Source organism: Crotalus tigris, unplaced genomic scaffold (assembly GCF_016545835.1).
Source record: "Crotalus tigris isolate CLP2741 ecotype Arizona unplaced genomic scaffold, ASM1654583v1 scf7180000024131.857555, whole genome shotgun sequence".
Taxonomy (NCBI): Eukaryota; Metazoa; Chordata; class Lepidosauria; order Squamata; family Viperidae; genus Crotalus; species Crotalus tigris.
The window spans coordinates 153,875-225,000 of NW_024100405.1; the positions used below are offsets into that span (position 1 = coordinate 153,875).

The 71,126-nt window shown below is 36.4% G+C and overlaps 1 protein-coding gene across 1 annotated transcript; it reads right to left on the reverse strand.

Moving 5' to 3' along the window:
- Positions 1-12,650: 12,650 nt before the first annotated feature.
- On the reverse strand, positions 12,651-53,800 carry ZBBX (zinc finger B-box domain containing). The gene is made up of 20 exons (XM_039322820.1): positions 53,573-53,800; positions 52,022-52,143; positions 51,457-51,570; positions 46,594-46,681; positions 44,779-44,827; positions 42,655-42,770; positions 40,834-40,929; positions 35,538-35,717; positions 34,588-34,768; positions 33,084-33,204; positions 31,152-31,330; positions 29,609-29,712; positions 27,808-27,884; positions 26,466-26,602; positions 25,086-25,357; positions 21,245-21,404; positions 18,967-19,119; positions 17,680-17,928; positions 14,985-15,105; positions 12,651-14,286 (listed from the first exon to the last, which is right to left on the reverse strand). Exons 1-20 carry the CDS (start codon positions 53,783-53,785, stop codon positions 14,214-14,216), a joined length of 2,805 nt encoding a protein of 934 aa, XP_039178754.1. The 5' UTR covers positions 53,786-53,800; the 3' UTR covers positions 12,651-14,213.
- Between the last annotated feature and the right edge of the window lie 17,326 nt (positions 53,801-71,126).

The following is a 71,126-nucleotide window of genomic DNA, read 5'->3' on the forward strand; positions in this document are numbered from 1 at the left end:
TTTTCACTATGTAATCCATACATGCTTTTTTGGCAGCCTTCTAGTCTTTTCTTTTGAAATGAGCAAAATCCCAGTGGAACCACCAGCGTGAGATTATACATTTTTTACTTGTAAAGCTTGCTCTGAAAACCCTATGCCTAGCTAGGACAGCATGCTTTCAGTTTTCCATTAATAATAAAGTATTAATCAAACAAATGACTAGCAGAGTGAATTAAAAGAAATCCCATGAAACTACTACTTACAGATCTACTTGTGAGCCAAAATACTATACAAATACTGTTTGTCTATGTGAGTTTATGATTGCGTTTATGTATGTATGTATGTATGTATGTATGTATGTATGTATACACACACACACATATAAATACATATGTATGTATGCATTTACTCCTTGACTACAACCATTTGTTTAGCAACCATTCAAAGTTAGAACTGCATTGCAAAAAGTGACTTATGACTGGATATCACACAACTGTTACAGAATCTCCATGTTCACGTATTTATGATAGTCAGAGAATCCTGAATTTATGTGATCACCATTTGTAACCTTCCCAGGCTGTTTCCAATAAGCAAAATCAAGGGAGGGGAGTCTACTTCACTTAATGACTATGTGATTCATTTAATAACTGCAGTGATTTGCTTAACAACTGTAGCAAAAAGGTCATTAAAATCAGGCAAGATTCACTTAATACCCATCTTACTTAGTGACAGAAATTCTGATCCTTATTGTGGTTGTTACTCTAGGACTACCTTTATCCATGTATATACTGTATGTGTGTGGATGTATATACAGTATGTCTATGTGTATGGGAATGTTCTGTTGCATTGCATTGTGCTGTGTTGTGTTGTATTGTTATATTATGTTACATTTCATACCAAGTCCTGTCACTGAAATCTGTTTCATTACCACCTACATTAAGACATAACAATTTTTCCCTCTGAGTTTCTTAAAATATGTTGGAAATTTGCTTAGCTATTTTCATATTTGAGAGGATGGTGTTTGTTGTTCGTCCATCGATTTCGATGAGGACCTTGACATCTTGTGGATTATGGGCTATCAACGATGTGTCCGTAGGTGGCTAATAAAACCAATGTTAGCACGGAACATTCTGCCACATACTGAACAAAGAAATGTAGACAGTTACTTCAGCATGTACAGCTCTGGCTTTGCGGAGTGCTCGCTTCTCTTGTGCCAAGATTGTCCTTCTGTGTTCATATGTCTGGCAACCCTGGTACACCAAGGTGCTCCATGTCGGTCGATCACGCGCCAGAAATTCCCAAGAGATGGTGTTAATATCCAGAGACTTGAGAGAGGCTTTCAGCATGTCTTTGTATCGCTTCTTTTTTTCCCCGTGCGATCGTTTTCCTTGAGACATCTCACCATAGAAGAGCTGTTTAGGGATGCGATGATCTGGCATCCTTACAACGTGGCCTGCTCAGCGCATCTGGGCTTTCATCAACAGAGTATAAACTGATGATAGGCCTGCTCTGGAGAGGACATCTGTGTCTGGTATCTTATCCTGCCACCGGATCCTCAGAATTCTACGAAGGCAAGTCATGTGGAAGTAGTTCAGTTGCCTAACGTACCTCCTGTACACTGTCCAGGTCTCACTAGCATACATCAGGGTAGTTAGCACTGCAGCCTGGTAAACTATGGTAAGATAGATAAGGTGACCAACAGTCCTCCTTTAGGGAGAACAGTCCTCCTTTTGTGAGTTCTGTCCTCCCTCAAAAAGTGTCCTCCTACATGTCCTCCTTTTCAATATTTGAAGACTAAAGTGCAGGGCTTTTTTTCCCTCATAGAATGCTCAGAATGGCGTTCCAGCACCGTTTTTTTAATGGTTTTTTTCAACTTTTGCATGAGCTGTGCTACTCCCCTATTGGCTTTCGAAAGCCAATAGGAATTGCTGCTGAGCGTGCCAAAACACCCAGTCGGCAAACTTTGCACATGTCTGCAGCAAAGGCGAATTGGCAGGAACTTTGCACCCCTCCCTGCTACCCAACTACACCATCTTCTAGTTAGTCCCGAAGATACCTGGAGGAGACTGGAGCGGCAACACCACGGTAACTTTCTCTTGATCTTCAGCCCTGCTAGGACAATAATGGCTGCGGGTGCAAGAGGCAGAGGTGGCGGGGCTGCTGCGGGCGGGGTGTGAGGGGCAGCGGTGGCTAGCTGCCCCCATGCTATGGGAGCCATGGGGCCCGCTCTACACAGTGGGGGACGGCTGCAGGTGGGGGCATGGCATGTAAGTATAATTACAATATAAAATGTTATTGCTACAAATGTTTTTTTATTATGCATTTATCATATTATAGTGTATTCTGTATTATTGTTGCAATAAATAAAATGTTTCTTTTATTTACGATATTTTTTTCTTCAATTTATTTGTGTCCTCCTTTTCATTGTAAAAAAGTTGGTCACCTTAAGATAGAGATAGATGGTAAGATGGTAAGATAGAAGTGAAGGTTCCATTCTGGAAGCTCCATCCATCCCATCATTTAAGTACAATTATGCTATTTCAGTGAATGATGCCCTATTAGGTGAACCCACATACTAGTTTTCTCATCGCTATTGTATTAAATTGAAGGCCAAAAACCTTCAATTATGGAGAAATTTAAATGGGGATAACTCCAGATGGTTAACATAGATAAGGTAAATATACTAACAGAGTCAATGCTTCCACCAGGAAATCTAAATTTGTTAAAAACATGGAGATGGAGAGGTTGTAGGTAGAAGAAAGTAGTAACGAAGTCATTTTGATATAATGAAACGTGTCTGTTTCAAAGATATGTTATATAGAAGTATTTCTAAACCTTAGCAAGTTTAAGATGCTTTAACTGGCTGGGGAATTCTGAGAGCTAAAGTCCACATATCTTAAAAATGTTGAGAAACATTGGTATATATTGTATTTTCCAGCGTATAAGATGACTTTCTAACCATGCAAATCTTCTCCAAAGTCGGGGGTCGTTTTATACGCCCAGTCGTCTTATATGCCGGAAAATACGGTAGTATAAAATCATCATAAGCTAACCAAAAATAATATTCTGAACATATTCAACAAGAACAAATTTTAGCATGCAAAATATGCTATGGGAAAGTTATTTTGACTTGCAAAGCAGACTCAATCTCTTCCAGTACATGAAATTTAAGTTGGTGATGCTTTATCTTAAGACAGTTAAGGGAATCTTAATTTGCACTGCAGAATGAATTGCATAAAGTGGGCTTTTGAAATCTCTGCACTGCTGAATTGTCAAAGGTATTGCACATCAATGCAAAAATAATATATAATCATGACTTGTATATTTTGCTTTAATGAAGTGAATAATTTTTTTATTATATTTTTTTCTTTTGACAATGACCTTGTATTGTTTTCTTTAAAAATAATGGGAATTGACATAGATGACTCTATCTTAGTATTTGGAGATGGAAGAAGTATTTTTTTTAAAAAAAAAAATGGTGCTAGCCTGAACAAAACCATTTTATCACTTCTGTATTCTAAAAACTTAGGTAAGTTGGACAGCATTAAGCATTCCTATTCTGAGACACTCATTCTGGTATCTGTGTCCAAAAGGGGGAAAAAAAACCTGACTTTCCCATTCTATTCAACTCCTATCTATTGTAACAGATAGAAGTCCCTATTTATCCTATCCATTGGCTTCTAGCATGATCCAAGGGGAAAAAAGATGTACCGTATATGCTGCCGTATTAGGCGACCCGGCGTATAAGACGACCCCCGTCTTTATAGCCGGGCCGCATTCCTAGAACGTCGTCTTATACGCCGGAAACTACCAGTATTTCTGGCGTATAAGATGACTCGGCGTATAAGACGACCCCCGTCTTTGGCGCTGATTTCAGCGCTCACGGAAGTCGTCTTATACACCGGCATTTACGGTATTACTTTACTATGTAAGATACAGTTGTTATAGGATGAATTGGGGCAATTCCCATAGCACTGGGTAGGGTGACCCTAAGCAGAACCTTTAGTTTTTTCTGTTGCTATGACATACCTGATTTATCCCTTCCAGTTAGCTCTTTCATTTGCAAGTGAAAAAGATGAGACAGGGGCCGGTTTAATATTTCTTGAGGAAATAAAACTGTGCAAAGCCAATCAAACCAACCAGCAGTTTACTTTACCAAGGGATGATAGCATTTTTATTTTGAATTTGGATCTCTCTCTTTCTATAAAACTCCTATCTATTGGCTCTAGTCTTATCCTCAGGTAAAATAATTTATTCCATAGCTTCCTTCCTGTGTTGGAAGCCTGCTGTCATGTTTTCCCTTATTCTTCTTTTCTTTAGGCTAAACATTTTGTTTTTGAAACCACTTCTTTGTATTTAGCCTCCAACCATTTGCCATCTTGCTTCTCTTCTCTGCATTCTTTCCAGTCACTCAACATCCTCTTTCTAGTGTAGCAACCAAAACCGGACACAAAATTCCAGGTACGATCTGACCTATGCAGCCTTTAGTGGAATTATCACTTGTTATGGTCTTCAGCACTGTTCCCATGTTGATGCTACCCAAGTTTGCCCTGTTATTTTGGCAGCTGCAGCATGCTGTTGGCTCATATTCAGTCTGTGGGCTACTCAGACGCCCACTTAATCAGCTAATGTAGTCACTGTCAAAAGCAGCAATAAGATTTGTGTGGCATGACCTATTTCAAACAAGCTTGTAGGGCTGATGATAGTACAAGCATGCTTCCATATCAAAATGGCTGGCATAATTTAAGTAATCAAATCCTATCGTTTTAACATGCATGGTACACTTTACAGGATTTCATTGAAACATTTACACCTGCCATTTTTTTGTCTCCTGTAGATGCCCCCGATTATAGGGCTATAGAGATACAGATCAGAGTTAGGGCTATATGCCACACTGTTTCAAGGACTGTTCTGTTGGAGAGTATTTCCCCTGAAATGGCTTTATATTATCCAAGGATATCCAGGGCTGCATTACACAACACCCAGTCGCAGCTGAAAATTGATATCCTTGACTTATGAGGGTCAGACTTGTTGTTATTGTTGTTCTTAATTGCGAAGTTGTGTCTGACCCATCACGAACCCATGGACAATGTTCCTCCAGGTCTTCCTGTCCTCTACCATCTTCTGGAGTCCATTTAAATTCACACCTACTGCTTCAGTGACTCCATCCAGCCATCTCATTCTCTGTCGTCCCCTTCTTCTATTGCCCTCAATCTTTCCCAGCATTAGGCCCTTCTCCAGTGAGTCCTTCCTTCTCATTAGGTGGCCAAAGTATTTGAGTTTCAACTTCAGCATCTGGCCTTCTAAAGAGCAGTCGGGGTTGATCTCTTCTAGGACTGACCGGTTTGAACGCTTTGCAGTCCAAGGGACTTGCAGGAGTCTTCTCCAGCACCATAGTTCAAAGGCCTCAATTCTTTGGCGCTCAGTCTTTCTTATGGTCCAACTTTCACAGCCATACATTGCAACTGGGAAAACCATGGCCTGGACTATACGCACTTTTGTTGGCAGGGTGATGTCTCTGCTTTTTAGAATGCTGTCTAGATTTGCCATGGCTTTCCTCCCCAGGAGCAAGCGTCTTTTAATTTCTTGGTTGCAGTCCCAATCTGAGGTGATCTTTGAGCCAGAAAAATAAAATCTGTCACTACCTCCATTTCTTCCCCATCTATTTGCCAGGATTTGAGAGGGCCGGATGCCATGATTTTGGTTTTCTTAATGTTGAGTTTCAAGCCAACTTTTGCACTCTCCTTCTTCACCCGCATCAAGAGGCTCTTTAGTTCCTCTTCACTTTCTGCCATTAGAGTGGTATCATCTGCATATCTTAGGTTGTTGATATTTCTCCCGGCAATCTTAATTCCAACTTTTGATTCATCTAGCCCTGCCTTTCTCATGATGTGCTCTGCATATAAGTTAAATAGGCAGGACGACAGTATACAGCCTTGCCGGACTCCTTTTCCAATTTTGAACCAATCAGTGGTTCCGTGTTTGGCTCTCACTGTTGCTTCTTGACCCGCATATAGGTTTCTCAAGAGACAAATGAGATGGTCTGGTACTCCCATCACTTTAAGAACTTGCCGCAATTTGTTGTGATCCACACAATCAAAGGCTTTTGCATAGTCAATGAAGCAGAAGTAGATGTTTTTCTGGAACTCCCTAGCTTTCTCCATGATCCAGCGTATGTTGGCAATTTGATCTCTAGTTCCTCTGCCTCTTTGAAATCCTGCCTGTACTTCTGGTAGTTCTCGATCCACATACTGCTGGAGTCTAGCTTGTAGGATTTTAAGCATAACTTTACTAGCATGTGAAATGAGTGCAATGGTGCGATAGTTTGAACGTTCTTTGGCATTGCCTTTCTTTGGAATTGGAATGTAAACTGACCTTTTCCAATCCTGTGGCCACTGTTGAGTTTTCCAAATTTGCTGGCAAATTGAGTGTAGCACTTTTACTGCATCGTCTTTTAAGATTTTGAATAGCTCAGCTGGAATACTGTCACCTCCACTAGCTTTGTTGTTGCTCAGATTTTCTAAGGCCCATTTCACTTCACATTCTAGGATGTCTGGTTCGAGGTCAGTGACCATCTCATTGTGGTTATCTGGGATGTTAAGCTCATTCTTGTATAGTTCTTCTGTGTAGTTTTGCCATCTCTTCTTAATCTCTTCTGCCTCTGTTAGGTCTCTGCCATTTTGGTCCTTTATCATGCCCATCTTTGCATGAAACGTTCCCTTCATATCTCCAATTTTCTTGAAGAGATCTCTGGTCCTCCCTATTCTGTTGTTTTCTTCTATTTCTTTGCACTGTTCATTTAAGAAGGCATTCTTATCTCTTCTAGCTACTCTCTGGAATTCTGCATTCAATTGGGTGTATCTTTCTCTTTCTCCTTTGCCTTTCGCTTCCCTTCTTTCCTCAGCTATTTGCAAAGCTTCCTCAGACAGCCATTTTGCTTTCTTGCATTTCTTTTTCTTTGGGATGGTTTTAGTTGCTACCTCTTGTACAATGTTGCGAACTTCCATCCATAGTTCTTCAGGCACTCTGTCTATCAGATCTAATTCCTTAAATCTATTTGTCACCTCTACTGTATATTCATCAGGAATATGATTTAGTTCATACCTGAGTGGCCTAGTGCTTTTCCCTACTTTTTTCAATTTAAGCCTAAATTTTGCAACGAGAAGCTCATGATCTGAGCCACAGTCAGCTCCTGGTCTTGTTTTTACTGACTGTATAGAGCTTCTCCATCTTTGGCTGCAGAGCACATAGTCAATCTGATTTCTATGTTGACCGTCTGGTGATGTCCATGTGTAGAGCCGTCTCTTGGGTTGTTGGAAAAGAGTGTTTGTTATGACCATCGTATTCTCTTGACAAAATTCTATTAGCCTGTGCCCTGCTTCATTTTGTACTCCAAGGCCAAACTTGCCTGTTATTCCGGTTATCTTTTGGCTTCCTACCTTAGCATTCCAATCCCCCATGATGATAAGGACATCATTTTTTGGTGTTAATTCTATAAGGTGCTGTAGGGCTTCATAGAACTGGTCAATTTCATCCTCTTCAGCACCAGTGGTTGGGGCATAGATTTGGACTATTGTGATATTGAATGGTTTGCCTTGGATTCGAATTGAGATCATTCTGTCATTTTGGGGATTGTATCCCAGTATTGCTTTTCCTATTCTTTTATTGACTATGAAGGCTACTCCATTTCTTCTGAGGGATTCTTGCCCACAGTAGTATACCTGATGGTCATCTGAGTTAAATTCACCCATTCCTGTCCATTTTAGTTCGCTGATTCCTAAGATGTCGATGTTCAGTCTTGTCATCTCTTTTTTGACTACGTCTAGCTTGCCTTGATTCATGGATCTTACATTCCAGGTTCCTATGGAGAAAAAATCTTTACAGCATCGGACTTTCCTTTCACCACCAGATATATCCACAGCTGAGCGTCCTTTCGGCTTTGGCCCAGTCGCTTCATTCTTTCTGGCGCTACTAGTACTAGCCCTCTGCTCTTCCCCAGTAGCATATTGGACACCTTCCGACCTGAGGGGCTCATCTTCCAGCGTCATATCTTTTTGCCTTTTAGTACTGTCCATGGGGTTTTCATGGCAAAGATACTGGAGTGGTTTGCCATTTCCTTCTCCAGTGGATCACATTTTGTCAGAACTCTCTGCTATAACCTGTCCGTCTTGGGTGGCCCTGCACGGCATAGCTTATAGCTTCATTGAGTTACGCAAGCCCCTTCGCCACGACAAGGCAGTAATCCATAAAAGGGGGGTCAGACTTTGCAAACCTTCAATTTTGCCCTACAAGTGATTTTTTTTTTTTTACTTTGTTCGCTTTTAGTTACCCACACTGTCTCGTGGATTCACAATTCTCTACATCAGGACTGGGAATAGTAGGGCTGTTTTTGTATTTTCTTGTGTTCAGACTCACTGCTGTCTATGGAAATTCTCAGGCATCCAGGTCATGATTGTCCCAAAAGTGCTTTTCCAAAAGGCAAGTGGACTTTGTTTTTTCCTTGAAGACATTTTGCTTCTCATTCAAGAAGCTTCTTCAGTTCTGAACTCTGATTTCAGGGAAGATGATGTAACCAACTGGGCTCTGATAGTATAGCCCCTTAACCTCTAGCACTATCTTCATCAGTTAATACAACACACAAACTTCTTCTTTATTACTTTCATTTTTGCAGGGAATGAGGTTAATCAGACTGTGCTCCATTTTCCTAGGAGGGATAGCTCTTTATAGATAACTCATCCAGAGCTGAATCATTCTAATCATTTTTTTAGTATCACCCAGGCAGCACTGTGTTAAATATCACATTGAAATGATTGATTGAAAGAATGAGTGGGCAGAATTCATTCATTTTTATCTTCATCATTTTAATATTTGAAGTTTCCATATTAATTCGTGTTTGTGTATATTACATTGCTATCTATCTTGGGACATGTTATGTAGTTTAATAGAATTAGATTACTTTAACAGTTCTAATGTGATATTTCCTTCTGAAAAATGTTCAAGAATTATAGCTAACATATAACATGATGATCAGATTATTATCTGACATGCATTTTGCACCAATCTTGTCATAGTTGATTTGGTTCTAGTTTGCTTCAAAGCTCAATTCAGAGTACTGCTTATAATTATCAAACACTGGAAGAGCTTGATGATATGTCTCAAGAATTGTTTCTTCCCTTGTGAGAATGTCCAAATTTTGCATTCCTTAGCAAATTCTATGTCTAGTAGTCCATCTATGGGCCAACTTACAGCTCCATTGGGAGTAGAGCCTGATTACAGAGTTTTTTCACTTGTTTTTTTAACACTTGTTAAGGCAATCTTATTTCCTAGAACTTCTGGTACTTAATGCTGTGCCCAGTTTGATGGCAGCACGATCCAATCTGGGTTGATCCAAGGAACCAGAGGTTTAATCTTCCAAGCTTTCAGATTCATGCTGAAGCCCATCCTCAGGGATCTTTTCTCTAGCAGAGTCCTAGAAGATGGGCTCCAGCATTAGTCCAAAAGCTCAGAAGAACCAAACCTCTGGTGCCGGTGACTGACCCAGATAGGATCCTGCAAACATTATCCTGATACATGTATATTGCCTTCATTTGCGAGTTTCATTGTAACTGAAGCTTTAATCTCTGCCTTGTGTTACATTTCCTTTTACTTTTGTTGTATATCCCTGCAAGCATAGAGTGGAATGGCCATTTATAAAATGTCAAATAAACAAATAAAGTACCTTAAATAACAAATGAAAATAAATATGTGATGTGACATAAAACTTTTACTGGATTTTACCCAGTCTTCCATTATCAACGTGATTAGAAACCTTTATGTTATTAAGGAGTTAAGGGCAGGGGGAACATTAATTTAAGGAGGAAACATTCCTGTACACTGCTAGTGTCATTATTAAATTATTTGCATCCATACATTTACATCTCATATTGTTACTTGTGTTTATTTTAACAAATAAATGCCTCATTATATGAAAGCCATCTTTTTTCTATGAGAAGGCTTTTCTCACATGTCTCAGTGAATTCAACTGCATTTTTTTCTGGAAGGCAAGGCAAGAAGCACTTTACTAATTAGCATACTTAATTTTCACACATAGTTAATAGTTTTCTGCCATGTCTAATCAGAACAGAAAGTGAGTTTTATGATTACAAAGGAGTAAATATCATTCTGTGTGTTTTCAAATACTAAACAAAAACAAACTGTAACTATCCAAGCGTTATCTAGAATGGTCTCATTTCTGTTCTTGGCAGTAATAATAATGCATGCTATTTCAAAAAATTGCTGTTTCAGGTAAATTTCAAAATGCTGTAAATCCTCTCCTCTTCTAACTTCAGGAGAAGGGAAGATGGTCAATGATTAACAAGAAAACTTGTAATGTATACAACCACTTCATTCGTTATTATTTCACATTAATATAGCATAGCAAAGAGAATTAAACTGGTATTGGGAGAGGAGAAAAACAGGTGTTAGCAATGCAATGTTTTTCAACCTTAGCACCTTTAAGATTTTTGGACTTCAATCCCCAGAATTCCTCTGCCAACATGCTGGCTGGGGAATTCTGGGAGTTGAAGTCTACACACTTTAAAGTTGTCAAGGTTGAAAAATACTATGCTAATGCCATCTTCAAAGATGTTTGTTCAAATTCCCAGTTTACGGCTTTTGAGCTACCCATTGTTTTCCTACTCGAGTTCTCATTAGATCCAGTCAAGTACTCACTTTTTCAATAATAGCCAAAGTCAACTTGAGGAATAGGATGCCCAATTCAAGTCTCCTATCTCATGCAGTCACCAAGTAGGCTTAAGGGCATCCCTAGAGAGATTCCTCCTGCATTATTGTTTTTTTTTAAATGATTGAACATGTAAGCTTTAACACATCTTTGACTGATACTCTATGCCAGAATTATTATTAAACTCAGTTTCTTATCTAAGAGCTGAGACTCATACAATTGCTACCCTAGTTAATTTTGTTTTATAGCAAAATCCTTTAAATTAGATGTGCCATGGTGGTTCAATGGTTAGAATACTGTATTGCAGGCTGACTCTGCCCACTTCCAGGAGTTCAATCCTGACAAGCTGAAGGTTGAATCAGCCTTCTTTTCTTCCAAGGTCAGTAAAATGAGTCAGACTGTTGGAGGCAATATGCTGACTCTGTAAACTGCTTAGAGAGGGCTGTAAAGTGCTATGAAGTGGTACTGTATATAGATCTATTGCTTTTAAGGTTGCTGCTTCCATTGCCCTCTTTGAATGCAGTATTGAAATCAAGGAAACATTTGGAATTAAACATACAATTTTCACCTTCACACCTTGTGTGATATTATAGTTTTCATCAGGATCTAATAATCTATTAATCCCTGACATAAATATTGTTCAAATGCTAATACTGCAGCTATAATAGTGTGTAGGAAGCTAACAATGTATGCCTGTTTATATAACAGATGATCCGTGCTAAGCAAGAGTAGGAAATATGGTATAAAATAAGGCTGAAGTAACTGGAGAAATACTAGGTAACCTTTCAAAGCAAACAATTTAGTAGGCACAGAGGAACTGATTGTGACAAGCATTAAGAAAAACAATAAAAAGTATATCTTAAATATATTGAAACTGAAGCCAAACAAGGAGGTTAAGAGACATGCTGGATATCTCAATAAAAATAACAACCCAGTGTGTTACAGCTGTAAAAAAAAAAAGAGTGGATTTCATGCAAGGAGGAATAAAAACAAACTACCAATATATTAATGCAGTTATATAAATATGTGGTTTAAAATCAGATGGGGAATTATTTCACAAAAGCTACTGTAAAGCTGAAAAACATGCTGCAAAAGGACTAAACATAATTAGAGGGCTGTAATAATTATCGAAAAAGGATAGTTATTTAGAAAGTTTGGAAGGTTTAATATTTGAAACTTTTTGATTCGGAACAAAACAAAAGGAAGAAAAAACTCTTTATTGTTGTAAAAAAGTGTCATCCTCCCTTCTTATATTAGAATGTGAAGTTATTGAAGTAAAATATGGAAAAATATGAGACCAATATTTTTTTCTCAGTATAACACATAGGTACTTTATTAGATTCGCTGCCATCCTGTATGATGATGATCATGAATTTAAATAGCCATCAAGGGGACTTATTTATGGAATTAGACAAATTTAAGGAAAACATGATTATTAGTGTTTACTAAGTGGATATTTTGATGGCTGCATATAACAATTAGAATCAATGGCAGTATGGCCTAATTGAATTACCTAATTCTTACAGTGTACATAGCTGAAAAGGATTATCTCCCTTACATCCCACTTAAAGCTTCTAGTTTGCATCTGGCTGACTCTATAATACTAAGTACTGCACTACACAGGTCTTTGGCCTGATCCACAAGGAAATTTCTTCTGTCGCTTAAATTTCATTCTCAAAGTGTGCATAGGTCTGAAGGATGTTTGTATAAGGAGCAATAATGAATTTCCAATGAAAGTGGAAAAATACAGTAGAGCCAAGGAAACTAATCTGAGAAAGGTTAATACTATAAAAAAGGAGAAAGCTATTTTCTGCAACCATTTCACAAAGTACTTGAGAGGGTTATTTGTTTTCATTTAAGTTCTGTAAACATTCTAATTGTATAATAAAAGTTGCTTTTTTATTGCAAGAGATAAACATTTGTCAATAGAAACTACATGTCAGACTGTGTGTGACACCAATGATTAATTTGTTTAATGATCCATCTAAATGAAGTCAGGCTCTAATGATAGGAATACAAGAAACCTGACAACAATAAGAGAATTGAAGTTATTAGTGATCTAAACAGTACAGCAAACCACAAAAAGAATTACGTTAGTTAAAAAAAAGCAGTTCCTAATTCTGTAGTAGGTATATAAAACCAGATGAGCAATAATTGTTTTTACTTTTCATTCTAATGGCATTGTCAACAAAAACCAGCATAAACAAAAAAAGTGCAGTTTAAGACACAATGGAGGTCTTATTCAACTTATTGAGTGAGGGTCTTGAGATAATATACATTACAAATTAGAGATGAGACAAAGAACAATCCACTTTAAAAAAAGATTTGGAAGTTAAAATATGAGGGAGACTCTTAGAGTAGATGAAGAAGGCTTCTTGATAGGCCACATTTTTGTAGGGATTTTAATCCATGAATTAGCCATTGTTCCATTAAAAAATTTAAAAATACATATGTACATAGAACTGTGGAGGTTTGTTATTCTCTCATTTCATTAGTGGCAATGCTCAGCAAATTCTAGTTTCAGTAACTATAAAGATGCAGCAACTGAAACTACAATGGTTGACCAATTAGCTGCTTGAATACCAGTAGCCTACACGTAGTGTGTAAAGACTAAACTCATTTGAAAATAAGAATCCACTTGTGTGCAGACTACTGTTTCTTTGTAGTTTATGACTTAAAAAAACCTATTGTATTATTTCCCATATAGTAAAGTGTAGCTGTCACGAATAAATGCTTAATCAGCAATAATAAAAAAGTCAGGCTATGTGAGAAGACATAGAGATATCTTAGATATATAGTTATTATGGGTAGTCCTTGGCTTACAACCACAATAACAGTTCCTTTCTTATGTAATTTTTGAAAGCTCCAGAGACCATGAGAGCACACCCCATTTTTGCATGACCTTTGCATTCTTCAAAAATCATGCGAGAACGGGCTGTGATTTCAAGAATAGCTGTTGAGTGTTGGTGGACACTGGCATGTCACCCAAAATGTCATGATGTGACACCTTTGACACATGTATCATAGGTTCACCATTACTGTCCTAGATTCTGCCAGTGTCTTCAAAATAGGCAGAACTATGGCAAATCCTGAACTTCCCTAAGAGAAGTATTCATAATGTCCTTTCCTTTGAGGATATTCAGGCAAGCTACAATCATTAGTCAAGAGGTGCACTAGTTACCAGTTCTGTTTGAAGCACTTGGTCACTCATCCTTACACTGAGTTTTGAGGAACTAGGAAGTTATATAAACAACATTTCTGGATGAACCTGACTCCTTGCTTCATTGGTACACATACGACAAATATGAATTAAATTCTCTTACAGAAAAAGACAGGAGTTTTGATATAAGAAAAGCCCAGATATATTTTTCTTCATTTATCTTTTAGTATCAATGTGTATTTAATTTATTTATTTACTTCCTCATGAGTTTAGTTGATCCACCATACGTGAGACAAGCATTTTGGATTGGTTAGAAAGCTGAAATAGATGGTCATATGAGGTTGGATTCTTTTTTCATTGCAATTCTATCACCTGTTGTCTGTCCATCTGGTCCTCTTCATTATCTGTATAATGTTCGTCACAGAGACTAAAAAATAAAAAATAAATTATAAATTTCATTTTTCTAAATAGGTGAATATCTTCTGTTGGATAGTTCTGTAGGAACACTTTGGATCTTACCAAGAGAACTTGAAATATTTCATCTTGCCACTGGAAAAACATGTGGTCTACACTATGTATAAAGATCAGTAGACAACAGTTCTAGCAAATGATCTTTGTTTGCTCCCTCTTTTGAATGTAGTTCAAAATTTGTAATTTGGATTTTAAAAAGAGCACCCAAAAATCATTGCAAATAACCAGCTGAAAGGTTCCACAGATATCACAATAGTTGCAGAAGCTGGTGGAAAAGGCTAAGCTGGATAACATAGATAGGGAGTAGGAGAAAAATGAAAACGTATCCTTGCAGACTTCTTACTTGAGGGAAGATCTCATTATTATTAGAAACAGAGAAAGTCTAATGCTTTCAAGCCATGTATAATTGAACATTTTTCAAATGAGCTAATAACTGGGAAATAAATTATATTAGCAAATAATTAGGAAAAATGCATTGATCTACATGAGGGCAGCATGCTTCTAACAATCAGAAAGAACTGCATTGTTTACAGAAAATTATTCAAAGAAATGTAAGGAATATTTTATATAAGAAAATTGCCTTTATTCACAAAGGTTTATTGAGATACCCAGAGAAGTGTTCTCAAAGCTTAATAAAAGTCAAGATTAACTAACCTTACAGCATCACCTTGACTATAGTCTTTTGTTTCATGGTTGTTATGCAAATCCCGATATGTGATTTTGGAATGTCTGTTGAAGTCTCCACAGTTTAAACCATTGAGATTTTCCCACGAATCTAAAAAGTTTAAATTACAGGCAATGGAAATTCTTAGATATCTGAAGTACAAAGCGTAAGGAAGTACAACTAGTCCTGACAATGTGTATCTTACATACAAAGTATCTTACATACTTTTGAAAAAGAAGAAAATACTCTTGTCCAAAATATTGCTGAAAACTTTTCAGTGTAATATAGAGCTCTGCTTATTTAATTGACTCTGCTATAAACTTATGGAACTATCACACAGTGCCAGGTCAGATCTACCATGCTCTACTGGAAGCAATAGCATTAATTAACGAAAAGGAAACATACCACATCACACATGATTTCTACCAAAGGATTCAACACTTCTTACATTCTCCCAACCTGCCATATTAATTAACAGGGAAGTTAATTAAATAGGAAATGTTGCTGGACTATTGGTAAGGATTTCATATTCTGAAGGCTGTTGGAAATACACCCAACTTGATGCAAAGTAGTCTATACTTCTTTTTGATTTAGACATTGATAATGTTGTGGACAAATGAATTGCTCAAAACATCATGTCTTAGGGTTTTCAATTCTACTGAAAATTTAAAATCTAAAATATGTACTTGTAACATTTACTGTTACAGGGCTTAATGGTTATAGCGGTTAAGATGCTGGGCTTGTTGACTGGAAGGTTGTCAATAATAATAATAATAATAATATAAAAATAATATAATAAAGTTGGAAGGGACCTTGGAGGTCATCTAGTCCAAACCACTGCTCAGGCAGGAAACCCTACACCATTTTAGACAAATGGCTGTCCAGTCTCTTCTTAAAAACTTCCAGTGTTGGAGCATTCACCACTTCTGGAGGCAGGTTGTTCCACTGGTTAATTGTTCTAACTGTTAAATAGTTCTGCTTTCTCCTTGTTGCTTGTCACCTTCTTGCCACTTTCCCCCACTAATGGACCAATCATTTCCTTCACTTTTTTCTTGTTTTTTACATGTTGAAAGAAGCTTTTTTGTTATTTTTTACTTTGGTCCCAAGCCTTAGTTCATTTTGAGCCTTAGCTTTCCTCAATTCATCTTTGCAGGCTCGGGCTATTTGTTGATATTCTGACTTAGTTATGTTCCCCTCTTTCCACTTTCTATACTTGTCCTTTTTATCTTTCAATTTATCAGAGATTTCTTTATGTAGCCATGCTGGTTTCTTTTGAGAGCTGTTATTTTTCCTCTTTGTTGGTTTTGGGCTTTTATTATCTCACTTTTCAAAATTTCCCAAGCTTCTTGAGTTGTTTTCCCCTTGAGGATTCTCATCCATGGAACCCTTCCCAAGCCCTCTCTAAGTTTATTGAAACTAGCTCTCTTAAAGTCCAAGACTCTAGTTTGACTGTGTTCTATTGCTTGTGCTTCCATAATGTTGAATTCCAATATTGCATGATCACTTCCTCCCAGGGTTCCTATGGCTTCAACACCTTCTATCATTTAATCTCTGTTAGTGAGAATTAGGTCCAAAATGGCTAATCCCCTAGTTCCCTTCTCTACTTTTGGGGAGACAAAATTGTCTGCTAGGTTTGTAAGGAATTGCAGTTCAAGATCCATGTACCATGGGATGGGGTGAGCTCACATTCTTGCCCTAGTTCCTGCCAACCTAGCAGTTCAAAAGCATGCCAGTGCAAGTACATAAAAGGTACCAATTTGGTGGGAAGGTAACAGCATTCCATGAGCCTCAATTTATAGTCATGCCAGCAACATGACCACAGAAGTCTCTTTAGACAACACTGGCTTCCTCAGCTAGTAAACAGAGATGAGCACCACCCTCTAGGGTCTGATGGGGGAAGCATTTCCATTTTACTTTTTTAACATCTACTGCAGTTTGACTTCCTAATAAATAAATACAATTTCTCTTTGTTGAAAGTAATTCATACAGGAGACAGGAACTGAAAGCTAGGATTCCGAACAATGAATACATATTATATAGATTTATTTCTTTGCTTGCTAATCCATGCTTCCTCACTTCTTTCCACTCCAACCCATTTCATTAATCACAAACTTTTCTTTCTGCTACATGCTCCTCTAAACCTTTGACAAGTAGCCTTCCCATAGATGACTTCTTCTGCTCTTCAATATCTTTATACTAGTTAGGTGACTTTGATTCTCTATTCCCAGTCCTCCTGCATCAGGGAAAGGAAATGGGGCTCACCATATGACCTAATCCATTAAAAAAATCTACTATAATAGCCAATCTTTTTATACCAAATATCCATCAATAGCTTTCCAATCCAACCTTTTTCCTTCAAAATCACTGTTCTTTTTTAAAAAAAACAATAAAAAAGGGAACATGATCCCTAGGACAAATTCATTCGAACTGAACTATAATTTGATCAATAAGCCTTTGTGTTTATATCCAAAGGAATATTAGAAATAGTCAGTGCAGAGGGATGCTACACCTTGACTACCTATTTATGTCTTCCATTCTTTAGCTAAGGACAGAATAAATAAAAGTGTCTACATTTCAGTTTATGAATGTAATTATGAAAATGTACACACACAAATATGCAAAAAACACACACCCTATAAGGTTACATTGTTTTACTAAGAAAGTTTAATGAACAGGCATAATTACCTGAAATACTCTTTAATTCATGGTCTAAATCTGTTAGGGTTTGTTGACTAGTGTAATACTCTAAAAAAGGATCATCGTTCTCAGTGACATCTATGCTTGAAATTTCTGAAATTTCAAAAGCAGCTTTTGATAAAAATTGTGTATTCAAATGTTTGGATGCTGTTTCAATGACTGAAGATGGGCGAGGATGGTGTTTAGCAGTTCTACAAAGGGGAATATTTGCAGAGAAAGGTCTTGAGGAAGCATGTTCTGAAACAAAAGAAGAGAAATATATCTGTTTTGAGCATTGCATTGGGAGAACTAGTATGTTTGGGAGTAAAGCACCATATTCTGGATCATGATTGTCTAAGGCAGTGTTTCTCAATCTTGGCAGGTTGAAGATGTGTAGAAGTCGGAGTCCACACATCTTCAAGGAGACAAGGCTGAGAAATACTGGTTTAAAGTAACAATAAACACAGTGAAAAATTACAATTTCTTATTATATATTTTTCATTCCATGATAAACAGTTACAACATTTCAACTATATTAGATATTAGAAAATGTACATGGGACATGATTGTTGTAATGTGGATTGTATGCTTTTTTCCAGGGTACAGTGTTTCATTCCTTTTTTAATTTTCCAGTCTCTCCTCCACAGTAATTAATCTGAATTCTGTAGTTATTAATCTATTATTTAGTTATACAGTACTTCTGCAAACTTTTATGAGTCTGCTGGCACTATTCCTCTTTTTTTCTGAATAAGACATTCTGTCTGCATGAAGAGGATGGGTTTGCTATTAGTATACTCTATTTTATCATTTCATAAGTCCTGAATAACAAAGAAGGAAAAATATTGCTGCTTCTTTCCTGATTCACGAATGAGCTACTTGATTATATAGTAAACCAGACAAATAAAACATTTATTAAACCCTAGCTCTATACATGCTACTTCAAGCAGAAGGCCAGAAAGGGGAATGAGTTTGCAGAAATGCAATTATGGAGATTACTATTTCAGGATTTTTTTAAAAAAGACAATGCAGCAGCAGTTCTATTACTATCAAAATAGTTTTTGGGAAATATGTGCATGATATGTGACTGTCCATCATATGTCAGTACATAAAAAGTCTCAACTGCTGGATTTAATGCTTCACGCTATATCTAACATCAGTCAATAAGTAAAATAATGTTCAATGAATTGAAATATTGAAATACTGATTTTCATTTGCTGGCTATAGTGTTGGGAAGGAGTTATGCAGGGAGGTTAAATTACTGCTGTCAGTACCAAATTAGTTTTGGAAAGCACTCACCTATGGATAAGTTTGACTGAGAAAGTCGAGTATGTGGAGTTTGCTTTCCCAGCCTACTTAATGGTCTACCAAGCTCACTGTTCATTATTTCTTTTACTACAGATTCATCAGCACATTCCCTTAGACTCAAGTGCCTTGTCCACTGTTCAGGTCCTGAAGATGAAAATAGATCCAATTAAGACAATCAGACGTTTTATATTAAGCATTTTTATACTGTTCAACAGCCATTGTTTTATATGCATGCACCATTAACTAAATCCTCATCTATCCTTTCTCAAAACTTGAACAATATACTGATAGAATTCTGTCTCTCTTTTTTCATCTTGAATTTTCAATAGCAACCTGACCTGTAGAAATTAAGCAGGTGAAGATTTTTCAGTTGCTTACTTCCTACCCAACTGCTGTTAAAAGCATGCAAGCAGTAAATCTGTAATCTATACTGTGAGAAAGCAAAGATGGGAAACGTATGTACCAAACAACTGAAAAAAAATTGGTTAGAAGACCAAGCTTGCATTAATTAAATCATTCATCTAAATATTCAAGTTGATTAATTGGTAGCAGCCAGTTTAAATTGGCAAGGGCAAATTTTAATAAAACAAACTATTAAAGGCAATGTCTTGATACAGCATCATTTTCTTTCTGTAATAAACACTGAAAAAAGGGAAAGTGAAAAGCGTCATAGGCTTATCAAATTAAACACAGACTTACATCCATCATTTTGTCTAAAAAACCATAATGAGCTGTTGCTAATATGAAGATCTAATTAAAAATAATCAATGTATAGATACATTACATAGTAAAAATAGGCAGGTCAAATAAAAGTTCTCATCAACTCATATACACAAAATAAAGTGAATGCAAATATTTAATTACTTTCTATTTAGCACAATTAGAGAAAAATCCAATCAGACTTATTCTGAATTCAAACCCATGATTTGAATTTCTCTCTGCCTATTTGTTTTATTTTTTTCTGGCCATTGAACAATTCATTCTGAAGTTAGGTGGCTTTCTAGAACAATAGGTCATTAGTACATGGAACTACAACAAGCAGCAAGGATTGTCAGAGTTAACAAAAAGCCTTTATGGTTAGCAATTCATATGCTACGCTATGCTACATTAGTTCTGTACCTCTGCCTGTATGAAACTAAAGTGTGAGTAATAGTGTCCACATAGGACTCTATTTACTTTGGCCTGAAGTGGGGAACTCTCTATTAGGGCAATAAGTAACATAGATAGATAAGCCTTCCATATGAAAGGGAAACATGGTTTCTGTTCAGACTTTCCCATGTGCCATTAAAATGTCCATTGTATACCCAATGGCAATTATGTTCAATTCTTCCAATTGTTAATAATTCTAATTGCCATTGCAACCAGGAGACTGTCTTTTCTTTGGTAACCATTTTTCAGAGACCACTAAGATTACAAAATTCTTATAGATAGCTATAGATATTAGAAAATACCTGGATTTTCCATCATGCTATTAAATGTTAATTGCTAATTCCTTTATAATTTTGTTTTTTTTTAAAAAAAATATGTTTACAGTTATTTTATTGTATGCCTGTCTTTTATTGTGCTTCACCTTGAGTTGAAAAGGAATTTCAGTGAAAGCTCTTGAGACTTGAGCTGACACTGTCTTGCTGTCATACTGTGTCACCAACTGGAACCTTTGAAAGACCTTTAATTCATAGCCTTTCCTCTGGACAGATTTGGTGGAAAGTAAACTTGACCCCAGCTGCAACCTCAAGATGATAAAAATTCCAAGGTTAAAACCCGAATGATCTCAGAAAATGAACTCAAAATGTTTACTTTACCAGCCAACAAAAGTAAAATGGAAAAGTGTTTTAAGACAATATGTAGCTTTTTCATTAATGACTAGGTTGTTTATTAAGTAATTGAGTTACTGTATCTCTATATGATTAATTAATGATTACCCAAAGAGCTCTCTTGATTAAGAGGCAATCGTTCCATCAACCATCACTTGAATAAAAAAAAATCAAATGCTTACATAATTATATTTCCCACTAATAAGTGTAATGTGATATTGCTTAGAAGTTACATATGGCATAAGAGAATGCCAGCTTTTTAAAATGGTGCAATCTTTTTGTGTGTCTTTTAGGTATAACATTTGTACAAATTGAAGCCAAAATTACTTGTACATAATGCTACGGTTCTGACGCACATAGAGACAAAAATGTTTAATTTAAAAATGAAAGTGAAACCATCATTGCCTGAAGATGTTCTGAATAAGCAGAAAAGAAATGTTCTTATGCATGACTACCTGGAAATGAAATGATGTTCTTTGGAGACTCGCGGGCCTTGCATGGTGAAGGGATGGATTCCATCTTAAGTTGCCGACAATTTGTACCCATTGTAAAAAATTCCTCAAGTCCTTGATATGGGTTACAAACAGGTTTCTCTCTTAGGGCTACCCGTGACAACTAGAAAGACCAAAAGAAAAAGAAAAAAAAGAAAAGACTAGAAAAACAACAGTAAGTGCTGTCTTAAATTCTTCCACATGAACTCATGCATTGAACAATCCATTTAAAGCAGTGGTTCTCAACCTTTTTAATGCTGTGACCCCCAACCGGTCGTAAGTCAAGGACTACTCAACCGTTCGTAAGTCGAGGACTACTCAACTGGTACAGCACCATTTGCAGAATGGGACTTTTGGCGGGCTCAGCAGGGCAGAGACAGCCTGGGCAATTTCTATTGGCTTTTGAAAGCCAATAGAATTAGACTCTATTCAAGAATAAAAGGGAGTAGCACAGCTAAGGAAAAGGGGAAAAAATGGCGGACTGCGTTGTTTGGCGACCCCCGTGAAATGGTCGTTCGACCCCAAATGGGGTCCTGACCCACAGGTTGAGAACCACTGATTTAAAGCATCTCAAATCCAGAGTAACTTGACGTAAGCAGAATAGTTAGGGCTATTGTCATTTACTGACTCTCCTTAAGGCTCCAAGTAAGCAATGTAATTATAGCTTGGGTTTTGCTGATGGTATTGGGTCTTTTTGGGGGGGAGGAGAGGTATTTCCCAAAAGTACCAGGACGACCTGCTGATCACCTTGCCCAACAGAGAAAGTAGAATATTAGGAAACCAACGTTAAGTATAATGCATTCAGTAGGAATATAGTAGTGATACTGCTGCCCTGTCTTGCCTACTCAGAATTAGGTTTCTTACATTTGGCGGAACTTGTTCCTAGATTGCCAAATATTAATCAAATATTTTTGCAGTCAATTCTTGTTTTACTAAACTTTCATTAAGCTCCATCTCTACATAGAACCAGTAAGGTATGCAGGCAAGATTATATTTAAATATAAATAACTCGCGATTAAGAAGGTTAAAAATGTGAACCCTGGGGGTATTCATGGTAAAAAGATAAAATGAGCACCAGGGTAATAAAAACTGTAAAAGTTTTTAATTAATTAAAACTATAAAAGTTCAATTAAAAAGCGCCAAGCTTTCGCCGTCACCTGCCGGCATCCTCAGGGCTAGCGCGCCAGAGAATGAGAGTGTCCTTTATAGGCGTGTCAAGGTTTGCGCCCGGCTCCTTGATCTCGTTATCGGGCCTGATTGATTCAATTGCGTACAGTTAACCTGTTCTTCCTTGTTCTTTTTGGTTACGTGTCTATCCTCATCCATCCTTATTTCTCTTAACCTTGGGGTGGATGGGTGACAACTCCAGTTGTTTCGGTTGTCTTTATATTCTAACTTCCCCCTAGGTTCAGGTGGTAATACACATTCCACATTCCTTTCACAGCCATATCCTGTCAAGATGTTCTTTTTAAAGTAACTCCCCCTTTTGATTCCAATACTTTCATTTTTAGTGCACTTGTCATCCGGGTGGTCCTGCGAGCTGTTACGAATCAAATACGACGTGCGGGCGGCAGTCTGGGGTGCGGATTGTTCAGCTGGGTGAAGGGGCTGTTTCCTAGTCACATGAGGATAGACACGTAACCAAAAAGAACAAGGAAGAACAGGTTAACTGTACGCAATTGAATCAATCAGGCCCGATAACGAGATCAAGGAGCTGGGCGCAAACCTTGACACGCCTATAAAGGACTCTCTCATTCTCTGGCGCGCTAGCCCTGAGGATGCCGGCAGGTGACGGCGAAAGCTTGGCGCTTTTTAATTGAACTTTTATAGTTTTAATTAATTAAAAACTTTTACAGTTTTTATTACCCTGGTGCTCATTTTATCTTTTTACCATATAAATAACTATATTTATAGTATTTATTTAATACTATGACCTGAATTAAAATTCTGAAGTTATCCACATGTATTATTTTGGGCTTCTTCACACATCATAGGAAATGTAAGCGGATTTGCATATACTGAAATATGCTTGGTTCCACAGAAATAAAATGATGTATAAAATAAAATACAAATTTTAAAGGCATACAGAAATGGGATGTCATAGCTATAGTACAGCTAAAAAAACAAAACAAATGTAGATGCTGCTGTCCAACGAACCAAATGGTCTCATTTGTCAGTGCAAATGCTGGAAGCAAATTTTACACACATGCACAGGATCAGTGGCCACTTGTACCAATATGATTTATTTTTTAAAAAATGTTACATTTAAAGGAGGAACATTAAGTAAGTGCTTAAGGCTGGTGTTATATTAGATATTTAAAACAGCCAAGCAATACAAATCTTCTTTGAGGCTATTATAAAATAATTAAAGGATACAGCATAAGAAAATTAAGTTTGTAATATTAAAAAGCCCAGTGAAATCTAATATTTTTTCACAATACAGACAGTTTCAAATGGGAATCATTAATGCATAAATATATTTAAATGAATGTAACTAACTATTTAGGGTCAAGAATCACTGAACTATTGTCTAAGACCATGTCCTTCTCAGTCAACTCCTGTCATTTAAGCTTCCACTGAAATATTATTAAAGAAAAAAAAAAGCAGAAATTGCTATAGAAAAGTGGTTGCCCAATGAAGGAAGGTAGTGTGGGAAGCAGAGATCAAAAGATAAGAAAAAAATAAAGCAAGACAGTGAACTAAATAAACTGTATATAAAAGACAATATGTATATGTCACATATTTGATAAAGGGTTGTGTGACTAAAATAACAAAAAATAACAGTGTGTGATGGGATGGATTTTTTTACTCTCTAAATGAAGTGAAGGTATAAAGAAATGAACCTATGGTAAGTTTTTTAGAAGTGAAAAAAAAGGTCAGAAAAGTCCCTTAAAGGTCAGATGTCCCTTAAGACAGACATCTAAAATGTATCTATGGGAGTGTGTAGTGATGACTCTGGATTGGCCTGTATGACCTTAAAGAGGATTTTTTACAAGAAGAACACAATTGTCAACCCAGTAAAGATTCACACATCTGCGTCAGCTGCATCTTAATGTTCAAAGAATCATCCTAGGCACGGCTATGTACTTGCTGAATAAATCACTGAGAGAAAACCATCTGCAAGAACATCAAAGATCTTTTCAACGTGTCATTGTGCAAACAAGGAGGAACTACATCAGTTTCCCTTCCTCCCCATCACCAACCAATAATAATGTGGAATTTTTTCTTCTCAGAATAATTTAAAAAGAGGAAATTGGAAGCATGAATGCCAGCTCCATTCCCATTCCTGACTGCTGAGGATTTCCTATTGTAAAATCTTCACAGAACCTCCCTCGAATTTGGTTTCTATGCATGCCAGGTAAACAGATTTATTTATTTATTTATTATAAACTCTTTTAAAACCTCTCAGAATTTCAGTGTGTGATTAGAAACTATTTCCCATGAAAGAAGTTAAAGCAAGGGGATAAAGGGCAGGAAATGGTATCAATAATCATGAAGATAGGGTCAACATATATCCTAGTAGCTTTGCTTCCCCTTGCATATAAGCTCTCTTCCGAAATTTGGGATTATATTTTGTTCTCTATAGCCTTTCCTTCCTCCCTTTGCTTCATAGATCTCATGGATTCAAGAATTCCGCCAACACATAAGGGATTTCAATTTGAGTGACAGCCTGAAAGTGCACTCTGCCATACATCTAGAAATGATTCTGACTGGAACTCTAAAAAACTAGTCCAATGAATAATGAGAAAAATCCCTTTCAAGCAAAAACAGCAGTAAGTAGTAAGAATATGTACAGTAACAGTACCAAAGAATCTTTTGGAGCAACTGATGAAGCACCATGCACGCCTTGAGACTTCTTGTTTTCTTTAACTAACTCCATAGCGGGGAAAGATTTGCTGGCAGCCAGTTGAGGACGACTTGGTGTCTGCTCATTTGACATGCAAAAGCTTTTCTTTTTGGTTTTACTATTCTTGCCTTTTGTTATTGCTCTTTCAGATAAGGAGTTGGAAGTTATGTCTTCTCTGCAGGAACAACTATCAGCCAGGTCAGCTCTTTCAAACTGTGGAGATGCTCTTGCTAAATATTTGAGACAAAAAAAAGCAGAAAGATCTTGTCAGTTTAAATCGCTGCATGTAGTCTCTCAAATAATTAGTCTTCGAGTTTTATCAGCTCACATGGAACACCAAGGAGCTTTATTCAGAACTGCTTCCCAGACTGATATACCAAAATGCAGGCTGAAGCTGCTATATTGCTAGCTTCCTGCTGATATTATTTTAGTATTTATAGTTCAAAAGCTTATTAATTAAAGTTAATCAGGAAAAAAAATCCCTGTACAATTTTCCAAGTTTCATTTATCCCTTGCCACATTTCACCTTGTCCTCTAGCTATTCTGAATACTAAATTATTAAATCCATACAGGTCTCTCGTCTAGCCATGTACCCATTAGAAATAATTTTATATATGAATGGAAATGCAGAAGGCATAAAGAATGGCCTTGAAGGACAGTGGAATGATCTGCTCCATTAGCAACAATCAGACAAGCCCACTGAGTGAGTCCATTCCAACAAACTAATTTGAACAAACATCCCAGGTCCCTCCTGTAGGAGAGGGATTGGCAGAACCTGGGGGGTGGGGAGTGAAAAAAGGAATCAGCCTAGAATCCCTACGTAGCCACAAGTGTAATAAATCCAATCCTCCTTGTGTGCCGTTGATCCTTATTTAACTCCAAACATGTGCTGACTGTTAACTGAGAAGATTCATGTGCATAGGCTGTTTAGCAATAAATCAGCTTAACTGAACCATCACATGTGGACTGGTCTTTCCCATTTGATATGTCCCTTATTCACACAGACAAAGGGAGGGAGGAAAGAAGCACATACACATTTGAAAGATTCTGTCACTTCAGCTGTTCTAATGAAGATAGTTTTAGACCTATATGGCATTGGGTTTTTTTTTTTAGTTTTGTCAATCCTACTGGGCTAAAACAAGAAGTAAAAGATACTTATATCAAAAATGTATCTGCATCCCAGTGGTCTAGTGAGTATATTAGCAGTTTTTCTGAAGATATACCCTTGAGAAAAATACAGAAGCTGTTAGCAAGGCTGTCTCTGAAGTTTGCAAACGAGGCTAGAAAAATGTTGACACAAGTCTACTTTCACAGCAGAGGGAAATGTTATAAGCTTACTTTTAGGAGTTTCTTCATGTCTGTTACAAAGAAAAGTTAAGCCGTTTTTGCTGTCAACTACAGAAGAAAGAGGTGACCTTGTAGTCATACTGATGGAGGGTGGCAGAAAAATATCTGGTTCAGTCTTCTGAGTACCACTTGAGATAAAAGGGAAAAAATAGAATTTTTAAAAAAGGAAAAAATAGAATTTAAAATGATCAAACTATCATGTTAGGGCATCATCATACAGATTTCTATGGGTTAAACATACACACAGAAATACTTTTTTAACAAATGTTGAAACTGCAACCTGTAAATTGCAATTTCTTGATGATTTCATAGTGAAAATTAATTGCTTGTAATTATTTTAATTGGAATATACTTACACCCATACATTTAACAAATACATCTTCAGAATGAAAGCCTAGTACATATAAAGATTACCTAGAGCAAGGTTCCCCAACCTTCAGTCTGTGGACTAGCACCAGTCCAGGATCTGCCAGCAACTGGACTGTGGAAACAAGGGAAGCCCCATCTGTGGTGTGCAGGCAGCACGCAAAACCACACCTTCTCCAGTCCATGGAAAAATCTTTGTCCATGAGACCAGTTCCTTGTGCTCAAAAGGTTGGGGGCCACTGACCTAGAGTATTAGCTAGCCCATTTAATTTGTGAAATCTGCAAATCTTGTAGTAGTCTTTCTGACCTTTATTCAACTCATTAATAAAAAAAGTATGTTACTGGATCAAAGATCAAAGCCTGTGACACTGCAATACGATTAAAAATATACTTGTTCTCTTTACAACAGCTGTGAATCCATTTAATAAATATGCCATTCATTTCTATTGCTTTCTTAGCAGAATCTTGTCAGTACTTTGTCAAATGTGTTCTCAAGTCCAGAGATACTGTATTCATTGCATTCCTATAATCTATTCAGTTACCTTTTTTAAAAAAAATAAATGGGCTGTTACTCAGACCACACATTTTTTGACTAACCCGTGTTCTAGTAATCACTGCACTGTTTCCAAGATGCTTACAGACTGATTGCTTTATGAGCTACCCTAGAATCTTCCAAGGTATCGTTGCCAGGTTGATCGGTCTGTGGTTCCCTAGGTCTTCCTTCCTTCCTTTTTCAAAAACTGAGACATTTGCCTTTCTCCAGTAATCTGGTAGGTCATCTAGTCTTCAGGATTTCTCAAAGACTTTTGGCCACATCTCCAGCAGTTTCTCAATATCATAGAATGCAACCCATCTTGTTCTGGAGACTCATTCAAGATCTGTTGGTATTCTCGGAATATTTATCAAGCTTAAGGTGCAATCTGGCTCTTTCACAATGAACAGCTCATAATTAGGTTGAAATAATTACCCATAATATATCAGCTCATCAGACCCAGCTTCCATTACTATAAAATTAGTGGACTCTTCTGTCTCCTCTTTACAAGCCTTATAAAAAAATAAATACATAGGTTTTATATTTTATATTACATTTTATCTTACAAATTACATTACAACATAATTGGACTTTGTATTTGTTGGAAAATTGTGATAGGTAAATAATTAGTTTGCACAAAGCACAGATTCTATTCAGTAAAGTTAGAAAAATATAGTTTGAGGTTTACTTATCAAACATTAGCAAACATCTAAAACAGCTGGCAAAAATAAGAAAAAAAAGCAGGCAAAAGTAAGGCAAACCCCCCCACCAACAATACATAAAGGATGAAGCGTGTGGAGAATTTAATAAAATGTTCTATATTATTTCCCTTTATATATCAAAAAGCACAAAACTTTCCAGATCCTCTGGAAACAATACTGTGGGTAATTAGTATAGACAGCCCCAGCTTTGTTCCAACTTTAACCCTTTAGTGTGTGGACTAGAACTGGAAAATAGAATACCAGATGATTCTGTCTTCTATTGTACACCATTTGTGTACAACAGAATTTGGTGTAACATTTGATGATGTATCCAAATGACGTCCTAGTTATGCTACACATTTTTATCCTTAAATCAAAGTTTCAGCTATCATAGCACCCCAGTGGTCATATGATTGTGATGTTGATCCTGGGCAACCAGTCTGAATTTTCAACAATCTCAGCTTTCCACACTCACATGATTGCAATTTGCAACCTTCCCTGCTGGCTTCCCACAAGCAAAGTCAACAGGGAAGCTGACAGAAAGTCAAAAGTTGTGGTCACATGAAGTCGTTGCTTAATGACACACAATGATGTGGGAACTGCTGGAATGGCTATTGCTAAGCGGCATGGTGATGCAATGAGCTTTACAACTACACTACTTAGCAATGGAAATTTGGCTCCTAATTTCTATCACTAAGCAACGACTACCTGTAGTACAATTAACTTTATTAAACTGCTGACCTCTATGTTCTGCTTAAATTTAGATAATGCTAGATTAATTTTGTTCTGCATAAATATTTTTTTTCCTTCACTAACCCAAAAAAAAAAAAGTTTGAAAGATTGAGGGCAAAGGGAGAAGGGGACAGCAAAAGATGAGGTGGTTAAATAGTGTCATGGATGCAATGAACATGAATTTGGAAAAACTTCAGGAAACCATGGAGACAGGATGGCCTGGCATGCTATGGTCCATGGGGTCATGAAAAGCCAAACATAACTGAACAACAAGAAAACCAAAACTTACTATACATGTCCCATTCAATATTGCTGTGGCCACAGCACACAGATGTGACTTAGTTAAATAGGTTGTCAAATAATTAACATAAAGCTACATACATGAAGATAACACTGTCAACACTGCAAATATTGTATATTCTTGCTTTTGACAATATGCAGAATTGTCTGGTAAATATGGGGTTAATAAAGAGCAGAAGGGGCGTTGGGGGTAAAGCCCGAGAAAGAAAGAGGAAGAAAACATTCGACCTTCACACTAATTGGATAGTGTGAGATATGACGGCTAATTTAGGGAGGGAACATGCTGATAATTTAACTGCTCAGAGGAAGAGAACTTAGATCCTAGCATCCCTCCGTTGTGCCTGTGCCGACATTTTGTAACAATAAAAGACTTTTAGGAAAATAAATGCCTGCAAGTTCTTTGGAATGTTTCATTAGCCGGACCCACAACAAACACATTATATACTTTTGTAATATATAAGTGACCTAATTAAAAGAGAACTAACTACACACTATATACTTACATCATCAAGGATCTGAATTTTCAAAGAAGGCTCAGAGCTTATAGGAACAGTATCAAGTTCTTCTTGTTCCAAAACATCTGCCCAATACTTTTTCATTTCTACTGCTGGAAATAAAAAAATAAATTTCGCCATCAACCAGTTTTTCTAAGATTGGTAATAAATATTTCTGCATGACTAGAATAACAATACCTGCTTGTTGAAAGAATATAGTTTTCTTGCCTTATATTCTAGGAACGAATGTTTTAGACATTTAGACACTTCTAAAATTAGAAGATGTATCTTTATTGAAAATTATAGTTTGCACTATATGAATCCCATGGACTTATATGAATAATAAAATATGAAAAACCACATAAGTAAAATGACAATTCTTCTATGATTTTTTTCTATGTTTAGATTATATTCTGCTGATTTTAATGAAAGTAATCTTATTAGCAATTTTAAATGTATATACAATTATGTAAATATTCTGTTTAGCTGAATAAGAACTATGATCATTCCTGCTTATTTCTAAAGAAGGCAGATCCATTTATAGTGAAAATTGATATGAGTCACAAGGAAGGTAGGTTGGACATATTCACCACCTTATTTGTAAAAGGTGGCATATAAATAATAGAACTAAATAAATAACATGGATTAAATGTGCAACTTGCTATAAAAATACACTAACTAGGAGACAAACCAATATTCCAATGCATGGAGCTTTTGAGTTCTGCTATAGAAAAAAGGAAGGATATAATTTTAATAAATAAAACATTTTCTAGGTCAAATACCAACTGTTAATAATAAATTAATAACGAGGGGGGGGTTCTTTGTCAAAACAATAGGAATCATACTAAATTGTGCTGATATCTAAAGAACAATGTTTTGCTAGACATCCAAAATTCGGTCTCTCTGCTTTCTAAAGACACTTTACCTTCTGGTGAGATGGATCCCAGAAGAGTCTAGCAGGTTTTTGATTATGCTAAATGAGGAGAAAGGTTTTCTGTCCTTATCTAAGCATATACTGTATGGAACTTGACTAGATTCCTAGTTCTCCATTCAGCACAGGGCACTAAGGTGCAGTAAAGTATTACAGCTTTCTCTTAACTCAAAGGAGTTGGGATGAAAAAAGATATCAGCTATTTTTTCTGCTGGTTCCTTCTTTATCTAGGCTCCCAAATGAAGAAAGATTCTGCCTTTGTCTCTACGCTTGTTAAGGGGCAAAGAAAAACAAAGATCCCTGTGTAATAAGCGAAACCAATACTTAGGAATTCCAACTATAGTTTTCCCTATAATTGTACCATGTGGGATTCACTAGGATCAAATTTTTAAATAATGAGAATGGGTTCAATGATTATAGTTCCTTTTTTCTCAAAAATCTTTCTGTTTTCTTTGTTTTGGGTTTGGTGCAGCAATATTTGGTTGTATTTAAACATTCCCCTGACACATGTTGGTGTTGACTAATATCTCATTTCACTTCCCCCAAAGCTAATTTACTAACTGAATTCTTGTAGTGGTTTTGTCTTAGACATACATAGTGTTGTATGAAAAGCCAACTAACCTATATCATGAGCATTTGTTATGTCTTCCTCCTCCTCCTCCTCCCCTTCCCCCTCCGCCTCCTCTTCTGCCTCTTCTTCTTCCTCTTCTCTGCTGCAAGTATCAGGAATTTCACTTGACAATGATTCCTTGAGTTTTAATTCATCCATTATGTTATATGACAATTGATCAACTGGAGTTCTAGAAATGAACATAAGGAAGATAGTGCTTTAAAAATTTAAAAATAATCTTAATAGGTGTCAAAGCAATAATTATACACTGCAAGAAAAATCAAGTGCATAATCTGTTGGTGGACTCAGTGATACCTGCTGGAGTACCGGTAGATGTTGTGGCCAAGAAACTATAATTTCAGCATCTGATCCAGATGTATGTGGAGTTGCCGATGAAGTCGCAGATTGCACAAAATGCAGTTGCTTACTTGCTGACCAACCTCAGCAGAATCACACCTAATCTGAAAGCATTCTTACTTGCTGACCAACCTCAGCAGAATCACACCTAATCTGGAAGCCAAGAAGCTTCCAAGCCCAATTTAAGATGTTAGTTTGTTGCTTATAAAACCCATTGTCTTCTCCAGGTAGAATCTGCCCACCTGATATGATATAGCCAGGAAAAGATGCTATGATACTTATTTTAGTGAAATTGAAGGTATAGAGAAGTGAAAAATGGCATTCACAACTGTAGTTCCTTTACTTTGGAACATCTTTTCCTGTGGAGCTAGTTAAGTCTCCTGCTTTTATACTTTAGGAAGGAGATCCAATGCAATTCTAGGATGCATCAACACAAAGATAGCATCAAGGACACAAGAAATGATAGTATCACTCTATACTGCACAAGTAAAGCCACACCTGGCATACTGCATTATGATACAATGATACCAAAAAAGATTCTGAAGCCTTAAAAAGAGTGCAGAGAAGAATAGAGATAATAAGGGATCTGGAGGCTAAATGGTACCATGAATGGTTAAGGGAACAAGGTATATTCAGCCTAACAAAGAGAAGGCTTAGGGTGACGTGATAGCCGTCTTCAAATACCTGAAGGGCTTTAACAGAGAAAAGGGACTGATTTATTCTCCAAGCACCTGAGGGCAGGCCAGGAAGCAATGGGTGAAAACTAGTTTGAGAGATATCTAACCTGGAATTAAGGAGAAACTTCCTGACAGTGAGAACAATTAGTCAATGGAACATCTTGATTCCCAGAGTTGAGAGAGCTCCATCGCTAGTGATTTTCAAGAAAAGACTGGATAGTCATTTGTCAGGATGGAATAAAATCTTCTGCCTTGGCCAGGGGTTTGGACTAGAAGACCTTCAAGGTCCTTTCCAGTCCTATGATTCTCTTCCATTAATTTTTGGGGGAAGTGAAGACAGCAGCATTTTTTTAAAGGTGTAATGCTTCTTTGGGTATTTTTTAATATACTGTCATAAGCCCCTAGAATGTTTTGAGAAGGATACAAGTATCTGTATTAAAAACTGCAATAATAAATAAATTGTAGTAAAATAACATTTGGTTCAAACCATCTACAGCTGAGCTACACTGAAGAATGGTCCACTGTTTTTCAACAACAACAATAGTAGTAATGTTGAAAGGGACCTTGGAGGTCATCTAGTCCATCTTCTCTGTACTCTCATCATTATTTGCTCACAAGCAACTGAATAATTCAAGGTCAACAGCAAACAATAACAGTTTACAATGCTAACATTCATTCCAATTATTTTTTTTTACTGATGAAGAATCTGAAACCTATTGCAATTGCTTGCTGGTATATAACTGGTAAACAAAAAAAAATCACGTTGGTATTTATTACTGTACTTCATTCCTAATCAGCATTTAGAATAAGCTATCCTTCTGCAAAGCAATATTTTCTAATATTATTATATAGTTTCATTTATTTTAAAATGTAGGTTTCCCTCACATATTGCAGCAATCCAGTCAATACCTTCTATGCTTCTTAATTAATAATCTTTCCATATAGTTCAAGCTATCTTCTTTGAATTCAATTTCAATAGACTTTTTCATAATTGGAGGGCTCGTCTGCACCTGACATATACCTGAATTTTCTATAACAATAAGAGAAAATTGTTAGCTATTATTTTAGCACATGAAGGTACCACTTTTACCTGATTGTAATTTTATAAAAAAAAAGTATTAAAGGTTTTAAAGAGAAGATAAAAACTAACAAAAACTAATGTAAAGAAAGACAAAAAGACAAAGAAAAGCTCCTGGGGAAAAGGATAAAAAGAAACAGAAGTGGCTTCCAATTTTCTCTGAACCAAATATGAGTACAAGATTATTTCTTACTCTATGCTGACAAAAACAAAAGCTCACTTCTTCTATTATTCAGTTTTTTTTCTAATCATTAAATGCATTTTTCCTAGTACATGCAAAAAAAGTATGTAAGGGGTTTCCAATCATCCATAAATATAGTTATTGTATTTTCTCTAATCATCTCTGCAAGTTCTATCATCTTCACTAACCATTCCTCCATTGTGAGTAGTGTCGTCCTCAACTTACAACAGTTCATTTAATGACTGTTTGAAGTTACAATGGCACAGAAAAAAGTGATCTATGACCACTTTTCACACTTACGATCATTACAGCATCCCCATGGTCATGTGACAAAAATTCAGTTGCTTGGCAACTGGTTCATATTGATGACAGTTACTGTATCCCAGGGTCATGTGATCACCTTTTGTAACCTTCTGACAAGCAAAGTCAATGCAGAAGCCAAATTCACTTAACAACCATATTCCTAACTGAACAACTGCAGTGATTCAGTGAACAACTAACTCACTTAGCAACAAGTGACTTTTTTCCTAGCTTTTCTGTCCATGAGATCCAAAAGAAAAGGGCCTGGTTTCAATTATACTTTAGTCTTTAAAAATCTTCTGAATTAGTATATGCATTTCTATCCATTTTTTCTGGTTTTATTACACACCTTCTAAACATGATAGAATATTCATTCATGTTTATCTGATTGTTAATATTCACTGTAGAATACTAACAGAATCTGTGGAATATTTAAAAGAAAATCCTTAAACATAATCCAGAATACAGTATTAATATTCACTAGAATAATATGCAACTCATAAAATCAATATTGCCATAATCATAAGCTCTTTGCACTGAAATGCCATTAAGTCTTGGCAAATAAGCTCTCCATGACCCCGGAACAAAATCAGCACAGAAGTACAGATTAAAACAAAAATGGTGAAAGAGTATAATGGCTGATTAAATATGTGAATGGTAATTTTGCATTGCATACAAAAAGAGACAAAGACAGAAAGACAAGCATACCACTTGAAGAACATGGGGCAACTTATTACTGTTTTTGTGTCCGGGAGAAGAAGCAACCATCTCCTACTTTTCGATTAAAAATAAAGTTGAACTTTTATGCTGGTTTTTCAAACGTTTTGCGTTAAAAAAACAAACATATCCAGTACCTGACCCAACCTGGCAGGAACGTTCTTCTTTACTTTTCTGGGAACAATTTCCACTTCTCCACTGATTTAGAGCTTCTTGAAAAGACTTTGCAGATTCTTTTTCATCAAAGGTACCATGCAGAAAAAATCCACCATTTTGAATCTCAGCCCAGCCCTCGGTAGAAGGTACTATAGAATGTTTCTGAATTAATTAAAAAAATAACTTGAATTAAATGAATTTGTTGTTTTTGAGTACATCACCCAGCTATAAAATAGGTTGTGGGGAGCATTTAAAAATATGCTTCGCAGAGCACACTGGCACACATAAAATTCCCAGCTGCTTCAAGAGTTTTCCAAATTATCTCTAACTACATACATGAACACAGCTGCTTTGCCAGGAAAACTATTGTTTTTGAATGCATAGATAACCAGAAATATCTTTCAAATGGCACACCTACTGTTTTCAAAGAGGGATGGGTCACTAAAGCCAATGTATTTCATTAATGCTTGGCATAGCCATAATATTGTGCCATTACTTTCATCCTTAACAACATACATACGAATAACATGTAAGGTACTACAGGTAGTCCTTGACTTATTACTAGAATTTTTGTTGCTAAGCAAGGCAGTTTTTAAGTGAGTCATGCTCAATTTTATGATTTTGTTATAATGCAATAAAAATATTTTTTTAAAAAAATATTTTAAAAAAAATGCATTATTAGCTTCAGGATAGCCCTGAAGCATGGATTAAAAAAGAAAATTAAGAAAATATTGGATATCAACTCAAATAGCTAATATTATTCAACTGTCCAACAACAAATAGAAAAGCAAATTATTTTCTTTCAAGAATTTTCCCCGAGCTGCTTTGATTAGACAACATACTAAATAAATGAATTTTGGTTATGATTACTTTATAGAAGTGTCTCTGTTTTTAAGATCCAAACTTTCTGGTTGCAAACATCATACACTACCTCAGTATTATTCGTTGATGTTGTTGGTGAAAATGGAGGAACAGCAACTACATCCTCTACTCTAGTGGTTATTTTTTTTTCCTGTCCATTATTTATGAAGTCATTAGTCTCTGTTGGACTGACAGTTTTCAGGAACTGCTGTGCAGCTTCCAGTTTTCCAACTGAGATACGTGCTTTTCCCTATGGAAAAAAAGTCATATATGAAATTCAAAACAAAACAAAAAAACTTTGTATCCCTATATAATCAACAGATGACTGTAGACATCCTATTCTGATGATAGCAGGCAGAGAAGCAAATAGTTTACAGATTAATATTTGGCTGTTCTCATTTAGTTTTCCTGCATTCTTATCTACATGTTCATTCCTTTCTCTCTCTGACTCCTTTCTAGATAACCAGCTTTGTTATTCACAGTTATTTTCCAGGATTTCAGCCATTTCCAAAAAATTCCGTTCTTTCCTTCCTTAACACATTAAGATGGCTGCCTAATGCTCATTGACACAATTAACTAGGGTATATGTAAGATATCTGTTAGCTCTCGCCTCACATTTAGGAAGCTGTGAATATTTCTCTCTCTGGGCGCAGACAGAAAATATCTGCTGAGAACTCTGCATAGGTGTCAGGAAAGGCATCTGGCCAGTAAATGTTCAGCTCCATTTAGTCTCCCCGATTCCACCCTAATGCTAAGCAGTGTGGTGGCCTAGAGGTGGAGCTCTCGCCTTACATTGAGGAGGCTGTGAATTCAATGCTAGGTAGTGGCAGATATTTTCTGTCTGGGAGCAAAGAGAAAATATCTTCTTTGAACTCTATGTGGGCATCAGGAAGGGCATCCAGCTCGTAAATGCTCAGCTCCATTCAGTTGACCTGATTCCACCCCAGTGCAAGAAATTATAGGGTCATTAAAAGAAAAAAAATATAAGATATCAGTTAGCCTAGGCTGCCTAAATTCACAACAGTAGAGCAAATTCTTAACTAAGATTAAGCAAAGAAAAACACAAATCTATCAATAAAAAGCAGGTAATTTAAATATTAAGAATTAAAAGGTACTATTTATTTTAACATTACACAGAGTATTCTATATAATAGAAATAGATAGTATAATTAAAATTGTTGTACAAAACAAATAAAGATTCAAGTTAGTGTTTACCTCAAAATACATAATTGTAAATAAACATTCATATATTAAAGAACTACATGTTATGTATCAGTTCTGGCAATCTGTGGTTTTGGGCTTTTTATTCAAAGAAAATAATACAATTTGCTCTGCTTAACCAAGAAGTAACTAATTGAATTTAATATACAAGGGAAAGTGGGAACATAAATGGCCTATACTCTATAAAACCAAAGGTCAGAAACATGAATACACAGAAAGCAGCCAGTGACACAAGCACGATTATCTTAAAGCATTAAACTTTTTAGGGGGAAAATCTAATTATAAAAATTGCTAATGTTTTACTCTAAAATTGGGGAATACTTAAGGCACTTCTAGTGACACTACATTTTTACAAACAAGATTTTACAGCATACCCCTTGCAAATTATATATCTGAACCATCAGAATTTTTTCTTCCATGTTTTGAACAAGTTCTTCAAACAATTACTCCAACAGAATCAAGAGACTAAATAACACAATATATAAATTCACTAAAATATCTGTAAGGGTTAATGAAGATATTTTAATATTATAAACAACAGTCTAATTGCATTGCTTTTTACATTCAACATTAGACTTTCTCAACTCGATGGTGTTTGGATTCTGTCTCTCTCTGTATAGTTATTCTCATTTTTTGCTAGATGCAAGGAGGCCCCCTTAGCTGCTGTTTGAGTATTTGGTTTTGGCAATAAAGAGAAGGTGACTGCATGTCAGTCCGAAGTCATGAAAGTGTAGCTCCTGGATAAACTTGTTCAAGTCACTGTTATTACAGTAAAAAGAAAAATATCAGGAACATCAGTTTTCATCAAAGAATGGCCAACTTTATTGTGAAGTCAGTCAAAGAGAAAGGATCAGTTACAAAAATGTATTTCATTTGGGAGCAAAGCATTTTTAAAGCTGCCAGTTGGCAGATAGCAAATGAAAGAAGTCTGTGAAAAAAGGATTTGAGTTCCCAACTTCAGCACGTTATGGGCAAAATGGAAATAAATAAATTATTATAACAAAAACAACCATTCAAGTGTACTGGTTCCAAAAATATTATTTATTCTGACGTATACTTTTTTATTACAAAAGACACAGCTAGTCTATGATATAACATTAAGCCATAATGTTGCTTTTAGTTAATGCCTTTTATAAATCTAATATGGCTTTGTATAATAGTTAAGCAAGCTAGTAAGTCCTTTTCATGTGTTTTTTCTAAAATTGCTTTAGCAATATGTATGAGTGAAGCCACATTAACTGCTTGCTCTGAGCTCACAATTATAGCCTTACCTTTTTTAACCTTTTCTTGTTTATCCATAAATGTTAATTCTTTCTTAGAAGAAACTAATTCATACTGTTCTAGCTTCCAAAATATCTTTATTAGAAGTAGGACAATTCAATCTATTTAAATTTTATTGAATTTTGTAGTGTTGGCCCTATTATAACTCCAAAATAACCCTCCATATTTCACCAGTTATGGGCAAATTAAGACAGACCCAGTTTATTTTCTTATTTCAAATGCCTTCTCTAATAATCCAATTTTACAAAATACTATAAAATGCATAAGTTAACCATGAGTTATATGAAGAGATATTTTTTTCATTTGTCCAGAAACTATCACCAGCCATTTTGATTAATTTATCATGTGTCATCAACTTGTCAAGTCTCAGTAACTACATGTGTAGATTTTTTTCCATAATGATCTGTCCCTAATCTTTCAGATCTTCCAATAGTGCAACCACTGAGTCCATCAACCTTGCTGTTGGCTGTCCTCATCTTCTCTTCCTTATTTCTGGCAAACTCTTTTTACATTCTTCCCAAACAATTTCTTTTTAGTTGATCCCACAGTTCGTCTTGTTCAGGACTTCAAAGCAATTTCTGATGTTCTCCTTGAAAATGATGGGTATATGCTCAAGATAATATTGTGGAAGCTGGTTGGCTTTCTTCTTCTTTAGTTTAATTCAGAACTTGCATATGAAAAGTTCATGATCTGTTCCAGCTGGCACTTGGCCATGTCTTTGATGCTATAATTGACATCTTTCATCTTTTAGCAAGAATATAGGCAATTTGATTTCTCTATATTCCATCTGACAACAACATGTATAGGGCAGCCATTTGGTTCTTTGAAGACAGTGTTAGCTATGAAGAAACCATTGGAGTGGGACAATTAACAAGTTGATCTCCTGCTTCATTTTGGTTTCCTAAGCTATCCAACTACATTTTCTTCTTTAATGTTTCCAACTTCAGCATTTCAATCTTGAATTGCAAATAGAACATCTTGCTTGCATTTGCTGTCAATTTCAAATTAAAGATAATCATAAAACTCATCCACCTTCTCTTCTTCTGCACTGGTAGAGGCAGCATAAACTTGAAGGACTGTCATACTAAAAAGTTGTCCATGAAGTCTGATATTACTGAGTCATTGGTTGTATTGTATCCAAGAACTATTGTAGCTATATCTAGTCTAGTTATAAAAGCAATATTACTCCTTGTTTTACATGTCCCGAGTAATAAACCAAGTGATCTTCTGACTAAAAGTGTTCAATCCCAGTCCTTCTCAATTTGATGATGCCTAAGATGTCAATTTGTAGCCAGTTCATTTCATCTGTCATTGGGCTAAACCCAGGGTAGGCAACCTTGGCTGTTTTATGACTCGTGGACTTTAACTCCCAGAATTCCTGGCTCAGCTGGCTCAGGAATTCTGGGAGTTGAAGTCCACGAGTCATAAAAGAGCCAAGGTTGCCTACCCCTGAGCTAAGCTTTTCTTTGTTTATTCTTCTTACATTCCATGTCCCTACTGCAACTGTATCTTTGAAACTTAAAATTTTCTTTTCCTATATGGCATCATTAGACATTCCAAAAGCTTTAATCTAGCCACATCCTAAACACCATTATCCTCAGCAATTCCTCAGAAGCATGCTGAGTACTAAACAACCTGAAGGCATCATTATTGTCAATCCTTTCATATTTTCTATTTATGTGATTTTCTTTGTAAAAATATAGGAATGGTTTGTTGTTTCCTTCTCCCACAAACCATGAATTGATGCCTTTATCACTAAAGAGATCATCTGTCTCTGACATCTTCCTATATCACTGCTGCCCAATATATCTTTGCTTTTGGGCAGTTAGGAAATCTTTGCACCCTAGGTGACCCCTATATTCGTGGCATTCTCTCCCAATGTTCTTCACTCACCCCACCCGAGAACAGCCCTGCCCACTGCAGTCATGTTGAGTTAGCACAGCAGGACTTGAGAGGCACTTTAACGTGACTAGTTTTGATTAATACACAAAATGTGTCTCCATTCACTTTACATTACATATATTAAATCAACCATACAAAAAGACTACTTGGATGTGATATTTGGAACATATGCAAATGGCTAACATGTAGTGCTTCCAAGCAGATAACCATTCCACTAAGATTAATTAAGTGAGAAGGACTCAAATGACTGACTTTGTTCCCATAGCTATGTGTTCCAAATGTTACTACACATTGTGGGGGAAGTGCATTTCCCATGCCATTATGACAGCAGAAAATAGGGGCATAAGAGATGGTGGAAGAAAACTGTACAGATCAAAAACAGCTCTAGGATGTTTTCTCTGAAAGGCAAGTCCAGCTGGAACAAAGTGAATAGCAAGAGATGTTCAGTTACCCAAAATGAATGGTTTTGTTAGAAAAGATACAAAAAACAGGTGTGATCTCTACCTCTTTTATATATAAAGTGATATATTCCTAATGAGAGTATATTCTGTTGCTTTCAATCGGGAAGGCTGCTTGCTGGGCCAAAATGCTCATGTGACCAGATTACTGCATAAATGCACTTATCCTGCAAAAATGCCATACCCATTACAAGCTATCAGCAGATAATGATAATTATTTGCATTAGCTGAACAGAGTTATGGACTTTAAACACAATTCTCTACACAGAGTTTCAAGTATGTATTGTGGGTTTTGTATTCATTTAGGGCTGTTTCTATATAATAACATTGGTAAGAGTAAATAGAGAGTAAGACTGTCAACCTGCCAAAAGAATTTCTACATATCACAGATAAAAGTGCTCCTAAATTTGCCTTGGTGGCTGTTTGTGCATGTATTTAAATAGTGGTAATATGCCTTCTAAGAAGAGTTTGCAATGATTAAATAAGGCTTTGCAAAGAATATACCTGCAAAGAAGTTGTTCTGTGGAGTTTCAGTGCTCCCTTCTGGTGTATTCTGGCAAAGCAACTAGGACAATAATCTTCTCCACATTCTAAACACACCTTGTGGGGAGGAAAAGGAAATTAAGATATAAATATCTTCAATACATACCTTTGTGATCCTAAAATACAGTTTACCTGATTGTACTTATAGTTCCCTACACTAAATAAGAAAACAGATCCAAAGAAATATAAGAAAAAGGATAAATATAAGGATATTTATAAAGCCACTGAGCTAGTTGAAGTGGGGAGGGGTTATATTGTGAGACACTAATCTTTCTCTTTTTGTACAAGAGAACTATATACTTTTGCAATCACCAGAATCATTTTTAGCTTTAAAAACTGAATAATAAATAAACAAAATTTGCATCCTTCAAGACAATGAAGCCCTCCAGTGGCTTATGAAATTCATGTACCATACAGATGCTAACAGAGTATTTTTTATTTAAGTAACTCAAGGCAAGAAAAATACATAATACTCCTTTCTCCTCCTATTTTCCTCACAACCACAACCTTTTGAGGTGAGTTTGGGCTGAGAGCAGCTGAATGGCCCAAAGTCAACCAGCCCTGCTTTCATGCCTAAGGCAGACTTGACATGATTTAATTTAATTTAATTGCTGGAGAAGAGAATTATAAAGACATTATTCTATCTAAGATTCTAAAAAAAAATTGTATTCTAATTTATTGTGTATGAACTTCTCAAAATGGAGTAATTATTCCATGTCATTATTTGAAATTGTAACCTTTTTTGGTTTGAAAAAAAATAATACAATTTTTCTGAAGAAAAATTCTCACAAATACAGCATGAATCAGGTTTGATTTTTTAAATACATTTCATAGGCCATTTTCACAAACAAAAAGATGCAATGCACAATAATTTCAGCAGCTGTTTCATTCATAATATTTTGTCCCAAAGTACCAGGTTCAGTGGTGGGATTCAGCCAGTTCGCACCACTTCAGCAGAACTAGTAGCTAATTTTTTGTTGCCCAGGCCGAGAATGGACTTCCAGAAGCAGCATCCACACAGATGTTGGGAGTTGAAGTCCATGAGTCATAAAAGAGCCAAGGTTGCCTATCCCTGGGCTAAGCTTTTCTTTGTTTATTCTTCTTACATTCCATGTCCCTACTGCAACTGTATCTTTGAAACTTAATTTTTTCTTTTCCTGTATGGCATCATTAGCAAATAGACATTCCAAAAGCTTTAATCTAGCCGGATCCTAAACACCATTATTCTCAGCAATTCCTCAGAAGCATGCTGAGTACTAAACAACCTGAAGGCATCATTATTGTCAATCCTTTCATATTTTCTATTTATGTGATTGTTGTTCACATATCTGAATCCCACCATTGACAAGGTCCTCATAGTTATCAACTAAGTTAATCAATTTTAGGTATTCTAAAGCCATGCAAGCTGGCCATGCTGAAACTTTTACATTTAGCTAAAGAATAGGCCAGAGAAGGCTTTCTCAAAGTAATTTAAGAAAATTTATTATACTAGATCTGATCACTTAATTGTTTTTAAAGAAGAAGTCAAGCATTTTTAAGGTCGGCAAAGCTTAAATATCAATTTATTATATTAATATAAAATAATTATAATAATTTCAAAAGCATTTTAGCAAAGAGAATTTTTAGCTTGTAAATTTATTTTTTTAACATAAGCCATTATAAGACAAAAATAAGAGCAGTAAGAGCAGGATTTTATCAAATACAAAATAAACTTGATACATCTTATTTTTAAAATATATTTTTCTGTCCAAAGTCAGCCAAATAATGTTCCCACCTACTTACTAGCAATGCAGCCTTCATCTCACATTGACCACAGGCCTTGCCCTTCACTTTAGGTCTTTCAGCGGCTGCATCATTTGCTGTTTTAAGTACAAATGGCTGCTTGGCTGGATCCGGAGCTGCAAAATGTAGATTTGTTTTTAAAGCAAGCAAGCAAGAAACATAGATAAATGCACTGTACTAATAAGTAATTTGGCAGTAAAGAGGACTAACATATTCCCCCTGATGGTGCTGTAGTTGTTTTCAGTATCATGAATTTGTTCTTTGTGCATTTGTTCTTTGATATAAGCTACTCAAAATTATTTAGAATTAAGTAGCCTATATGTCACAGCAATAAATAAACTATTAAATCAAAATAATTGAAATTCTAAAAGTAATCTTGGCAACCTTATAGTATAATAAATATTTTCAGACTGTTTCTCAAGGCGTATGTTACTTGTTTGATCAGTGGATCTCAAGTTCTTCTTTATGCAGATCTTTACACTGTCCACTGAAAGCATAAACAAAGTTGGCAATATGCTTATGGCTCATGACCACTCTCCCATAATGATGAAACTCCAACATTAGGTACAGGTGGCCCTTGGCTTATAATCAGTTGTTTAATTAATATTCACAATCACAACAGCCTCGGAAGGGTGTTTTATGGCCGGTTAAAGTACTGCCAGCTATTGTAAAATGTTACACCAGCACCCGGTCATATGGTTGCATTTCAGGTGCATGACAATCTGTTTGCATTTACGACCAATTGACAAGTGCCTTGCAATCATGTGATTGTCATTTGCAATCTTTTCTGCAGCTTCCCCAGGAAAGGGGGAAGCTGGAAGGGAAGGATGCAAACAGAGGGGGCGCTGGATTTGAGGTCCCCATCACGCTGAAGGAAGGGAAAATCTTCCCACATACTGAAGGAACAGCCCTAATGTGAAAACCCTAGTGAATTCCACCATTTTGAGCTTTTCAGAATGCTGCCATTTGCTAAAGTTTAACCAGATGTCATTGTTTGTGCCCTTCCCATAGGGAAAAATACTAGTGAACACCATCATCCTGAGCCTTTCCATCAGAACAGAAAATACTAGCTAATAGCAGCATTCTAAGCTTTCCAGAATGATGGTGTTGCGAGCATTTTCGCCAGATTTGAGGTCTGTTCCTCCAGCATACCAAAAGATTTCTGCTCCGGAGGGGAATTGATGGAACAGGCCTTAAATCTGGCAAAAATTCTAGCAAGTCAATTATTTCTTGCAATCATTTCCCTTGGCTTCCCAGCTGTCTGCTTAACAACTTGCAGGGTTGTTAAAAGACTGCGGGGGAGAGTGGGAATTGCACTTGTTGAGTAAAGCATGCCATCTTGCTTAATGATTACTTTGCTCAATGACCAATTCCAGGCTCAGTTGTGGTCCTAAGAGGAGGACCATTTGTAATGTTATGCACTCCCCAAATTTATCATGTAATTAAATTGATAGAAACTTGTTAAGTTATCAATTTTCACAAGATGTTTATGTTATCATCTGAAAACACATGAGATCTTGAGTAAGGCACCAAACAATTTTTAAAAATAAAGCTGTTGTTATTATGACTGGTCATGTAGTCAGCCAGATGTTTAGACTAGATTTGGTATTTTTTCCACCTATCACATATTTTCCAAGGAACCGGGATAGGCAGATGTTGTTTGATGGTGTTAAGTGTATTGTCACAAGGATGTAAGCTATTCCAAGTAAAGCTGTCTTTGCCAATTGACTGTTGGAGATTTTATTAATGCCAATGGTGTTCAAGTGTGCTCCAATTGTTTTGGTATTGCATCCAAGGTGCCTATTACTATTGGTACTATCTTTGCTTTCTTTTGCCACAATCATTGTACTTCTATTTGCAGGAGTACAATCTGCACTGTTCTCATGAATTATCGGTTATTCATGGAAAACGGATTGAAAACCATTTTGGTAGACTGGTTAATTGGGTGATTTATTTTTCTCGTTTTGAAAATCAATCTGGTAAGGCACTGTGACCAGTTAATTCTTTTAACCTACTTAAAGCGGCTTCTGTAAGTTTTCCTCAATGAAGAAATAGCCATACTTGCAACCACATTTGGATTATTGCATTATTTTTCAAATCTCAACATTGCTAATACCTTGTTACCTGGAATATGTTCTTTAAGTAGCCTCAGTTTTACTCTGCCTGAAGGAACCTGATAAGGAAGGAAGGGAGGGAGGGAGGGAGGGAGGGAGGGAGGGAGGGAGGGAGGGAGGGGGAGGGAAGGAGGAGGGAAGGGAGAAAGGGGAGGGAGGGAGGGAGGGAAGGAAGGAAGGAAGGAAGGAAGGAAGGAAGGAAGGAAGGAAGGAGGGAGGGAGGGAGGGAGGGAGGGAGGGAAGGAAGGAAGGAAGGAAGGAAGGAAGGAAGGAAGGAAGGAAGGAAGGAAGGAAGGAAGGAAGGAAAATTAAATTAAACTGTGATTTTCCAATTGTTCTATAACTTCCCTTTGTTTCCCAACACTAGCCTTCATGGGGCTGTGCCATACTTCTATTTTGAAGGCGAGTGTTTTAGATCATGTGGGAATGCAAAGACATAGTCTTTGTTAACAACTTCTTAAATCAATTGCATTTTCTCCCAGGATTTTGTGGCTACCATCCTCAGGTACAGTGTGCTCCCCAGAAAAATTAGATTAAGGAATTGCAGACAAGAGTATTAAATTAATACAATGAATTAATTAAACTTAATTTATTTCATAGTTATCTTATTTTTCTTCTTTTTAAAATGACAATCATAAGGGTTCCTCATTAAAAAAATATTTGATACTTTGTGGTCTTTAAAACTGCTGTGCTAAAACATGAGAATCATCACAGATGAGAAAAAGCTGCAAGTCATCGAGACTAATAAGAAACAATGTGAAGAAAGTTTTTTAAGATAAAGGGTTCTTTTAGGAAATGATCAATGATGGTGAAATGATCAAATTCACACACAGAAATGGAAAATTCTCAGGGATTGTGAAACACATCTCTACTAACACTTAAAACAACATTTCAAAAATCTGTAAACATGTCAGGGGTCTGGAGGCATGAGTTGCTAAAGGGAAAATTAAAATTCTTTTGTCTGTCACTTTACCTAGTTAAAATAATATATCTACGCCACAATTTGTGTTTTCAGAAACCTGGAGAACTGTGGCAAATACAACTTTACTGAGTAAATGTCCAGAGGTGGGCAACAAAAATGGCGAAAGGTCTGTGGGACAAAACATATCAAGAGAGATAAGAAGAAAAGAATCTGTATAGCCTGGGGGACAGAAGGGGAAGTAGGGACATGACTGAAACCTTTAAATACACTTAAGGCTATGAATAAGGTTCTAGAAGGCAGTGTTTTCAATATTAAGCAAAAGTCAAGGACACAAGGATATAACCTCAAACTGACAGGAGGGAAGTTCATATAAAGTATTCCTTCACAGAAAGAGTAGAGGATGCTTGGAACCAATTTCCAGCAGAGGTAGTGGGTCAATTATCAGTAACTGAGTTTAAACATACTTGAGATAAACATGTCTATCATCCGACAAAAAAATGTAAAAATTAAAAAAAGAAACCCTCAAAGGGCAAACTCAATGGATCACTTTTTCTTTTTCTGCCATCACTTTTCTGTTTCTATGTTTCTGAAGAAAATAAACATATTAATGGAATCAATGGGTGGAATTAATGGGTGGAATTTCTAAAAAAATCTCAAATGAGAATCTGCTATGATTTAGATTTTGTGACAATTTCCCTCTAGATAGCTGGGAGACAGTTGGTATGCCACATTCATGCAAAACAAGCCTTTCGATATGGGCAAAAAATCTGCCATTCAGATCCAATACTATCAAAATGTCAGAAAAAAGTTTCAATTAATCACTTTCAAGTATTTGACCACAGTAAAGCCTTCTTTACTGCAGACGTTTGAATAAAATTTATTTAAACATCCTAGCTATCTTACCTTTATAGCATTTTCTTTGTTTTGTAAGATTGATGGTTGTGTGTTTAGATTAGCTTGACCTGATTTCCATCGATACCCATTTACTCGCCTAAAGAGAGATCCAAAACTGTTTTATAAGCATTCATAAACTCCATTTTCAAAGGCTACTTTGGAATTTGTAGACATTCAAATTTATTTATTAAATTTATATGCCACCCAATTCCCAGATAGGGCAATTCAAATGTTTTCATTTAGGTAAAATCCCTGAAAATCTCGTAGGCAAATGAAGAATTGGTAATTTTGACACATTTATTAAGACAGTATAGCAATTATGATTGCCTCACTAAAAGGTGCTTCAGAGCATACAAGATCATGAATATAACATCTGTTTGCAATGCTTTAAGTACAATGCCTTTCCCCAGAATTGTCAGGGCATCTCTGCAAACCCAGAAATATAACAGAATAATAGTTTGAAGGGGCCTTGATGGTCTAATCCAATCCCCTGCTGATGCAGGAGATCTTATACCGTTTCAGATAATCTCTTTTTAAAAGCCTCCAATGATGGAGCATCTAAAACTTCTAAGGCAAGCCATTCCACTGATTAATTGTTCTAACTGTCAGGAAATTTCTCCTTATTTCTAGGTTGCTTCTCTCCTTGATTAGTTTCCATCTATTGCTTCTTGTTCTATTTTCAGGTGCTTTGGAGAATAGAGTCACAAAGATGATAAAGGGTCTGGAGGTTAACATATGATGAACGGTTGAGGAAGCTAGGTATGTCTAGCTTATTGAAGAGAAGGATTAGGGAGGACATAATAGATAACTGTCTTCCAGTACTTGAAGTGCTGTCATAGAGAAGAGGGGACTTATTCTCCAAAGCACCAGGGTCAGGACAAGCAATAATGGGTGGAAGCTTGAAGAGAGATCCAACTTAGAAGTAAGAATAAATTTTCTGACAGTGAAATAATTGATCAATGGAATAGTTTGCTCCTGGAGCTGTGGGTGCTCCATCACTGGAGGTTTTCAAAAATAGACTGGACAACCATTTGACTGGATAGTATAAATTCTCTTCCCTTGAGCAGAAGGTTGAACTAGAAGACCTTTGAGGTTCCTTCCAGCCCCATGATTTTGTATTCTATGGCCTAGAACAAAATATCTTTAACTGCCTATTTTGTTACTTATCGTCTTCTCACTGTTTGGGAATCAGAAGGAATAGGGCCTGCCCTTGCTCCTATTGTGTTTAGTACAGTGTTTCTCAACCTTGACAATTTTAAGGCATGTGGACTTCCAACCTTGACAATTTTAAGGCATGTGGACTTCAACTCCCAGAATTCCACAGCCAGCAACGCTGGGAGTTGAAGTCCACATGCCTTAAAATTGTCAAGGTTGAGAAACACTGGTTTAGTACATGTAAAGATAATTGCCAATAGACCACTTAGTTCTTGCTTGTTTTTAACCCAGGATTAAAGAAAACAGCAACAGCACTTTGATCCCAATTTAACGGCTTAGATTAGGCTTCTTTTCTGGAACAAATATTTGATATTTCTTACTTGCAGTTTGTTAAAAAAAAAGATTAAATGTTACCAACCAAAGGTTAGATAGACCAAACCCACAATATTATCTACCTGGGACTTTCAGACAAGTAGAGGCAAAGTGCACCAAGAGAAAGAATAATTGCTTCCAGTTCTAGTGCAACTTCACTCTTTTGCAAGCAAACAGCAAAACAAACAAATTAACAAACTGAAGAGCCATCATTTACTGTAAAAGAAAGGGAGGGAGAAACTTGTTTGAAACTAGAATGTGGTATTAAAGGCTGTGAGAAAAAGATACAAAAATGAATGACTATGGTCCAAGATCATTAGTAACACTTAAAACTTACACAGAACTATATATCTTATTAAGTACCCTGGAACACTAATGACCACATATCTTTAAACAGCTGATCCTGGGAAAGAAAGTTAACATTATTACTCACATCGCTGAGAAAGGGAAACAAATACAAAGAGGTTAATAAAGTAATTCTCAAATTTATACGGAAAAAAGTTACAGATATAAGGGTTGCGCTTTGTCTGAAGAATATTTCAACTTCCGAAATGGATTCTCTCAAATAGATTACAATTGGGTTTTTTTTATAAGGCAGCTATGAGCACTCGAAGCCCATAAGGACTGGATTTCTATTACAATATAAGAACTTTATAAATAATGAAGCACTCTCAAAGAATGAAAAGTGAATTTGAGGAGCTGAGAGCACTTCTGATAACAAAAACCCAATGGAAGAAAAACAAAACAAACAAACAAAAAAGGCTCCAATGCTACAGAGAAAGTTTTGGCCTAGAGCAGAAGTGTCAAACTGCCAGCCCGCGGGCTGGATGCATCATAGCGAAACCGCGCCCACCCCATTGCCGACAATGGCAAAAAAGTCGTGATATGTCACGACATGTCACGTGACATTACGAGTTTGACATCCCTGGCCTAGAGTGTATGTCTAAATGTAAATGAAGACATTTCTTAAACTTTGGTCCAGTTGCCATGATTTAACCTTTTTAGATGCTTTTGGCCAGGATAATTGACTTTTCATTTACATTTGCAATAAATTTGGGGAAGAAACCCCTGCAGTACATTCCAACGACTCTCTGCCTAACTTTTTTTTTTTTTTCATTTTAACTGAATAATTTACTTTGGTGAATAACGGAATGTCTCAGTTTAATAAACTATGGTCCAGTTCCTATGATTTTACCTTTTTAGGTATTTTGGTCTAGTGCAAAGCTACAGTATATACTAAGCCAGAAATGTATTGAATCTTCTCCTGCAGTTGCTGGCATAATAATCCAGATACAGTAGTTTTCTGTTAAAAATCACTTTTCCAGTTTGGATTTAAAGGCATGACACTTACAGTTTCTATCAAGATAGCAACTGATAGAAACATGCTGAATTGGGCTGGTGTGGTAGAGTAGGATAAGGGAGGGGAGGGACAGGTGGCTCATACATTGCTGCTTTCCACTAATTTAAATAGGAGTAGGGATGGAAAAACAATAAAAAATATCTGCTAGAGTACAGAAAGTTTTTTTTTAACACAAAATGAAAATATACAATCTTGGAGCTATTTTCCAACTGTGGTTAGACAGAGCTATTGTTATGAACTCATTTATGGAAAGTGAAGATTACTCTGAAAGAGGGTGTTCATAAATATAACGCTAAAAACTTTTATTATTCTGACTGGAGGAAAATGTCACTTTCTCACAACTAGTCATGTTAAATCGTTTCATTATTCTTTGTACTATTTTATGGTTAATTTAAAAACTGGCAGGTACTTCAGATATCATTAAATTCAGTTTTTTATCTAATGCAACATTTGCTACAATATAGCAAAAATTCATTTTAACAGACTAATGGTAAGAAATTGTCTGTTATTTCCAAATATGCAATAAATTCACAGCAAATAAAATCGCTACAAATTCACAATAAATTTGTTACAAAACTGCAGCGATTCACATCATTTGTATTAATTGACATCACTGGTGAAATGTCATTAAGCAAAAGACATTATGCAAATGGAAATTACATAATTCTGCAACAATCTCTGTCATTATTTGCAAAACATCAACATGAAAGTGACACACATTTGTGTGTCATTCCTGTCACTTGACGTGAAACAGCATAATTTGTCTCATTTGTGTAATGAAATTACTACAAATTATATATATCACTGAAGAAATGTAGTCCTTTGGATTTAAAGTCCATTATATCAAGTCCAGTAACATGAGATTTCCTTTTGCTGCCATTCTTAAAATATTCTAACTCTTCCTGCTCTAAAGGCAAAAATGCTTTTATGAATTTTCTATCCATTTATAGACATTCCTGTCCATGCACATCATTTCTTAATTCCCTGTATCTTTACACTCACTTCAGACAATTTGTCACTAATGAAAGGTTGATGTTCCCTTCCTGTAGGTGGCATTTTATCATATATTACTTCTGTCCCTCCGGCTAACAGATAGGAACTCTTATCGCTGATGATAGAAGCCGTGATATGATTCCCTTCAAGTCTCTAGTCCCAAAGCCAGAACAGAATGTGAGAAATCACAATCCTACGACTGTGTTGTTCAATGAAACATCATAAAGAGCCGAGTTGGCGCAGCAGTTAGAGTGCAGTACTGCAGGCCACTTTAGCTGACTGTGTTCAGCAGGTCAGCAGTTCAAATCTCATCGGCTCAAGGTTGACTCAGCCTTCCATCCTTCCGAGGTAGGTAAAATGAGGACCCAGATTGTTGGGGGCAATGTAAAATATATATACATTGCTTACTGGTGTACACCGCTTAGAGAGTGCTTGCACTTAAAGCGGTATATAAGTCTCATAAATAAATAATCACAGGCCAACTGCCAAATACCCATATTACAATCACATGATCACAGGGATCATGGGTAGAACTCCGAGTACGGTCATAAATCCCCATACATACCACCACATCTTTCATGTATTTAAAAAAATAAATTATGCAAGTTTCAGTATGATAGTGATGGTATTTTTCTATTCATATTTACTGCATATTGCTCTTAGTTATTATGGCTGCAGACAAGGAGGGGACAGTAAACGTACATTACTTCAAGTATGTTAAGTATATATGTATATTGAGAAAATATGCTAGAGAATATGGGAAAGGATGCTTGAATATTGAGAAAGCATGCTAGTGATATGATGATGAGATATACTCGGTGCCTGTATAAGTTATGTGTGAGAGTTTTATATATTTGTGTAACATGTAACTATATATACAAATAATACAAAGTTCAACAGAACTCCAAATGAATATTACTTTTCTATAGTTGGGTAAATGTTTCCTCTTTTACTCCCCAAATAATAATAAGAATCACTGAAGTTCTACCTACCCTCTTTCTTGTTTCTCTAGGCTCATGTGTGATTGCAGTTGCTTCAGTTTCTTCTCCATTTCTTTATTTTCAAGTTCCAGTTGAACTTTTTCCAATTGCAGCTCCTGTACACTTCTACAGAGATTAAATTCAGCTCTAAAAATGGCACCAAACTGCACTTTCTTTCTCTATTTAAAGTATATGAATGCAGCAGAAAATGGCAGATTGGTATTTTGAAGGGGTTTTTTGAATCCAGGCTATACATTTACAGCTTGGCTTTTTAATTAAAAAAAGGACGTTCTTTTTGTGCCATTGCAGATAAAGGAATTATTTAAGAACAGGCCACCAATTTGGAACAAAGAACAAAAGAAAAGAAACAAAAAACAGAAAAAGGACACCAGAAAACACGCCAATTCTAAACACATTTACATGGTGGCAGCTCTCATTTGTTTCAATAAAATTAACTTGAAATAAGTGATTTTAGGATTGTAGCTTCAGTGGTTAGAAATAGTCTGCATTTAATGATGCATATAAAAAGGCAAAAGATTATCCAAGCACTTCAAATCAATTAGGGAAAGAAACTTACTTTTCCTTCAATTTTACAGAAACTCCAGTTTTTGAACCAGGGAGTATCACAAAATCATTGATGTTCATGATTGCAAATTCAGAAAAGCTTAAAGACGTATTCAAATCATACGGTTTTGAAATCTGTTTAAAAGAGAAAAAAAACGTATATTAAAAGTTTAAAATTTCCAGTTTTATTTATAAATGGGAGAAAATAAATACTGAAGAAGGAAAGCTAAAGGTACTGTTAAGTTTCACCAATTAATTAATTAGACAGTGGATCTAACAATACTGAATAATCTCCTTTACACAAGTTAGGTGTAAAAGGCTTGGAAATAAAAGGTTGAGCTTAGCTTACCTAAGCTAAATCAGTGAGGCTTAATTAGATCTTGGCTAATTTCTTTTAATTTCAAGTAGCTTACCTTAAGCATAACAAAATCTAGATGCAAGTAATGTGTTAGAAAAGAGCAGACTGTTGATGTTTAGAAAACAATTTAATCAACTATTTGTGTTCAGATGGAATGGATCATGATGTTCACTGTAATTATATTAGCAATTTGGAAATTAAAATTATTCAATAGAAATACTATGCTTACGGGCTAGAATCAATATGAGTTCTTATGTTTAATAGCAATCTTGACTTAGATTACATCTGGAATTCAAGTTTGAGATGACTCTTACTGTTAGCATTTGTATTGGACTTTTGTGAAACTTAGGCTAAGGTTATAGTTTTGTGATGCTTATGGTAAAACTTTCCCCTATGGGTTGGATTCAGGAAGAATATAAAATATTTTGTAGTAATCATGGATGCAGATTAAGCTTTCTTGAAACTCTGCAGTGCAGTGAGTGAATATCAAATTGCCCAGCCCTCTTATGGATATTTTAACTCTAAAAAATAGTCAAAACCCTCACCATACCTAAAATCTAACCTTGATTTTAATCCACACACTAAATATTACCGTCAACATTTGAGGTTTCCTGTAAAAATTACTCTGATAACAAGCATTATGGTAAATTTTCATAAAGCTCTTTGATAAATGCAATGCCAAACCAGTCCTGCATCAGTCTTAAAAACTAGAACTCCCTGCTCTTTAATTCAATCCAAGCAAACCTTTACCACTAAATCTAGCAGCTAGGGACTTTCTGGCATGCATTCAATAGGGAAAACTGCTTGAAAAATAAATAAATAAGAGTTACAAAGAAGTGAGATGGCAAATTTCAACCCCTGGATTTGTGCTTCGTTAGTAGCCCCTGCACACATAAGGACCAAGGATATTGAGACAAATCCCTTCCCCCCCCAAAAAAAGTATTATGCCCCTTGGAAGTGTACTGGAAATAACCCAGGACTTGCTCCTGGTGCTCATGGACCTAGACATCAAACCCCACGCTGCATTTTTATTAGAAGATCCAGGGGCCAGTCTGTGCAGGTGGGCGATTCTCGGTGAATGGGGGGGGTCTTACTCCTCTACCTAAGAGTCCTTTAAATCAACACCTTCCTCGCCGATCCCCAAGAAGCTACTGCTACTTATCCCCCCCCCCTCCCCGGCTTAATTATCCCAAGGACTACGAGAACCTGGCGGCCAGAGACGGGCGCAGCCCACTCCAGGCTTCCCGGGCCGGCTCCCTTCTGCCTTCCGAAGCCTCCCCTGCCGAAACAAGCTAGCCGTTCCCACGGCAACCGGTTGCTTGGGCCTCTTCCATCTTCAAAAGCGAGGGGGTGGGCGGCGCCAGGAGTGTTCCATTTCGGAAGATTCCATTCTACGAGACCGAAAGGTGGGGGTGGCATGCAAGCTGGGTCTGACCGCGGGTTTTTTACTCTCAGGGCTTGCCTATTTAAAATGGAGCATTTGCTCCTTTTTCGAGCCCAGTGGGAGTTAATTTCCAGCAGACACGGAACTGTTTCAAGACCTGGTCGCAACAATATGTGCCATGTCCACATGATCACTAGAGGGCAGCTAAGAATACAGAATTTCATAAAGTTGGGAACTGGCTGGCTGGGGAATTCTGGGAGTTGAGGTCCACCGGTCTTAAAGTTGCCAAGGTTGGATACTTTTACTTTAGAAGGTTGGATACTTTTACTTTAGACTAGTGTATTGGAATGGTTGAGATTGCGAGCCAGCTCAGGTGGAAGGAATCAGACTGAAGAAATGGGGAAAATGTATAGATGTTTCTGCATCTGATTAAATAGCAATGCTTTTCAGAATCTCCATTAAAGTGAAGCAAATTACAGCTCAAAAAATTCTTTTTTCCCAATAGTAACTTAACAAAGAAAGCAATAAAGAGGGATGAAGGATAAAGGCTTTTCTTTATAGAGATCAAGAATAATAATTAAAGAGTTCAAAACACAGGATGCTGGCAGAGTCTTATGTTTCCATTCAGCCTTCAGTTAGGAGACTTTGGCTTTATTGCCCTACAGCACAAAATAAAGGAACAGAGTCATGTGTATTTCTTAAAAGAAGAGGGTCAAGACAGAGAGAGAAATGTTATTTTTAATACAGATAGTTTGTAAATATCTGTACGGTATAATATAGTAACTTTCTCCAACCAGATGCCCTCCAGATGTGCTGAAGCTTCAGTTCCTAGATTCCAAGGAAGCAGTTCCCATAAACCACACTATATGGAAATTCTGAGCAAAGCAATTCTAACAAAATTAGTAGGGTACCAGGATGGGAGAGCTATAAATCTGGTATCCCTAATTGCAGTCCTGGTTGCTGAAAGGAATATAGCCAAAGGAGTAATCAATTTGTCTGTTTGTCTTTCACAAATACCAGCCACAAACTAAGATCTCTGAACCTGAATTAGAATGTTACTACTATTAATAAACATTACTATTGATATGATGATACAAACAATGCATTTTCCTACCAATTTAAAACCAGAAAAATCTCTCTAATTGAGAGCCAGTTTTGTGTAGCGGTTAAAGCACCAGGCTAGAAACTGGTATTTCAGAAGCTGCTCCCACCAAAACAGGCTAGATGTTCCCACATTAGGCACAAAGATAGCTAGGTTACTTGAGCCAGTCACTCTCTCTCAACCCTAGGAAGAAAGCAGTGGCTAACCATGTTTGAAAAACTTTGCCAGAAAACTGCTGGAAGGTATCCAGATAGTCACCAGGAGTCACCACTGACTTAAAGACACAGATATATAGATATAGATCATCTTTAATATTATCAAATGCTAGGAAACCCAAAACAGAATGCAGTGTGTAATGGCTACTTTTCTCTCAATGTAGGCATAGGTATAAAGGGCAACATGCAGAATGCATAGCCACCAACTGTTTTGACTGGGATAGTCATACTTCAGAAAAAAATCTGGGTTGGCTAATTGAGCCTGAGAAACATTTTCTTGAGACCATTCTCAAGAGTAATTACCCTTGAGTGATCTAGGGAAATTTTCAAAGGGGTATTAAGGGTGGGGTGAGACCCCAAAACAGTCTTTGTGAGAGGTGTGTTTTATAGGAATGTTGATCACATGGAGGCTGTGGAGTTTGCTGGTGGTTGGAGAGAGGAAACCATAAAGTTAAGGGCTTTTAATCAACATTATTTCATTTTGTGAAGCTGATGGTTGCTCTGCTATGTAAGTTCTTAATGTAAAAGGTAGTGGTGTTCTTCCAGTAGCAGTTTATTGCTCCAGTGCAGGGGTTCTTTGTAAGAGAAGAAGGTTTTGAATGTCAAAACCTGTTTATTGTTTTAGTTCAAGGCATTTTCTTATCAATAAATGTGATTGCTGCACTGTGTTCAAATAAAAATCCAAACAAAAACACAATGCAACTAATTTTTGTTTTCTTTTATTGTACAGAAGCTAGGGGGCTTGTAAAAATTACCCAGAAAAGGAACAACATGTACTTGTCACAGTTTCATTATAATATCCATGTACACTACACATGAGTGACAATCTTTGCAAGAAATATATGCTGCAATTGGGAGACCTAGTTCTTCGGAGAAGACTCTTCAAACAGTTCAAAATACCACTTGAGTACCTATTAATCACTATATATTCTTCTAAGAGGTCTATCCTTTTATGGCAATATTTCTCAAATTGAGCAAATTCCAGATGCAGCCACTCCCAAAATTTCCAACCACATAGTTATTGCTGAAAATTCTGGAAGTTAGTCCAAATATCTTGTTGTTGTTCAACCGGGAAATTCTGTGTTTATATTTCACAAACAGAAGGCCTGCCAATGCATGCATGAGTAGAAGAATACAAATCAATTAAAGTAGGATAAATCATGCTCCTATTTCTGATCCTGTCAGTTTTCATACTATCCAAACTCTTCTGTAATGAAGCAGAAATTGCCCTGCCAAGGAAAAAAAATGTGGAAGGCAACTCCTTCCCATCCTCGGCTTTATTATACATGCACATTTATTTATTTCATAATGTTTGTAATTTATCTCTGTATATTGCATTAAGATACAATGTGATTTATTTTTGATTTAACAGTGAACCCATCCACTATAGCTGAGTAGTTTGTGTGGATCAGCCCCCTGTGCTTGTTTAGAAAATCACAGTTTAATAAATGACTGTAGCATGTGAATGCATCAATATATTAACTTACCTTTCCCCTTTCTTCTCTTTTTCCCGGAGGAAAAGTTATCTATCGTTTCAAAAAATTTTATTTGCTTTTTAATATAATCTCAGAGTGTCTTTAAGTTGTTGGCTATAAGGAAGACTATTTCTGAGAAGGATTTTCCCTGCAGCACTCCTTCTGTCTAAGTCAAGCTAAATAACATTCAAAGTATCTTTCATTTTATTTTAAAATAAGAAACAGACTTCATATCACAGAAAAACAAATTGTTCATTCTTAGATAAGGCTGTTCACTGAAATTCATTTTGTATGATCTTGTTTCCTCTGCTTTCTGCAATATTCTCCATGAAGGAATGTCTTTTAAGAAGACTAAAACTTTGACAGTGCTAGCTGTATATATTTGTTTTCATGAACAGATTCTAGTCTGAACAAAGGTCCACTTGACTCATTTATTTTGAGTCTGGTAATTACTTGGCTGGATGCATGGAAGCAGCTGGATATTTTTTTATTCAGCAAGTAATATGTCCACTATATGCAAAAATAATCAATACAGGCTGAAGCATGGGAACTGCATTCTTGGGTAATCTGGAACAAGCCGCAGTAGAAGACATCTGGAGAATATTTAGACAGTAGGCCAAAGCAAAGGTTTATAGTCTGCTTCACATCAAATCTGTTAACATATAAAATTTACAAATAAACATATTTTCTTTGGCTGAAATCTGTAGTTCACATTGTATATATATTTTTTTTTTTATTGAAAATTTTTAAATTTTACAAAAACAAATCCCCTTCCCATACCCCCCCCAACCCTACCTCACCCCCCTCCTACCCAACCTCCCAAACCCTCCCCTGGACTTCCCAGAGCTGAATACAGGCTTAATTGAGAAAAAAAACTTAAAACACTTTTAAAACCTAAACAAATTTAAATACAATCATCATTCTATATAAACTCCCTCCAAAAACGCAAATTTAAACATTACTTTCTTTGAATATCTATACCTATAATGTAAAATCTAATTTCTCCCTCTTTCTTTATCCTAATACAAAAAAAAATAAATATATAAACCTTTGTTATACCATCAAAACTAAATACTCTTAGAAAACTTAAAGTAAATACATATTTCCTTCAATCTTCATAATCTTCTCACCTATCCAAAAAAAAAAACTTAAAAATCCTAAACAAATCTAGACACATTTAGTTAAACAAATTATTTTCTCTTAAAGATATTAATAATATTTAAAAACTTGAAACACTTTTGAATCCTAAACAAATCTAAATACAATCATCATTCTATATAAACTTCCTCCAAAAACACAGATTTAAGCATTACTTTCTCTCCTAAACAAATCTAGACATTTAATTAAACAAATTATTTTCTCTTAGAAATATTAATAATAATATTTAAAAACCAAATTTAAGCTTTACTTGGAACTTAAACAAATTATACTCCCTTCAAAACACAAATTTATTAAAATCCCCTCACTTTCCAAAAACGATATAAGTTTTACTTCTCCCACAATCTCAATAGTAAACTTCTTGTCTAAAATTCTCATTCAATGTCCATAATTTTCCAATAACCAGTTGCACCCACTATAAACACAAACTTCTTATCTAAAATTTTCATTCAATATCCATAATCTTCTGTCTAATAGCCAGTTGCATCTACTATAAGCACAATCCATATCGGTCTCTCTTGCCCGCAAGCATCGAAAAAAATGCGTGGAATTCTGCCCTTGAAGATCGCTCCAAAGAGTTTGTAAGTCCTGATTGACCCACCAGCTCAGGAATCAGTACCTGTGAAACTTCCTCAACCTCCTTCTTCTGTTGGTCTTTCTCTTTACATTTATATGTTACTTTTTCTTTACATTTATATGTTGCACAAGTCTCAGGGACCGATACCTGTAAAACTTCCTCAGTGAATTCCTCCTTGTGTTGATCTTCACAGTTGTAAGTTGTACAAGTTATCCTCTGCCCGTTCCTCTCTTGTTGGTGCCCCTCAAGCTGAAATTTCCCAATTTCGATTTCAGGCAGCAATTCCACCCTTGAAGATTGCTCCAAAAACTTTGTAGGTCTAACTTCTCCCAGAGCCACCCTTGAAGATTGCTCCAAAGACTTTGTAGGTCCAACATCTCCCAGAGATTCAGAGACCGCTGAATATGAAACTTCCTTAACCTTCTTCTGTTGCTGCTTTTCTTTGGAATTATGTACTATACAAGTTGTCTTCTGCTCCTCAATCTGGACTTGTTGAGACCTAATAGATGGCGATGGACATACCCCCAGGACCGAAGTATAAAAATCTTTTGCTTGAGAAACAGTATTAAGTCTATGACATGTCCCCAGGTAGTTCACCACCATTCCAGTCGGAATATCCCATCTGAATAGAATTTTTCTCTTTTTAAGTTCATTTACTAAAAAAGCAAACTCCTTTCTTCTTCTTAAAATTTTAGATGGGATCTCCTTAAAAATTATGACATCTTGTGAAGCAATTTGAAATCTCTTCTTATGATAGGCTTGCACAATTTGATTGCGTAAGGATCTTTTACCAAAATAAATTACCACATCTCTTGGCAGATTCTTCTGTGCTGCCACCACAGAGTTAACCCTAAATAATTTTTCAATTTCACTAAGTATTCCCTCTTTTTCTTTATTCAAAATCAATGCAAAGTCCTTTGCAACCATTTCTTTCAAATCTTCTTGCAAAGACTCTTCCAGGCCTCTGATTCTTAAGGCATATTCCATTTGTCCATATTGAAGCATAAGAATCTCATTTTCCATTTCTTTTTCCATACTTTCAATTTTCCCCTCCATTATGTCCACTTTTTCAGCTACCTCTTCCACATGGGAGTTCACCTTTTCAAGAACAGAAGCAACTCCTTCTAAAGCCAAAACAAAATCTTGTCTCAAGATCTTATTATTTTCCTCTAAAATCTTTTTCATTTCTGCCCTAATTTGAATTATAACATCTCCCATCATGTTTTGCAAATCCTTCATAGTTATTAGCTGACCCCCAGAAGAGGGTGAAACTGTTGATTTAGAAGCTGTAGAAATCCCTGGACGCTTTGGAGCCATCTTAAAGAAAAACCTTTAGCCCTTCTTAAAAAATTATAAAAATTCCTTCAAAAATCATAACTCCCTCCAAGGAAGGTCATTATAATAAAAAGAAAAAAGGGAAAAGAAAAAAAAAAGGAAGAGAAAAAGAATTGAAAAAAGCTTTACTCCTTCTTAAAAATTACAAAAAATTAAACAGAAAAAAGTCCTTCAAAAAAGAGTCATTACAATAAAAAGAAGGGAGAAGAAAAAAAATAATAATAATAATTAAATAGAAAAAGTCCGTTCCAAAAAAAAAATACTTAGAGATACCAAAAACAACCATTCCAATCATAAGAAAATAAAAAGGGAAAGGGAAAGGAAAGAAAAAGAAACACCAAAAAGCCTGCCGGTCAGCATTCTAACTTCAAAAAAAAAAACACCGAGAGATTTGCCGATCGCCATTTTACTTTCCCTTTCAACAAAGAAAAAAAAAATAAAAAGAGAGAATAAAAATAGAAGCAAGTCTTAAAACTTAAAATCCAGATAAATCAAAGAAAGCAAAAACTAAATCCTCTACTCAGCTCTGTCCGTTTATAAAAAAAAAAAAAAAAAACTCACCAGTTCTCTTTAAGCACGGAGGTGTTTGCAACGGCTCGTTTTGTCCCTAAGGACAAAAACAGCTGGGAAGCGGAGACAAGTCTGAACTCCGTGGGAGCACTCCTTTCACCCCCCCAAAAAAAACTTGGGGGGTGCAAAAGAGGCTCTACCACTATTCAGACACTCTCTACCCCCCCCCTTTGCCCGGGAGGGGGATTTTGAACCGCTGAACAGCTGGTGTCTGCTGTTCATAGCGGTTCTTACACTTACCCAGGAAAGACGGCTACAAAGTAGCCGCCATCGCGCGCGCAAAATCCACCGGAAGTCCACATTGTATATTATAATGAACATTATCCTGGGCTAATTATTTTTTTCTGGTTTCAGCTTCCTTCCCATGCTCTGTATCATATTTTAGACTCTAAATTATTTGGGACAATATGGTAGTACTTGTTGGAATCATCATCTTCTTCTTCTTCTTCTTCTTCTTCTTCTTCTTCTTCTTCTTCTTCTTCTTCTTCTTCACCTTCACCTCCTCCTTCTCCTCCTCCTTCCCCTTCTCCTTCTTCTCCTTCTCCTTCTTCTCTTTCTCCTTCACTGCCTCCTCCTCTCCTTCTCCTCCTCCTCCTCCTTCTCCTCCTCCTCCTTCTCCTCCTTCTCCTTCTCCTCCTCCTCCTCCTCTTCCTCCTCCTCACTGTAATTGTCAGGATGGAGGACATAATTTGAAAGTTTCTTGATGTAGAATTGTCCTCTTTAGCTTCAGCTTGTGGACATGTCTTGCAAAAAATAGCAATTTATCTGATATGATGTACACTGTACAAAAGAAAAGGTTTTGTTTAAAGCCCTCTGTTTATATCTTTGCTAAACATCTTGAGCTTGAGAATGAAAGCATGAATAAAAACCCCATGAACTGTAGCAGCAATAGCTACATTCTTTCATACAGAACAATACAAGCAGACAGCTTTCCCAGAGCATTTCTGCAGTCAAAAGAAGCCCAGAGAGATTTACGCTGCAGTTCACTGGCCAGTTGCTGAGATGTCCAATCATATTAAATGAAACATATCTTAGTTGACATGAGTAAGAGTTCACTAATAAACTTCTATAGTACCATTTTTCTCACAGAAACCTAACTGTAAAATTCAAAACATGAATTTTTAAACTGCTTATCCTTATCTCCCTCCAAATATAATTGAGGCTCAGGTTGGTTGCTAGATTGTGTTCCAAACACTATATATTTTACTTCTATACCTATCTTCTCTGTACCCTGCAGTCTTCTTACTGTATCAGGAAGCAGATTTCTAGATGTCCCACTATTCTATCCAACAAGAAGGTAAAATGATCCAACTAAAGAAAAACAAGCCTACTAATTCATTGGCAAGCACGGGTCTTCTCTCATCTTAAAATCTAAGCAGTGTCAACACTTGGATGGGGAGTATCCATCTGGATCATCTATGACTCTAGACTAGATTGTGCAGTTGAAGAAGAATTCTAAAATAAAGTAATGGCGAGCCACTTTCATATTATTCTCAAGAAAATCTCAGCAATTGTGCCTTTCAGAAAAAAAGTAATCTTAACATGAGAATAACCATGAATGGTTTAGGAGAAGGTTTTAAACATTACTCTTTGTAGTGATTTCTTTTCATAGGATCTTATTCCAAGGTGAGTGGAAAAAAACTGGATTTGAGCACACAGAGAAACATCTAAAGACATAAAGGTATACATCTCCTGGTAAAGAAAACTGATACCCTGATTTCCCTATAATTTTGCTTATGCATCTTTCATTCATAATCTAATAAGAACATTCTTCTGCAGCTTTATTTGGTGTTGCCTTAAAACCATTTAAAGCATCCGTGCAACACAATGTTGGAATCTGCCAGTGCCAAGCTTAATGTTATTTTTATTGTTAGCAAACTTCCTAGATGACCTCAATATATTTAAGTATCTTCCTAGTACATTCCAGGAAGTAAGATCTATTATTAATTATTAAATTAATAATAGTCAGTGTTGATCGTTGATGATCAATAGATTCTGATCTATTTTCAACTTGGATTTTTAAGTCTTTCAATGGTACATTCATTGCTTTTGCATTCAAATCAATCTGCTTGTCTTCTGATTAGCTTGTTCTCTTTCCTGCAACTTTTCCCAGCATTGTGGACAATAGTTCAATGTAAATTACAAATTGCTTTTGATTTTATAAGAAACAAATGTACTCTAGGTTCATACCCAGACATGGAGTTCCATTTATTTATTTATTTATATCCCATTTCTCTATTCAGTCTGAATAACAATAATCAGTTCTAATAAAATCTCTGAATCCTCTGAAAATATCTATCTTTGTAGTAGGAAATATGTTTATAAGATTCCTTCAGATTTTTCTTTCCTTTCTATTGCTTTGTAACAATCTCTGACCTGAATTGTGAAGGTAGATTGTTTTGGAATCTCAATTGACTAAGTATTCATTGCTCCCTCTTTGGGAATTACAGTAACATAATTTTGCTGCAAAAAAAGAACAATTTATATTTTGCAATAAAAATAATAACTTTAACATCATGAATGTAACTTTGTACATTCACAGTTAATTATTCCCTGATTCTGATAAGGATCCTGCAGGATAGTCATAATGGACCACAAAGTATATGTTAATCTAGAATTCGATACCTGAACTGTTTGCTACATCCTTACTGCTTCATGGGTAGTAGGACTCTGGATTTGTGTTTTAAGGTCCAGGCCCCACCCTACTGTATGCACAATTTTGTCCATAGTTGCAGTCATACTTTATTACAGTATCTGTATTATCAAAAACTTCATATGCTGTTTCCTTTTTTTTTCATAAGTGCACTTAGCAAAAGAAGAAAGACTTGAAATTCAGCTGAAATCCATTCGGTGGAGTTGTGCCATAACTTATAAGTATTTTATCCTTTCTAGAACTTGAAGCTGGCAAAATCCATTTTTATTTCTAATATGTTTAAAATCCCTGTGCAGTTTCAGAACCTATTTCTTACTTAGCTTCCAATAGAAAAACTATGTTAACCAATCATATACACAAACACCAACAAAGAAGAGCAACAAAGATGATTAGGGGACTGGAGACTAAAATATATGAAGAACAACTGCAGGAATTGGATATGTCTCATTTAATAAAAAGAAGGACTAGGAGTGACATGATAGCAGTGTTCCAATATCTAACGGGCTGCCTCAAAGAAGAGGGGCTCAACCTATTGTCCAAAACATCTGAGGGCCAAACTAGAAGCAATGGATGGAAGCTAATCGAGGAGAGAAGCAACCTAGAAATAAAGAAAAATTTCCTGGTGGTTAGAACAATTAATCAGTGGAATGGCTTGCCTTCAGAAGTTAGACAAGAGATTGGACAATCACTTGTCTGGAATGGTACAGGACAGGGGTAGGCAACCTTGGCTCTTTTATGACTCGTGGACTTCAACTCCAAGAATTCCTGAGCCAGCTGTGCTGGTTCAGGAATACTGGGAGTTGAAGTCCACGAGTCATAAAAGAGCCAAGGTTGCCTACCCCTGGTATAGGATCTCCTGCTTGAGCAGGTGGTTGGACTAGAAAATTTCCAAGGTTTTTTCCAACTCTATTATTCTGTTATCTAGTAGTAAAGAAGATGGATCTAGTCACATGACCAACCTTATTTGAATTGAGAAGCTAAGCACATTAACCTTGTTGATACTTTATGGAAGTTCATCAGAAGATATCAGGGTACAAGTCAGAAAACATCCTGGAAGCAGATAATAGTATTATTATTAATCACTTGCTTGGTGTAAGCAAAAATATCATATGGATGTATTTCTGTAGTCACCAAGAACAGGGCTCATCTCACAAATGCTTTTTCTGATTTTAGCTCAGTAAAATGAAGGGTTGGCTGTTATATAAAACTAGATAATGTTTGTGTAGGAAACCATGACAAAATACAAAGGTTGCAGATTAATTTTTTTTTCAGTTTCCCCTATCTTCCTGTCAACAGTCTCAGCTTTAAGATTTCTTTAAATTAATAACTTGGGTGTCCTGAAATAATACCCCTTGAAGCCTATAAAAGGTTTTGATAACTATGATTGTCTTTTAATGATCCCAGAAGGGAGCCAATGCAACATGACAGTAATGTGTTTATAATAGGAGCTGGGTTGGTTTGAGGATTTTCATCCCTTAGGGGAACTGATTAGGATAGACTGATTACTTTAGTTAGATTGTACTGTGAGGAGAGGTAATGCTTCTGTTCTCTTCAAGAAAACCATGATGGCAAAAATTATGAGGACTCCTTTGAAATGTTGTTTATCCTGAAAATTTTTCATTCTATGCACCATTTCTAGATATGTATAAACAAACATCGTAGCATAGAGTGTTACCAGTCTTTGTTAAATTCCTTCCAAAATTTTGCAGTGATTGGTCTTCACCAGAAGACCCACTCAAGAATGAGTCACCCCAACACATCTCAAATTGGTCAACTTCTAGTTACTTCATGGATACATACATTTCTTGATGTTACTTCAATCAATCAATCAGAATAAAGCTAGAAGGGACTTTGAGGGTCTTCTAATCCAATCCCCTGCTTAAGCAGAAGACCCTATACCATTCAGAAAAGTGATTGTCCAGTCTTTTATTAAAAATCTCCACTGATAGACCACCCATGATTTCTGAAGGCAAGCTATTCCATTGGTTAATTGTCCTCACTGTTAGGAACTTTCTCCTTAATTCCAGGTTGCTTCTTTCTCTGATTAATTTCCGTCCATTACTTCTTATCCTGCCCTCTGGTGCTTTGGAAAATAAGATGACCCCCTTTTCTTTGTGGCAACCTCTCAAATACTGGAATACCGCTATCATGTCCCCCCTAGTTCTTCTTTTCTCTAGACTCTTGCATAGTCCTGGACTTTCCTAGCTTCCATCTACATATGAACCTGTATTGGTTTTTGCGATCAGCCAAGATCAACTAATTAAATATGCAAAATGCAATAAATGTTTATCCTATGTATTACTGCCCAACCTCAAGTACTTTCCAGTATTGGGCATATTTGCTTTTGCCTCTAAAAATAATTTAATGGAAAGATAGCTCAGTATGTTATACTTCAGAAAAAAATGGTTCTATATGCAGATCTCAAATTGAAGGGGAATACAGATAATAATAAAATTAGATGCTGGAGAGACCTATGAGTACTTATAGGTCTTATTGCCCATGCAAACTCCAAAGGGACAAAACCACCAAAACAATGGTTCATATCACATCTAGCTATGGTTTGTTTGAATTATGATTGACTGAATGAGAGCTTCTCTCTCATAGCTGACTTGACTTTGATTGAAGCTTTCCACCACAATGCTGCCTTCTACCATCTCACCCATTTTGAATCTTCTCCCTCCCCCCCTCACAAACATGCCCAGATGTTGCTGAGGTCATTTTATTATGCAGACAGAACTCATTACAAACAGTTGCTTGCCCTCTGACAGATCTGGTTATGTCTTCTTCTTTTACATTTAACCTTGGTGCCACTTTCAAGCATCCTTTTCACCCAACAGAAAACCCTGCTTTCTGCTTCTTGTGCTAAGGGGCTAGGTATTTATTTACATTTTTGGCATTCCTATTATGGGAGATGCTAGCTCCCAACATCTTTCTCACAGCCTTCTCAGACAACACTGGCATAAGCATAAACAAGCCACAGCATCTGAGTTTATTCATAACCCAAAGTCAAATAAATGATACCATGGTTTAGTATGAGATAAAAACCTGTCACAGCTGATATAGGAATCCAGCCTATTATGTTTTATTCAATTTTCTGAAATCAATGCATTGAAAGCACATGACTTCCCATCATTGTTCTCAAGGATACAGAATAATCACTGGGTCCTTCATTTTCACAGTTACTTCATTAGGGTTTCCCTCCCCCTCCCATACACACACACAGTTACAGGCTTTGCAATGAAATGAATCACATTTTATTGTGATGAGGAAAGGAAAATGTGCAGCTACTGAAATAATGGAGAGCTATGGTCATGAATGCTGGCAGACAGCGATTTGGAAAATTATATGTTCAAGCACTGATGGATGTCAGACTTTGAAAGCTGTTCTGGCAAAGAGTAGTTAAGCCATCAAGCTTGCAAACGGAAGTATCACTGCACCTCATACTTACTGACCTGCTTGCAACCAGCAAACAGATGGCTGGCTCATATAACCCTTTCACGCTGTTTGAAGTCAACACAAATGATCTTATAAAGGAGATTTGCATCATGTATTGAACCAACATAATGAAAAGCCATTTTGTTGTTTTCCTCAGTCAGTGGCAAGCCTCTTACAAGGGTATCCTCTCCTAAGTTGTCCTTGAAACTTCCTGCCTGACAGTTTATCTGCATGTGGGATGTAGTGTTTCATATTTGCTTTCTACTGGCTTGTAAATTGGGAACATTATGGTGGGGGATTTTTGTTCACTGTAAGAGCAGCACTTGGAACTGTATCCTTTCTGTGCAGCCATATATGCATGTTTACATTCCCTGATATGGAACACAAAATTCTATACTGTATATCAAACAAAGAATTATTTCACAGATGATATATTAGCATGAAAATACATTAGCGTTGATTGATTAGTAATGTGCCATCAAATTGGTGTCAACTTTTATCAGCCACATAGATTTTGTCTGGGATAATCTTTCACCAAGCTGGTCCTTCAGATCTTTTCTATCCTACCTATGGACATGTTGTCATTAATGACTAGAGATCCAAAGGACAGAAAATTAGAAGATGAAAAGCCACATCAAAGAGTAGCCTAGCAGCTTGGAAATAAAGGTCTATTCTAGAGTAGCTTAGTACAGGTAAAAATTCCCAGCACATAAGCTTCTTCCTCTTAGCATGTACATGCTGAAACAACTTCTAGGTTAATTTGGGTTTCATGTAACAACTTCCGCAGCAGACTGTCTTTTTATCTTTGCTTGTTTGAGTCTAAGTCTTGTCTGGCCTCCTGGAATCCATGACCCCTGACTGGATCTGACAACATCTTACTCTTATAGCTTTGAACATCAACTGCCAGTAGAGAAATGCCTCGAGGTATGGATCAGATAATTACAACACATTTGCCTAACAAATTTTCTATGAGTCTCTTGTAATATTGACAGGGTGTTTCTCTTCTTCGGCAAATTTAAGTTGGGTGGACTTCAACTCCAAAATTTTCCCAGCCATCCTGATTGCAGAATTCTGGGAGTTGAAGTCCACCCATCTTAAAGTTGCCAGAGATGAGAAACTTTGGTCTGAGATCTCTATGAGAATCATGACTTTGTGCAATTGTACCTGATACTTAAGTATTCTTTGGCACTATGTGTCAAATGCACAATACTTAAGGCCATCCTAACTATTTTTACTGCCAAATATCTTGCAATAGTTCTTTCCCCCCATAGTAGTATTATAATTACAATTTTGTTTCAGGTTTAACTCTTGCTGCCTTACAAGGATGTAACTGTGCAGTTTTTAAAACTACACACCTGGTTTGTCACTACTCTCTTTCAGTATTTTCCTTCCAGTTCGTACCACGAGCCTAGATTTTTCTGAAGGTCTCTTATCCGTACACAGACTAAGGCTGACCATGTTTAACTTTTTAGATTAGCCAAAGGTATCTTAATTTTTAAATACATGGTTCTTATTTATTGTTTCAGGGCTTTATATGGTATTTTAATTGCATGACTGTAAGCTGCCTGGTTGCCTCGTCAATGTGGGTGGCATAGAAGTCTAATAAATAAGTAAACAAATAAGGTTAGCTGGATTATACCACATAGCAAAGTATAATAAAAATACAACTAGAAAAAAATATTTCTTTTTTTTTTTTCATTATAACCCACATCTAATGCTTGAACCACATGCTTCACACTCCCTGATAGGTCTTACTTTGCCTTATTTGCCCTTGGACATTCATATAGAATATTAATATTACTTATTTACAAAATGCCTGAAATACTTTCTTAGAGCATCTCTGTTTGGCCTTCAATAATCCAGATGACCCTAGATGGCACCAAAGTGGTTCAGAAAAATATAGTGCTTAAATGATATTTGGTGGTAGTTTGAAGGTTACTTAAATCACAAACAGTATGTGGCAGTAGTCAAAAAAGCTAATACAATCCTAGGCTGCATTAGCAGAGGGATTAGACTAAAGATCACATGAAGTTCTGTACTGCTTTACAAATCCTTAGTGAGATCACACTTGGAATACTGCATCCAGTTTTGGTCACCACAATATAAAAAAGAAGTTGAGACTCTTTGAGAGTTGAGAGAAGAGCAACAAGAATAATTAGGAGACTGGAGGCTAAAACATACAAAGAACATTTACAAGAATTGGGTATGTCTAGTCCAGAGCTTTTCAACCTTTTCACCCATTGTACCACTTTTAGGATATGTCAATATCCGAGTACCACCAGTCGTCTAGCAAGGTGTCAAAAACTTGATGACCAAAAAAAAAAAGGAAAAAAGTAATAAAGTACAGGTAGTCCTTGATTTACAACAGTTCGCTTAGTGACTGTTCGAAGTTACAATGGCACTGAAAAAAGTGCCCCCCAAGACACAGCCGAACAAGACACCTGCCTGCCCACTCGGCGGTGCTCTTCCTTCTGTCTGAGGTTTTCATTGTTGTGAGCATTTCTGTTGAGGATTGGCAGCGGGGGTGGGGTGGGGGGTGTTTGGTTTTTATTCCTCCCCCGTCTGCTGGGTGGTTGCAGCAGGTTTTGGTCACTTCACATGACCCTGGGACACTGTGACCATCATAAATATGAATCAGTTGCCAAGCATCTGAATGTAAATCACAAGACCCTGGAGATGCTGCAACATTCCAGCTGATCCTGGCACTTCTGCTGAGCCCTGACAGTACCGAAGAAGTACCGATCAGCTGGAAAGCCACGAGCCCTGACAGCCCTGCAGCTCCAGCCATCTCTCGCTCAGGCTTGTGCAGTGCTGCTATCGGTTCAGCTCATTCCCCTTCCCTGCTACTTTTCTAGGATGGTCACGTACCACCTGCCAGGTGCCAATGTACCACAGGTGGTACCCGTACCACTGGTTGAAAAGCCCTGGTCTAATCTAATGAAAAGAAGGACTAGAGGAGACAAGATAGCAGTGTTCCAATATTTGAGGGGCTCCAAAAAGATGAGGGGGGGGTCAAAATATTTTCCAGAGCACCAAAAAGTAAGACAAGAAACAATGTATAGAAATTAATAAAGGAAAGAAGCAATTTAGAGAAAGGAAAGAAGCAATTTAGAGAAAGAAGCACCATTAGGAGAAATTTCCTAATGATGAGAGCAATCAACCAATGGAACAGCTTGCCTTCAGAAACTGTGGGTGCTCAATCACTGGAGAATTTCAGAAAAAAAAGACTGGACAACCATTTATCTGAAATTGTATAGGGTCTCACACTTAAGCAGGGAGTTGGACTAGAAGACCTCCAAGGTCCCTTCCAATGCTATTATTCTATGTTCTGAATTCACTCAGATTAAGTTTGTATTATGTAACCCACTTAGGGAGCTATGGAAAGTGCTTAACAAAATAATTTATATCATGACATTAGAGAAAGGAAAGATATGTATGGCTTTTTGGACAAGAGTCTGGGGTTCTTAAGTATGCTTTTAAGATTTTCTAGTTCAGTTTGCAAACATAGATTTGAAAGAGCAAAATGATTATCTCCTGAAGCAAGATTATAACTCAAACACTCTGAAAGAGCTACATTCACAGCAGTTGGTCATAAAAAATTTCCTGTGCCACAAGAACTAAGATATTATATCTGCTCCTAAACATATCTTCCTTCTTTGGGAGTTATCACTGGTTGGCATATACATGTGATAACTATATTTTTCTACAGTTCTGTCTTTACAATAAACATAAGGCTATCTGGGAATCAATTGGAGAAGAGATGGCCTAATCAACATACAATGTTAAGTAACATTTTCTTTATGGTTTCCTATAAATTTCCCCCGCTGGGGTAGTTTAATTGGGTTTCATGATAAGAACTATAAAGCGTAAATAGAGAGTTTGCTCAAAGCATTCACTTTGACTGTAGATCCTTTATTTAAAAAAAAAAATCCTCTTGCATTTAAATCAATGCTTAAAAAATCCTATCACCTTCTTTCAGTTTTCCTCATTCGTTATAAATAAACCTGTAAGTTATCTGGTGTTCCTTTATTGAAAAAAATAAGGCAACCAAAAATATTAAAGTGTGGAGAATCATTTATCAAATAAATTCAACCACAAAGATTAAGAACTGAATTATTGCAGCACATCCAGTTTTAAGTACTAAAGTACTTAAGAAGTACTAAAACTTCTTAAGTGGATCAAGAAGATTGTTGACTTCAATAATGTGCCCATGTAGTTTTCATAGCAACAATATGGAGCTACTTTTTCTTGACTTCCTTCAAGATGTTTTGTTGATTTCCAAGTGAAGCTCTCAATTTGGTCCATCCTTGATAAAGATAAGTCTATCCCTGCTAAACTTTTGAAAATCGACCAAGGTTAATTAGGTGCTGCCATCAACTTGAATCTGGGAGAAGAGAATATTTGTAGTACAGGGTTGAACTCTGGGGTCCTTGGTGCTCTCTGAGCCTGGTGGTTTTCTTGCAGACGTTTCATTACAAACTAGGTAACATCATCAGTGAATCACCTAGAACTGATGATGTTACCTAGTTTGGCAATGAAATGTCTGCAGGAAAACCATCAAGCTCAGAGAGTACCAAGTACCACCCACACCAACTTGATTGTTTAAGTTTTATTAAACACTATAAAGAAAAGAAAGTAATATTTTTTTAAAAAATCAAATCTTCAACAATATGCAAGTGGGCTCCTCATTGTTATAACCCACATCTCTGTTTCACCTCTATTGCTTTTGCAGTTATTTTTATCCCTTGGAAGTTATATCTTGGAACCCATATTATAGGAATCCAGGAGAAAAACATCTGAGTAACATGTTTAGGAATCACCATTGTTCCTCACTTGCAAACCCAGTTACTTCTTGC

Coding starts and splice junctions, on each gene's coding strand:
- ZBBX (XM_039322820.1), bottom strand. CDS start 53,785: ATGCCACCCCCACCTTTCGGTCTCGTAGAATGGAATCTTCCGAAATGG. Junction 25,358..26,465: donor ACATGAAGAAACTCCTAAAA/GTAAGCTTATAA, acceptor TCAAATATTTAG/CAAGAGCATCTCCACAGTTT. Junction 15,106..17,679: donor TGAATTAAAGAGTATTTCAG/GTAATTATGCCT, acceptor TAAACTTTTTAG/ATTCGTGGGAAAATCTCAAT.